The sequence below is a fragment of the Harpia harpyja genome, chromosome 7 (genome assembly GCF_026419915.1).
Source record: "Harpia harpyja isolate bHarHar1 chromosome 7, bHarHar1 primary haplotype, whole genome shotgun sequence".
Lineage (NCBI taxonomy): Eukaryota > Metazoa > Chordata > Aves > Accipitriformes > Accipitridae > Harpia > Harpia harpyja.
Window position 1 is genome coordinate 16814561 of NC_068946.1, and position 59713 is coordinate 16874273.

Here is a 59713-nt window from a genome sequence, read left to right on the forward strand (position 1 = left end):
TAGTCGCTAAAAGCAGCATGCTGGAAATGGGGGTCACTAAAAGCAGCGGCCTGAAAATGCATCTAAAAGTCTTGTTTCTTGGGAGCAGGGACTCTCCTCCTCTAATGCCTGCAGAGAGCTGGTAAGTACTGTGTACCTAGACCTACAGAGGTTATAGACTCCCAGGAGTACTCTTCGGCTATGTTTGCACAGCATCTAGCACCCACAGGCTCTTGCTCCACAGTGAGGACTGCTGGTTGCTTCTTCATGTTTGCTTATTCCACCATAGCCTGTTCTTCATGGATTACCTGTACTTAGTTAGCTCTTACATTTTAAGCAGGTTTCCCCTAGCAATTTTTATCTATCATAATCCTCCTGTACTTGACTCCTCATTACCCTTTCCTTTTCCATGTCAATTTAGCTTAATTAGCAGCTCCTAGCAGCAGTAGGACCTATTCACACACTCACTGGAAGGGTATGCAGAAGCAAGCACTGTGCAGAAGCAGCACTACACTGCATACTGCCCAGAAGAAATTGAAAATTTGACCAAGACCTATACATAGTAACTGGAAAAACAACCTAAAATTGCCTCCTCATTGCACATATGTGTTTCCTAGAAGGAAAACTTATTTTCCACTGATTTCCACTCAGTAATGCTTCCTTTGGAGCCAGCTAGGTGAAGTACATCCCAGTTACAAACAGCCATACAGTATCATTTTCTGACAATGTGCTTTTCACTTTGCTTTTATCAGAGAATTCCAGATATGTTGTAAGCTGGAATTTGAGGATGGCATTTCATATCTTAGGTCTCAGAAAAGCAGGAACACTTTCTGAAAGGAGGTTCTCATTTTAAGAAACTGGATATTTGCTAGTTTATGATGATGTGTCCCACTTCAAAAGCTAATGCTCTCCCTCACTATGGCCACCTTAGTTCTGTGATTATTTTGAGGGATAATGTGTGTCTGGTAACTCGAAAAAAATGCAGCGCAGTAGATCTAAAAATAAAAATTAGGAAATATGGGAATTAGCTCACCACAGCTCACCTCAATTGCCAGGTCAGGTTTCAATTTCCAGTAAGTTTTCAGCAAGAATGCTTGTGTTAATATATTTGTGGGCATTCCTCATACAGAGGAATAGAAATTTCTTTGAAAACAGATACCTGACATCACAACTACGTGCTTTCCTGGAACAAAGCATGTGCTGGATCTGTACACTGTCTACTGAGTCCTCATCCCAAGTGAGATATTACTGCTTGCATTTCAGTAAAGATAATACAATTGGTTTGCAGTAAGTGGAACTACAGCTTGGTGCTCAACTTGCTGAAGAACTCTTATGGAGACCTGTGGATGTTCAGCTTAAGGTGTATGGAAACACTGTAGACTACTTCACACTCACATTTGTCTGAAGAGTTGCTTTAATAGATCAGGAACCACAGTAGACTTTTAGATTAAAAATCCCTTTGCCAAGACAGAGTATGTGTGAGAGGCATGAAAAAGGTTAGCTACATGACCTTCCTATACAATCTGCAATGCTGGTCCAGGCATAGTACCAACATGGGGCACACTGTGCTTCGCTCACTAATGGCTTCCTGCTTGAGAGCCACAATTACTGTGCATGCTCTCTGCTTTGCAGTATTCCTTCAACCTAGGGAAAAGAGATCCCCCCCCCCCCAAAGCAGCAGAGATGGTTATGGGAAGAAGACAGAGGTAAGGACAAAATTTGTATACAGCAAGGTTACATTAGATCATCACGCTGGCAATCCCGTACGCTTAAAAGGGGTCCAAGGCCTACCATTTCTTTTTTCACTTTTCTTTTGTTCTCAAAATTGATTTTGCATAGCAAGAAATCAAGTCAAAGAATGAGGCTATTAGATTTATTTTGAGCAGAATGTAACCACACCGTTTTTTCCAAGTGAGGTGTGAAAGATTTTAACCTTGAGTCACCAGCAGCAGATGAAACATCACTTAGGGTTTCCTATTTCAAACCTGTACACCTATGTTATGTCTCACCTTCTCGCCTGTGCAGAGCATTATTTCTGCTGAATGGAGCCGTATCAGCTTACAGGCAGCGTTGCTCAAAGGAAAAAGAAAAGTTTGCCTCTCCCTCCAAAAGCCATTTTGTTAAGCCAAACGTTCCACAAAATGGCACGACCTCCTTACAGCCCGCTCTCCTTGCGGGGACGGGCCTCCCACCCCGACCGGGCTCCCCGCGCTGCCCACCGCTCGCAGCCCCCGCCCCGCCCGCCTCCGCTCGGCCCTTTGTGGCGGCCGGGCCGGGCCGGGCCGGGCCGGGCCGGGCCGGCTGCCTTCGGCGGGGCGGCGGCGGCCCCCGCCCGGCCCCCCGGAGGCGCCGAGGCCAATGGGCGCCGGGGCGGCGGCGGCCGCCCCCTCCCCGCGCCGCCCGCCCTATATAGCGCCCGGGCGGCGCCGCTGTCCCGTCCGTCGGGCTGCCTGCGAGCGGCGCCGCTGTCCGTGCCGTGCCGTGCCGTGCCGTGCCGTGCCGTGCCGTGCCGTGCCGTGCCGTGCCGTGCCGTGCCGTGCCGTGCCGTGCCGTGCCGTGCCGTGCCGTGCCAGGATGCCGGGCCGCACCGTGTGGCGGCTGGCGCTGCTCGCTCTCTGCCTGGGGGCTGCAGCGGCGGGAGGCGGCGACGGACAGCGCCGCGGAGGCGGCGGCAAGAGCCGGCGGCAGGCGCAGACCACCTCGGTACCGCAGGGCACCCCGGCGCAGGGCAAGCGTGAGTACCGCGCCGGAATGGGGTCTCTCGGGCGGAGCAGGGCAGGGTACGGCGGAGGGCTCGGCTCAGCCCGGCCCGGCCCGACCCCTGCGCAGCGCGCACGGGACGTGAGCGTCGCCCCGAGCCCGCGGAACGCGGCGGCAGCCGGAGCCCCGGCCCCTCTGGGTGCCTCCCGGGCGGTTTTTTCTGTCCCTGGGTCTCGGCGGCTCGGCCCTGCGCTGCCCCTCGGGCACGGCGGGACCCGTACACGTGTGAGGCTGCGGCGGAGCAGCCGGTGCCCGCTGCCGGCGCGGTTTGCCTGTGCCGTCCCCCTTCCCTGCCTGCCTCTGCCGTCGGTAGCTCCGAACTTTTCTTTCTCTTCCCCCTCCTCCTCCTCTCCCCTCCAGAGACCTGTTATGACAATGGAAGATACTATCAGATAAACCAGCAGTGGGAGCGCATTTACCTGGGAAACACGCTGGTCTGTACCTGCTACGGTGGAAGCAGAGGGTTTAACTGCGAAAGCAAGCCTGAACGTAAGTTGGTGGTCTTTTTTGTCTGCTTCAAGACCCCAGCATGGCTTTTGATGCCGAGTAAGCTAAGCCTTGTGCCGAGTTATACCTGGCAGACTGGGTTTTCAGCTGAAGTTTGATACTTAGGGTCAGTAACGGATCTACGCTCAATTACACTGAAGATCTGGCTTGGGATTTTAAGAAATGCTTTTCATTAGCGATGGGCCTGCCACCAGAACCCTGAGCCAAGCATCACTCATCTCTCTGGAGGATTGGATCTAAACATTAATTTTGGAGCCAACCTCTTCTTTATAATGAACTGAACTGACTCCTGGACTCGCATGGGGAAGTTCAAATCTGGAGTCACTTTGCAGCTCTGGCTCTGTGCTGTTTGATTGCTTCACCCCAACTTTTCATAGCTGTGCAGTGTTGTCAGCTTGTTTAAAAATATTTCAACTTACAACTTTCCACAGCCCCCCGGTCGTGCTGTGAGCTTTCTATAATTGAGTGTAAAATGAGATTGTTTAGTCTTCTGCAGAAAAAGTTTAGGTAACAGAAAGAACTTTAAATGCAGTATCTGCTGGAAGATGTGTCTCTCTAGGATGCAATGTAGTTTAGATTATCGGATGTGATCTATCTGTATTTGTTGGTCTGAAGCCACTGGTTCGCCATAGCTCCTTTATGTTGCTCTGGAGATAAGAGAGGAAAAACTGGTTCCTGGCTGACAGTGTTCGTGTAACACAGACGGGAGCATCCCAGCAATCTGTTTTGCAAGGCTTGTGTGCTGCCTGCCTCATGGCTAGGGTATTTTAAGGAATACTCAATCCCCTTACTCCCCCATAAAAGGGGGTTTAATCTACCTTTCCTTCCCCTGCAGGGATTCCCAAGTTTGACAGTTTTGAAGTCCAATAGCAAGTTTCCCTTATGGCACAGTTAACTTTGTCCAATAGTGAAGAAGGTTCTTCTGTTGCAGATCTCAAGTCTGGTGGCAGCACTGACATAACCATTCTGTAATCACTTACTCATGTGCGAGTGTCAACAATTAGCAAGTAGTGCTGTTGACTTCGGTGGGACTGCTGCAGAATTTGGGATTAATGTACTCAATTTTTTGCCAAGGCAGAATGAGGAGAATTAGCATGACAAAGCACACAGCTTCTAGGGGATGTTTGCTCCCTCCTGTCTTCTGTACTGTTGCACTTCAAACAGCTGGGATTGGTCCTTTCAGGGCATGCCTTCCCATGTGCCATGCTCAACTTTTGGCTCACTGGGGGAGGGAAGTCGAGGTTATTCAGCATCTTGGGGACCTTGAGGGGGTTAATTTCACTCAAATTCCTCTCTGCTGTTCCATCCCAGGAAGAAAGAGGAGACTGAGATGCATTTTTCCCCAGGAAAAAAAGAGCATCTGTGTGAGGAGGCAAGGAATGTGTGTTTCTGTTGACTGTACATGTTACTGGTATTGTTATATGAAGTTGATTTTTCTCCCCTCATAGCTGAAGAGACTTGCTTTGACAAATACACTGGATCCACTTACCGAGTAGGGGAGACTTACGAGCGCCCCAAGGACTCCATGATCTGGGACTGTACTTGCATTGGAGCTGGACGTGGGAGAATCAGCTGCACCATTGCCAGTATGTAACTAAGAGCCTATTACTAGAGCTATTGTTCCGTAGTGTCATATTTTCCAGAGCAATTTACACAGTATTCCCAATGCCCATTAGCTAGAGTTGGGGTGTTTAATCCGAACAAAGCCCATTAAAATCTTGGAATTGAAAGTCCTTGCCCGATGTACATACATTTGCACAACCAGATTCCTCTTATTTAAGAGGTAAAGTGCTATGTGTAAAAACATAGGACAAAAATTACTGTTAGTGTCCAGCCATACAGGTTAGTACATTTACTATGTACAAGAGTGTGTTACATCTTCACAGGCGCATTTACAACAGTAGTTTTTTGACTGGAAAAAAAATAGTGAGGGTCTGCTCTGCAGCTGGGGAGTCAGAATAACACCACCAGCATTAATGGTACTACTCTGAATAAATAATAAATACCATCTGAGAGCCAGTCCCCCTGTCCTCCAAAAATGTCATGCCAACACTTGTCCCTGAGGGAGCTGGGATTTGATACCCAGACACCAGGTCAACATGTTTATGCAACTCCTTTTTCACCAACCTGACCCATACTTTCCTCTTGTTCCTCCCTCTCTTCCCTTGGTCATTTCTCCCCAGCTCTCCTTTTCATGTCTCTGGAAATCCTTTCCTTATTAAGTCACTGAATTGTTCACATTTTCCCTTCAGTTCATAATTAGGCTTTCTGTGAGCAGAGATGAAGATCACTGTGTGTCAGGACTTTCAGACTGAGATTTCAAAGTCCCTGAAAGTATGCAGTTTCTTGTTTAAGACACACATGCTGATCCTAGTAGCATTTCCACAGAGGACTCAAAAGCCAGCCATCATTATAGCATGGAAAAAAAATGCATTGAATCTAACAGGTAGAGCTGAAGCCCTTCTGAATTTAACAGCATTTTATTGGGCAGGGATGTTAAGACTTGTAAGAAAAGAAAGAGTCGGTAAGGAAATTGCAAACATAAGAGCAGTCTCATTTTGTCATCATCAGCCTGGTTTAGAGGTCACTGGAGAGTTGCATTGACTGCAACTGGCTTTGAATCAGTCTTCATAACTCTTAGATTCCTTGCTTTCATAAATGAGCTAATGAAACATTTTAGTGGCTCCTAATAAATGATCAGGTACGTGTTTTTCCTCACTTCCTTGGAAGAAGACCCTATGTTTGCAAACTGCCCTTCACCTTCTTTAGCTCCCTGAGCCTGGGCCAAGTGGTGGGTCTGGACTGCCTCAGGGCTGTGGGGCACCAGCAGGTTGGGAATCTGCCTTTCCAGGGCAGGGTTTCCAAACCCAAGAGGACTGATGTCCCACTGGGGTGTCACACCAAGCACCTCCTTATTCTCCACATGCTAGCCTGGCCACCATGTCCCTCATGCTATATAGGGATGGCCATGGAGAGTCCCAAGCAGTACCACCTCAGAACAAGATGGAGGCAAACCCTCCCTTGCCAGCCCTCAGGCTGTGAGCGGGGCCTGAGGGAGAAACAGCACCTCCTCAGGCCCTGGGAATTCCCTTTCACCAGCCAGGTCTCAGCCATGGTTTGAAACCTGGAGGGGGTTAGCTGAGGAGAGAGGACAAGGCCTGGGATGCTCAGAAAATGGTGGGTACCAGTAGAAAATGGTAGGCGCCATTTTGCAGGCTGGAGGAGGTGGTGGCCATTGCCTGCCTCCCTCCTTCTCCTCACTGCCTCCCACCTCTGCCCCAGCTGACCGCCTTCGCCCCTGGCCAGGTGGCCCTTACCTTGTCCCTGTGATGCTGTCCCTGGTGTTGTCACTCACCTCAGCTCCCATCTCTTCCACGGCAGATCGCTGTCATGAGGGTGGCCAGTCCTACAAGATTGGTGATACCTGGCGCCGGCCCCACGAGACTGGTGGCTACATGCTGGAGTGCGTGTGCCTGGGCAATGGGAAGGGCGAGTGGACCTGCAAGCCTGTGGGTAAGTGATGGCTCCCTTCTTCTCCCCCAGCTCGGTCAGGGTGTATGGCCTTTTCTTCCTTGTCTTCCCAGAGGCGTCCCAATGTGGGATAGCCCTGGGTGGACTCTCATCCCCTTCCCTCTCGCAGCCGAGCGATGCTATGACAACACGGCCGGGACGTCCTACGTGGTCGGTGAGACCTGGGAGAAGCCCTACCAGGGCTGGATGATGGTGGACTGCACCTGTCTGGGGGAGGGCAGCGGCCGCATCACCTGCACCTCCAGAAGTAAGTGGTGGCCTGGCACCCGCCAGCTGCTCCGTTTTATTTATCTTGCTTATTTTTCAAATCTGTCCGTCAAAAAGAAAAGGTGTTCCTTTTTCTGCGCTGTTGCAAGTGACAGTAGTTTTAGAGGGATGGCTGTTGCCTGAAAAGAGGTGGGAAACGGATCCCCCTGAGGTGAGAGGGGAATGTTAGCGCATTCTGGTTGCCATTTGTCATCTGGGGACATGCGGAAGAGCTTGTGATCTGTGCTAGTGACAGAACGGCTAGATTATTTGGGGTTTTAAACTGCTTTAGAGAGAAAGATTTAAGAAAACCACAGGCCAGCTGAGTCACAGCCGCGCATCCCCCAGGAAGTCGGGGGAATTGCTTGGTCTGCAAAATGGCAGAGAGTTTGGCTTAATAGCTCTGTTTCTGTTTTTTAAAGTAGCCTCCTGAGGGAGAATTAGGTGCTTTTAAAGAGAAAGAGTTACCTGCTCCAACAGCAGGATCTGCCAGATTAAAATGTCTTCTTATTTTTTCTCTTTATTACTGTTCAATGTATATGTTAGCTGAAACAGGGTTTGTTTTGTCTGCTCTCCCATCTAGCTTGTTAGTTTTTCCCACCATTTTGTCTTCAGTGTAAACATGCTTCACCAGTGCAGGTGACTTTTTTAGTTTTTACATCATTGAAGGACGTTACTGCAAATATTCTATTTTATTTTTGTTTGCAAAGCAAACAGGGCTTTTAAAATCCCAAATCTTGCTTGTTTATGTGCCTTCTGTTCCTATTTTGTTAGGAGCAAGCTCTGTTGTGGAGCTATCATGGTTCACACTAGTTGCCTCAAGAAAAGTTAACTTTGTACCTTATACCTTTGTTACGCAAGGTTTGAGAAACTCTTCTGTAGCCTTTAAATCGCCTCATACTCAGTTGTCTTGGGGCACACAGATAATGCCTTTCTGCTGATATAAACAGCAGACCTGTAAAGAACTAAAACACTAAGGAGGGTTGTGATTAACACTGAAGATCTGGAGAGACTTGGTCAAGAAATAAGCTGTAAAAATCAAACCAGCCTTGACAATATTAAGTCTGTTAAAAACACATGGGGAAAAATCATTAATTGTCAAATAGGAATGAATAAAACAGAATGTGTTGTTTGTGAATTTTGGAGGAGTTGTTATTACTACTAAAAATTATTTGGCAGTATCTTTCCTCCCATTAACTGAGGTCGGCGTTGTATCCTAGGGGAAATTGCAATAAAATGACCTGTTCATTTTTCATTTTGTTTTTTTCAAATGTAGTCAAATGGAGAAATTCAGATTTATGTATGTAAAATGATAGCTGTAGCCCACAAAGTGGCATTATGCTTCAGTATGTGTTGCTGTTACATATCTTATGGCCAGTGTTTTCCAGAATCACAGCTGATTTCTTGGGGGACATTTCAGCTTTTCATTGTCTAACTTGAGAATCTGAGTGTCCGTAAGACAGGGTTTTTTTTTTTCACATTTGCAAATTTATATTGTGAATACTACACCAATTTACCACCCTTCTGGCAAATACTCAATTTTTGGTCATTTTAACTACTGCAAATTAGTAATGTGTATTCCACATTCATATTCTATCCTGTGTGATCCTTCAGTGGCAATCTGGCATGATGCTTATGTCCTTCCACAGCTCTTCATAAATCCGTGTTCATTGATCCATGATTATATTTGAGCCACTGTATCAGGTTGCCCTTGAATGAGAAGGTAAAATGTGGTAATGGAAGAAGAACTAGTTAATCCATGTGGATCTGGCATCCAGACAAAAGTAGTTTGTTATGCTGTCCTTTGAACCCATTTACTCAATTCATCAGGGGCTGTGGGTTATTAAAGACAACAGGGAGATTTAGAAAGTCTAATATTCCTGGTATGACATGAGCAGCTTATATTAACTTTACTGGAGCTTCATGCACACTTCTTTTGGAAGAAATGGAATTTAACATATTGCCCTCAAACAGGTTTTGGTTTCTTCTAGCTGAAGCAGAGCCCTGAACTTGAGCTGTGCACTGTGTATAATATGAAATGACCCAGCTACAAACACTTCTGCTTTAAAAAAAAAAAAAAAAGACATTAAAACAAGTTTAAGCTTTGAAGGTGTATGTCAGACAGAATGGGCTTAAAATAGCTTTAAAAGTAACTAGCAGGAATGTTTTCAATCCAGAATGTGCTTTTTCACATTGATTTTGAAGATAGCCTACCATGTTCACACTGGTAATGTTATGATGCTAATTTTGACAATGGCTACAAAGTGAAATTGCAGTTTGGAAATAAATGGGTATTTTCCCTTAAACTAAAGCATCAGGATTTTCAGATGCTCTCAGCCTATGCAGTTTAATGCAGGCTTTAGTGCATATGGGACTTGCAATAGTGGGCCGCAGAAAATGATGTGGGCTTTCAATAAAGGCTTTAAACTATCAGCTCATTTGATAGTGTTAGTGGTTCAGTACTACAAATTGCATGGTGAAGCCATCCAATGCAGAAATAGCTAACAGTCATGTTCCTTGTACAGATAGGTGCAATGACCATGACACCAAGACTTCCTACAGAATTGGAGACACCTGGAGCAAGAAGGATAACCGTGGAAACTTGCTTCAGTGCATCTGTACCGGTAATGGCAGAGGTGAATGGAAATGTGAAAGACACACATCCCTGCATACGACTAGCACTGGTAAGTGGGGCATCATAGTGTGTAAAGTAGGGGAAGGGACAAGGAACGGCACATTTTGAATGGCTAGGACTTGGTGTTGAATTGTGCCATACTAATTTAGGTATTTAAGAGTCTTGTCAGGGAAAGATCAGCAGCAAAGAGGGTCAGAGTTCCCGAGATGCTCCTTGTTTACGCATGTGTAGAATAAGATTAATTTATACCTTGTTTCCATGTACAAATGGGGCTTGCACATACAGATGTGATTGCCTGCACAATCACAGTGCAGTAAATCACATCTAGGACCATGCATCCACAGGAACTATCTACTAGCTTTGTCTTGGAAGCATCGCACTTCAAGTTAATATTTGAACTTGTATGTATTTGCCTCAGGGTAACTTTCTTGAAATGTCCTTAATTTAAACTCCACTGAGACCATCTGGTTTCTTTGACAAGATAAATACACCTACTAATGGTTGAGCTTTAAAAACCAGAAATGTCAAGGAATGCATACAATGCTATTTAATACACGTACAGTAGATAGCTTGTAATTTTGGTATGAAATACTACCTGGTTTATAGGTAGCATATATTTTTTGCCCAACATTTGTTAAAGTCTTCAGCTTCTAAATTTTTTTTTGCTGTTTTAAGGGTCTGGGTTTCCTGTTGGTGAGTGCAATGTAAAAATTCTCTGATTTCCTGCAGTACCTACACTGAATTTTTCTTGGTAAATGACCTTTAACTATTCAGTACCAGCAGGTTAATGTCAAACTCTCAGGTCGAAACTTCAAGATGCACAAAGCTTCAAGGGTGCCAGTATTTTGTTTCCATTATTATTTCCCCTATTTTAGCAGAGCTGAATTTGTGGAGGTTCCTGTGGGAATCATTAGCAAAAATTTCCATAATGTAGACAGCAAGCCTCTTTGTCTCTCAGTATTATTCCAAATGATAATGGGCCAAAAACTTTGATTCAAAGTTTAAAAATTCCAGAGTAAATGAATATATTTGTGTTTTATTTTTCTTTTTCAATGAAAAATTCGAAATGAATCCTTTTGCCTTATCTCCCTGCTTCCTTGGTAATTTTTTATTGTCTTGTCACTGATCTTGATTTTTCTATTCTAGATTTCCTTCAACTAAAAAAATTTTTCCAAAAAAATTGTTTCTAAACAATTCCTGTGAGAAGCAGTTGACTCTTTTAATCTTTTCTAAAGCCACTCTACAGTGGTGGAAACCAGAGGCTATCATCAGCAGAACTGGGAGTTGTTCTTTTAATTTTGAAGTTTGCTAAGTGGAATAATTCAAATGTGTCTAGGGAAGCTGAGAGAGTTGTGCCTTCAGTCTGATGGAGTGCCTAAGGTTTTATTATCTCAGCATTTAATTGAAGCATTCTGTTCTTCAGCTTTGCATGTAACGTCTCACTTCTCTCCCATGTTCTGCTGCAGGATCTGGCTCTCCTAGCTTCACGAATGTGCAGACTGCGTTGTACCAGCCCCAACCTCAACAGCCCCAGCCTCAGCCGTATGGCCAGTGCATAACTGATAATGGAGTGGTGTACTCTGTGGGTATGCAGTGGCTCAAGACACAGGGCAGCCAGCAAATGCTTTGTACCTGCCTGGGCAATGGAGTCAGCTGCCAGGAAATAGGTATGGGTTTGTGTTTAGTGCCTGTTCAGTTCAGTGAGATCTTTGGGACTGCCCTGTGGTTTAATTTCAAAGTAGAATCCTTTTGTGTGTGTATCAGAAATGTCTTCTGAAGAAGACATACTGCAGAAAAGTGCAAGGGGTGAAGAAACAGTTGTTTTGGTTATTTGAAGCCTGGTTCTGTAGGGCAGAAACATTTCCCAGTGAGTTATATATAACCTGCTGAGGGAAAACAGAGCCCTTGGGGAGCAGCATTAATAACTTTATTCAAATCAAGCTGCAATAATATATGTTTGCAAAAGAATGTAAAAGAATGACACAGCTGCGGAGCTAAGTCGTCTGTTGGTGTGTATTGGCCCAGGTCCATGGTGGTCAGTGTGGGTTTGCAGCAGCCAGTGACTTGGCCCAGAGGGGCTATTGCTGTTTTAGAGCCATAAGATTTGGGGATTGCTTTAAGCCAGAGTCCAATACTGTGATTTGCTTGTTTTAAAGCCGTGACCCAAACGTATGGTGGCAATTCTGATGGAGAAGCCTGTGTTCTTCCTTTCACCTACGATGGACGGACTTTCTATTCCTGCACCACGGAAGGCCGCACAGATGGGCACCTCTGGTGCAGCACCACTTCCAACTTTGAGCAGGACAGGAGATACTCCTTCTGTACTGAGCAGAATGGTAAGTTCTTCTTGGAGGATCTTCACATACACGTGACCCTTGTGCACAGATGGAGGGAGGAGCAGAGAACATAGGGACAGGCTGCCTGAACAATTCCGGTGGTCTGGAGGGACTCTAGCCGTTCCTCAGCAGCAAGACAGCCCTGTGAATGGGAGGGCTGCCTAGTGTCAGGGCACTTTTGTCCCCTTGGCAACTTTGGAGGATGCTTAGGATGATACAGGTGTAGTCTGAGTCCTGTTCTCTCTCCTCCGAGCTGACCTTAGAACAGGAGTACCTTATCAGGATAGAGCTTTGGCCCAAAGGATACGTGGACTTTGCCTTTGCTTGGCTGAATTGCTATGGTAATGTCCATATTAGGCTGCGAAGAAGATGATATCCATGGAGTACAGTTTGTGCAGTCCTCTGTCACTCCCTCCGTCCCGACTGTCTAGCCAGGTTGCCATATATAGCAGTAATTTTAATGTGATTTGTGGTCCCTGATCAAGAGCTGGTGCATGACTAATGTGTCAGCATTCCCTCTTGTCTGTGGATGGTCAGTGTTCCCTTCACAGCACAGATCTACCTGTGTGGTTGCACTTCCTGGAAAGCCCTTCAGACATCATGGAACAGTATACAGGCAGCTTCTCTGGGATCTGACCTTGAAGAGAATTTTTCACATTCCCACATGAAAATAGTGCTTACTCTGTGTAGATTTTTTTTTTTTTTTACTCTGTTCTACTTTAGTTGTTTTTTCTGACAAAAGTCAAGCCTTTCTCTGCAGCACATACAATATTCTTCTTTAAAAAAACAAAAATAAAAACAACCCAAAACAAAAAAAAACCACTGTCCCTGTCCACACACACATTCTTGTTTTAGTGAGACTTCTTGTAATACACTGTGGGGAATGAGAAATATCAATACAGAAAAACTTCAGCAAATGCCTCCTTGCTCTCCGTTATTTGTAAAGCAGAGTTGCTCAAGAGGTGAGTAGTTCAGGTAGATTACAGCCCTCTTTCCACTGCTGCTTGCAAAACATGAAGCTTCCAACCTGCAGAGAGGTTTTGACTTGTTGTATTGTACATAACTGAATTCTAACCCTTTCCTGAGGGCTAAGGCTTTACTTTAAGCCAAAGGGCACAACAGGGTAATAGCCTCAGTGAGATAATACAGGTATGCTGAGAACCGTGAGTTTGATTCCCTGGGCTTTGGCACAAAGGGTCTGCAAAGCTAATTCCCAAACACAGTAAGCTTTGGTTTTCCCTATTCCCCAGGAAGTCCCATGGTTGGCTCTGCAGCTCCTTCCAAAGCAATGTTTGAACTGAACTGACCTTGTGCAAGGCTTATGTTTCCAGATCTGAATTAATTAAAGCCAAGAAGGAGGCCTGTGGATAATATACAGGGTACATGTGGGAAAAAATAGTGCTAGTGGTTTGTTTTCCAAGCTCTTCCACACATGCTAAGGGAGAATGCAGGATTCATTTGCATCTGTTTTCTTTTCACTTTTGTACAGTTTTGGTCCAGACACGTGGTGGCAATTCCAATGGTGCTCTGTGCCACTTCCCCTTCCTGTACAACAACCGCAACTACACTGACTGTACTTCTGAGGGACGGAGAGACAACATGAAGTGGTGTGGAACCACCGAGAACTATGATGCTGACCAGAAATTTGGTTTCTGCCCTATGGCTGGTAAGGCTGAGAGCCATAAAGGGATTATGGAATACCTATAAGTGGTTCTTTGAGCTGGAAAGTAAAGAACTGTCTGTCGTTGGTCAGTTATTGATGACTTCCAGTGAGCTGCATTCCAGCGCAAAACCCTTTAAGGCATTTCTGAAGTTTTGTTTTGTCTTTTTTCTTCTTCCCACTGATCACCTCTAGCAGAGACTTAGGCAATGCCAGGAGAAGGCAATTTTCATTACTTCCTTGCTACAAGCCAGTGGTAGGCACACTTCTCAGCTGGTGCAAACTGGTGTAGATCCATAGAGAACATTGAACTATAGTGCTTTGTAGCAAGTGAGGTTTTTATCTTGCATCTACCAAAGCTTCTCCCTCATGGCTTATCACTTCATCTTGTCCAATCTGTGGTTAGGACTAAGTCTGTACTTGTAATATCAGTGTGTTACCCTGAAAATGGCGGTTATGTCAAAATCAATGTTGTAGTCCATTCCTACAATCCATGCTAGTCTCCGTGATGTCAGGACGGGACGTGTGTGAGGGAGTGTGACTGCTAATTCTTAAATGAAATTTGATAACTAATGGCAATGCAGCATCCGAGTCCTTAAACAGCTTGTGGGACATGCAGGTCTTCAAATGGCTATGCTCATATAAAGGCATGTATGTAACAAGAACTACTTCTTTCACACAGAACCCCTTGGACGTTGTACAGAAGCTATTTCTAGTAGCTTTCAAAAGAAAATTGAAATTAATGAGCCCCTACAAGGGATCTGCACTTACAGAATGTCATCACCCAGCAAAAATGCTGTTTGAAATTGAGTGGGTGCCTAAAGCTTCCTTGTTAAGATGCAGAAACCACTACACAGTATGAAGGGGCATTACAAATGCTCTAAGCCCTCAAGATCTTGTTAATTCTAGCCACATAAAGTATCCTCTTGCTTTCTTCTCAAACAGCCCATGAAGAAATCTGCACAACCAACGATGGTGTCATGTACCGTGTTGGGGACCAGTGGGATAAACAACATGACATGGGCCATATGATGAGATGTACTTGTGTAGGAAATGGCCGCGGAGAGTGGACTTGTATTGCCTATTCACAGCTCAGAGGTGCTGATTCTCATGTTGATATCACCCCTTTAGTCTAAGTGTTTGGGGGGTGGGAGAAATTGTTTTTCTTTTCCATCATTGTGAGTTTGAGCCCAGGCTCAAGAACTATATATTATCAAGCTTTTCTTTGGAGTAGAAGGGGAATCAGAGGAGCTGTGCAAAGTTCCTGTCTTGTTTACCTGCTGGAAAAGTACTATTTCAGCTTTTGCAGGCTAGCAAGCAGAGGCAAACCCTGATTAGCTTGGTCAGTAGGTATCCCTACCTCCTTTTGTCTACATTTAGGAATTGGTACCACTGTGACTGTGGAGAGCTTGGTAGAGGTACTTCCGCTTCTCAAGAACAGACAAAACTCCAGAGTAGTCTGCAGTTTGAATGCAGAGCTGTTCTGTTTTATTGTTCTGCAGTGAAATTTTCAATTCCTCTGTGCTGGATTAGCCCTTTGCTTGCTAATCTAAATGAAAAGTTGGCAGGACACCACTGAGATTACTCTTATTTATTTACTTATTTATATGAGTGATCCAAGTGGAGAAGTGCTTAAGCAATACCAAAAAAAGAAGACTTAAAAGCACAGACATTTGATCATCCTACAGCTAGCTCACAGCATTGGCTTCATGTCTGGAAAAGGCAGGGGGGTTGTTGTCAAGCAGCCAAGAAAGGACTCTTAACACCACTGCTGAAATGGGATATAATTTATAGGGAAAGGCTCACTCAAGGGCTTTGGGAGAGGTTTTTTTTATGAGTTTCCTTCAGAACAGTGAGAAATGCACTGCTAAAAGTTCTGGTCTGTAAAACTCCTTTTTCCACAAACACAGCTAGTTCTCTGCAGTTTCATTCTGGAGTTAAAGTCGCCTTTCTTAATGAGGGGGGTAGAAATACTTTGCTTTTTCAAAAGGCAAAGGTTGTCTAGGTAGAGCTATTTAAACATAGCATCCGGAGAAGGTCCTTGGTGCCCATAGGAGGGTCTGAGTGCTGTTTGGTTTATCCTGATGCTGTGCCCGTGGTGTGGGAAAGTATGATGGGGAATGAAAGCCTGGGATTAACTGTGTCACTTCCCCAAGGACAGATGATCTGTGATTTGACTCTAGAACTGAACTTGGGTCACTTGGGTCCCAGTTAACAAAACAACATGCTTTTGGGGTGGTTTTTGTGTTTGTTTTGTCTTTCTTCTCCTTGCTGTCATTAGACTGGCGTTAAGAATTCTGGGTCAGATATCACAGATTGATGCATCACCATTGAACCTAATAGACTGATACCATTGTATTTAAGCATGGGATTGGGATCTGGTTACTGTGTTTTGAGGGAACAGTAGATTAGTAAGCACCAGTAGCATCTTGGAAGTGTAATAGATCTGCTCCTGTTTTCAGATTACTACAAAGTGTAGCAGAGAGACCCAGCAGAATAACATCATGAGGGTGTTTGTACCTCTTTGTGGTATCTTTATGAATTTGGAGTAGCCCTTTTCTAATGATTTCAGACAGTAGTCACTGAGGTATTTCAGTCTAGACCTTCCTCAGAGGAGGTAGTGAGAGACTTGGTGTGCTGTTTTAGATTTTCTTTCACACGTGGAATCTGTCAAAAGGAACAACCAGGCAGTTTTGTAATTTGAGTAATGTATAGTACTTTGGACTGCATCCTACAAATCTCTTTTCTACAAGTGTTGCTTATTTGCACACTGCTGATAAATGAACTTGGGAGCAGTGGTGTGTATGCAGCACTAATCTGTGATGATCACAGGTACCAGGAGGGCTCCCTTTTGTGTGAATGGAGCTTGTCATGGTCAGTCTCTGTAGGCTGATCAAAAGGAGGGAACAATACACCAAGCAGAAGGATTTTGTCTTAAATTTTAGAGCTATTGCTGACAAACTGTTTCTGCTCTTTCTCAAACAGACCAGTGCATTGTGGATGGTATCACCTATGATGTGAACCAGACCTTCCACAAGCGTCATGATGAGGGGCACATGCTGAACTGCACATGCTTTGGCCAGGGCCGGGGGAGATGGAAATGTGATCCTGTTGGTAAGTCACCAGCTGTTCCTGCTTGCCAAACGCACTGTGTGGCTGTGTAGAAACTGGTTATGGTATGATGAAAATGATGTGTGAATTTGGGCCCAGTCTTTGCCCACTTTCTGCCCTGAATTGCACAACTGCAAAAGTAGAAGTAACGCTGGATTTGCTGGAGGGTAAGTGAAAGGGCATTCTTAGTTTTAAGGACATAAGCTTGGGTTATCAGACATGCCACAGAAGAAGTCAATGATGATGCATTGGTAATGGATTGTGGCCACATACCTCTTAAAATGTAGCAGGTTGTGGTAACAGGGCACATTATCCCCAGGCTGGGGTGATCTGGCTGAATCCTGGTACTTGAGCTGTCGGCCTAGCAGGCATGGCTCTCAGACTGAATGCTGATAAAACAATATGCAGCTAGGCACTGATGCTAGGATCAGTTTTCTTTCCTTTCTCTATCCTAAAATCTTCAGGTCTTCTCATTGAACTGAAAAAGGAACGCCAGCATGTATTAACTTACCTTGGAATAAATTGATTTTTTTGGCTGCCCTTTGTTCTGGCAAAGAGAGAAAGCTCAGGATGAGAACACGTGTTAATAGCACTCTGGAGGTTAGCTAAAACCATCATGGTTTTCTGTAGGAATGACGAGATTTCATCTCTTCTGCCTCCCCCCATTTCCTAGTGAACCTTGATTGGAAGATAAGACCTGGCTGTTTGGTTTGCAATTACTAAATCCAAGAGAACTTCAAACTATTGCCAAGAAAATCTATTAGAAATTACTAGTGGTTAAGTTCTGCTTTATTTACAGTAATATCTATACAGGTTTACTGGAGGAACTTGGATTGTAAAGCTCCTGAAAATTACTACTTTGGAAGAAGGGGAGGGGGAATGATTTTGGCTATCTGTAAAGGTGCAATCGGTTTAATTTTGTTGGCTCTGTCTAAAGAAGGCTCCTGTTTAGCCAAGCGAGCATAATGCTAGTTCTCACTGGAAATTTCCATTGAGCCAGAAACACAGGCATAGGTCAGACTAGAAAGTGTACTGAAGCGCTGGTACTGTGTTGTATTTATGCTAGCTAAGCTGATTTCAGGATTTGATCTGTCCTCCTTTGGTTTATACAATGGTAAATCTAGAAAGACTCTGCTGAAAATTAATGGGTCACTTCAGACTTATAAAGTATAACTGAATTCTGCTGAAGCCAGTAGGACTTTTGCCATTGATTTTCTTGAGAGCAGCATGGTTTAGCTTTGGATGAGAACTTAGTTGACTGGAGTAGAATTGGGCTCCACAATAGATAGTTCAAAATAAATCCTTTCTTGAAGGAACACCCCATTGACTTCTCTGGAAAGCTTGCCAGGTGGACAGCCTGTATGTAACAGTATCTTAAGAAATGCATCACAGCTGAATTAGCCCCCTAGTATCTAACTTAACACATGCAGTGATACATCAAGAACCTTGATTTGAGATTCAATTTCTGTTGCCACTTTCTCTTTATGTAACTATATTTGCAAATAAATGTTGTTACATTTCTTTGTGTAAAAGCCTCTTGTGACTTAACTCTTCTGTGTTCAGCATAGATTTTTCGCTATAGTTTCAGTGACACACAGTGGTTAACTGTCTCTTTTGTGCCTTTAGATCAGTGCCAGGATTCAGAAACCCGTACCTTTTACCAGATCGGAGATTCGTGGGAGAAGTACGTCCATGGTGTCAGATACCAGTGCTATTGCTATGGTCGTGGTATTGGAGAATGGCATTGCCAGCCTCTGCAGACCTATCCTGGTAAGAAACCCAACAGATAACTGACTCATCTAACTGCTGAGTAAGACACGAGGAAAGCAATTTTTCCATCCCTCACCTGTTCAGGTTTCTGTACATTATTCCTTTTGGTTTCCTTTTTAAACAGAACCATTTCCCCCCCTTCATTGGCAGGCACAAACAGGTGTCATGATTATAAAGATGGGGCCAGGCCCTATTCCTGAGGCCAGGGTTCATTGAGAGAATTACTATCAGTCCACACAACAACTTGGGTTTACGTTGCATCTTAGTCTTTAGTGATATCACACTTGCAACCTTCAGTTTCTATTGCTTAAAACTCTTACATGTGTAGTCTTTCCTTTTCTACTCACTACAGAAGCAAAATCCACCACAGAATGAAACATTTTTCCTGATCAGTGCCCTGAAGAAATTAAATATTTGAACTTTTGTTTGCCCAGTCTGTTCCAGGAAATCTTTATAGGGACAGGCAATGCCTGTTTGTTGGCTTGTTCTGTTTCAGTTCCATGAACAGAATATGATAAGGGGAACCTCCCTACTTTCCTGTTTAAGGTTGCAACTGCCACTGTCTTAATCTGAATAAAATGAAATATTAAGGCTGTGTTTTGGCTTCCCTGTTGGGAAGAGAAGACTGTGCTCATGTCATTGGTTCCCCAGCCCATCTCTGAGCATAAATGTGGAGGAACTGCATAAGGATTGGATGTAGCAGTTTCAATGCTGAGGTGATTCTCTGCCTTTATATCAAGATAGATTAAGAAGAGTCCGTCCACTCAGTAGCTGCAATGTATTTATACCCTAAGTGCCCTGCGAGGTAAGAAAGGGAATGTGAGGCTCATTCAGAAAGAGGGTTTTAATATAGGTGCCCCTGCTGTAGAAGGGGACTAGCCCCTTTGAAGTTTATTGCAACAACATACTTCATGTAAATAAGGTGAGTACCTCTTTGTGACTTGCTTCATGCACACTGTATAGAAGGTCTTTGCAACAACACCCTATTGAACCTGACCTATACCCAGCAGTGTTGTCAGTGAACTGACTGCATTTCTATCTGTGGCCATACAGCTAGTGAGCCAGAGACAAGGCAAAAGGACACTTGGCAGACAGAACTATGGACTTGCCTTTCTTTGGGGCAGCAAACTAAGGAGGGCAAGAATAGGAAGCAGGCCTTCTTCGGACTTTTTTTTCTTGAGTTTCTTACTGGGGCTTGCTGAGCTTCATTGACTCATGTCAGACTGCTTAAACAAACATTTCCCTGAGCTATGTGAAATATGCATGCCTCCAGACTGGAGACCAGGGCTTTGGGCTTCTTTACACACAAGAGTGACTGAAAATGTGTAAATAAACCAAATCTAATATTTCTGAATGTAGGTTTGGGGTTAGGTGAGCTTTGAAATTTTCTGCCTGTGGGCACATGTTTGTTTGCCTGGAAGTCCTGTTAAATACGGAGCAGGTATATATGGTTGTCCAAATAAATTATAATTAGAAGTGTTGGGAGTCGGGGGAGGGTGAAGGTATTTAATGGCTAAAATGAGTCACTTTCCTGCAGATTCCAGGGTGCTCTTTGCTGGGATTTTCTGAGAACTAACATGAGGACAGTGCTGCTGAGCGTTCAGTGAAACCTCCCCAGCAGGGCTGGGAGGGACTGAAAGGAGAACCATGGGATCATAAAACCTTTCCTTCTCTGTTGGAGAGCTTTGTGGAGAAAATACGCCTGAGCCTGATCTAGCTAAATGCAATCGGTAGTCTTAAGCGTTAGAGCACTGCTGAACTTGCATTTTCATGAGTTTATGGGCCTGATTTGTCTCAAGATTTCCACCAACCCTTCCAGTGTGGTGTGTGTGCAGAAGACATGCCTCACTACCTGTGGAGTGCTCCACAGCGTCATGAAAATTCAGTGTTTCAAATCAACTGATTGAGAAATTTAGTAAAATAGTAAAAGCCTAGTGTCTCTTTGCAGGGTGTCTTCAATGTCAGATCAGGAGTTTGCCCTCATCATGCCACAAGATTAGACCTGGATTTGGCAGACATTTCTCATCTGTTTCCCTGCTCTCATTGCAGAAGATATTAATTGATGAACGTAGTTAGTTGCTGAGACTCTCCCTCTCTTTGAACAGTATGACTTTGCTTTGCAGACTTTTTCTATACTAGACCGCTCCAGTTTTCTATTTCATTGATAACTCAGGAAATTAACCCCAAAAGTGCATGTTAAATCCCCCCCAGAATATATTCTGCTTCACCAATTTTCTACGTAGTGATGAAGCATTAAGGATAGAAAGACAATTTAACTTGTTTCCCATGTATAGAAATAGTATACTAGCCACGCAACTTTCTTGCTTTTTGATGACTCCACAACGATGGCAGAAGAAAAGCATCCCCAGTATGTTAAAAATGGCAATTCTTTTTTTTCAGGGTCAACTGGGCCTGTTCAGGTGATCATCACAGAGAGTACAAATCAGCCAAACTCCCACCCTATCCAGTGGAATGCTCCTGAACGATCTCACATCACCAAGTACATCTTGCGCTGGAGACCGGTGAGTGCCACATCATCATTCATTCATCAGAAATACTGTATTTGGCTTTTTCTGGTGTCTGAAAGAGGCTGACACAATTTCAGCAAACTTTAGCTGCTGATTCAGTGTCCTTGTCCTCTTGAGGTCAACAGTTACTCTGAGGATCAAAGACAACCAGTCCTGTATGTTACTCAAACACTTGATGTTTTCCTGCCCTAACTTTACTGGTCGCTGTTTTCATGAAGTATCTTGCTAACCAAAGCACTAGCACAGTAAGCAGACAAATTTATATCCTTGCTCACTTTAAGTAATGTAAATCCTTGTGGAAGCTTCTTCATCCTAAGAAACATTGCTTTAGTACCATGTGCATATTCAGAGACAACTGGGATAGATTTTATCCTATTAATGAGGAGGTAAAAATGAGTAGGGTATGAAGATATAAACAGCTAGCATTGGATTAAATAAACAGTCATCTCCCATCTTCTCTGAAGTCTAAACCAAAGCTGGTTAACCACTGCTTGTTGGCTCATTCATATTTGAGGAATGATTAGGTTTAACCAATGTAGATGAGTTGTGTTACAGTTCCCCTGAGTACAGCTTCACAAAAGACCACTTAATGATTAAGAACATTAGTACCTCGATGCTGCCTGTTATTAAGAGAACAATAAAGGCCCTGATCCAAAGCCATTAAAGGCACTCAAGTCTTTTTACTGACTTCAGTGTATCTTGGATCAAGGCCTGAATGAAATGGACTTTAAAGCACTGGAGTACAAACCTCAGAGGATGGAGCATTATTTTAGAGCTTCCCATAGAGTTCAAACACAGGGTAGAAGGGAGGAACTTTTCTGTATATTGTTTTCAGATGATGGCTTAGAGTATTATTGTGAACAGCCTTCAAATATGCATTTTCCAGCCATGCCTTCATGCCTTACTGCATTTTTGATAAAGGAATGAGTTTAGTTTATATGTCACAGATAATGCTCCTTTTAAAGGAAAAAGTTCAAAGCTAGATTGTTTTCCAGTTTACCCCAGTAAAACTTAATTACCCAAAAGGTCATTAGCCCTGCTTCCTGGCATACTTTTCTCATCTCCTTCAACTTGATTTCATCTGTGCATTAGCCATTCAAGTCATACTTGTGTTTGAGTATCACAGTCCTTGGTAACCATATAGCAGCTTAGGTCACTAGATACCCCTGCTTGCAGGCTAGGCAGTGTCTCACTATTTGAGTGCCCTTGTTCTTGCAGAAAAACTCTGGAAGGCAGTGGAAGGAAGCCACCATCCCTGGCTACCAGAACTCCTACACCATCTCAGGCCTGAAGCCTGGTGTGATATATGAAGGACAGCTCATCAGTGTTCAGCGGTATGGCCACAAAGAAGTCACCCGCTTTGATTTTACCACAACCAGCACCACAGCAGTGACAAGTAAGTTGAACAGTGGGGCATCTGGAAAAACCTAATCTCCTTCACATAAGCCTTTGTTCTGTGCATCCCAGTTAACACAGAAGTAGCAATGGTTAATTAAACCTCTCTTTCTTCTCTCTTGTAGGCAACACTGTTTCAGGAGAGACAACTCTTCTTCCTCCCGTGGTTGCTACTTCAGAGTCAGTCACTGAAATCACAGCCAACAGCTTTGTTGTCTCCTGGGTTTCTGCTTCTGATACAGTTTCTGGATTCCGTGTCGAGTATGAGCTGAGTGAGGAGGGTGATGAGCCACAGTATCTTGGTGAGACAATATTTGAGTCTACTAGACCAAAGCATTGTTAACAGTACATTGCTGTTTTCTGTGATGATCAGGATAGCTAGTGTAAATAGTGAGGGTCTTGCTATCTTTCAGTATGATTCAATTAGGATATGAAAGTGGCAGGACTAGCTCAGATTAAAAGCTCGCTTAGTTCATTGTCCTTTCTTCATCAATGGCTGTAAGTTCATGTCCAAGGAAGAGTATGAGAACAAGGCAAGTATATAGCAGTACCTCCTCAGAATACTGTCCCAGAATACTGCAGAGCAAAACTCCCTGAGCCAGAGGTGGTGGATTTGTAATAACTGTGGGTAGATCTATTTATTCTTTTCAGCTCCATTAATTTGTCCAGTCTTTTTTACCTTCTGAAATCATGTAAATTTACTAGCTTCCAGAGCGTCCTGAAGTGAGCAGCAGTGCCAATGAGAAGAGAACGAAATCTGTTTTTCAAACTTGCCGCCTGGCTAATTTCCTTTGCTGTTTCTTTGTCCTTCCATCAGAATGGACAGAAATCTTTCCCAAGTGTCCTCTCTTGGCTACTTGTCATCTCATGGATGTCTGTTCCAGTCTGCTCTGTTAGTTGTTTTGTTTGGATCAGATCTTACTCATCTTTGATTATGTGTCAACCTAGCTAAGCTGGGAAGCTGGTTAAAGGCACTGGACTCAGACCTCAGAACTGAATCCACTTTTCCAACATCTACTATAGAGCCTGTGTCACCACACAAAATTTCATCTTAACTTCTTTTTCCTAATTTCCTGTCTTAACAATGGTCATAGCAATATCTTACAAGGATTTGAGGTTATAATAGCTGTTTGGACTTCAGTGCGATAGAACAATGACATGAGAAAAAGAACAGTAATCCTCTGACCTAATAATTCTCCCTGGACTGTTGCTCCCTGAGCTCACAGGCTTGGACGCATGAGTAGAAGTGCCTTACACTGGGATTGCCAGCACTGTCACCACCTTTCTTGTCTGCACACTGGCTTCCCAGACAGCTAAGCTGTGTTGTGAAGCAGCTTCTGAGCTCATCTGTGTGTAGACAGAGGTTTACAGGCAAATCGAAAGGCAATTCCCAGTTTCCCTTAAGATGCTTGGCTTCAGTCTGGCCAGTAAGGAGCTGCTTCAGGGGGAATTTCCTACATCTGGCATGTAGGTGGATATGTGGGGGAAGGGAGGGGGGAGAGAAGTTCATCAGCCCTCAATGTCATTCTTCTCCACTCATGAGTCAGTCTTTCCACATAACCTATTCCTGTGAAAGTTTTTCCATATATTTCTGTACTGAAAATACAAGTCAGGGTATGAAATGAGTACTCAGTTAGCTGAGATGGCTAAATGCCAGCAGCGTGCAGGGGGCTTGCTGCTCAAGTTGCCCTGGCATATCACACATCAAGCCTTGCTTTCCTAGGTGTTGTCTGCTTGCTGAGTGTGGAGACCTGTCCCAACTCTCCACACAACTTTTCTGATGTGGACTGAAGACACAGTGCAGAACAGTTGCTGTTTTATTGCAGGAAGACTGTGATTCAGCCCAGATTAGAACAGAGGTCTCTTATTTCATTTGGAGAGAAAGCAAGAAGATAAAATTGCTAAGGCAATTTTTTCTTTCCTGCCTTCCTTAGATCTTCCAAGCACAGCCACTTCTGTCAACATCCCTGACTTGCTTCCTGGCCGCAAGTATATTGTTAATGTGTATCAGATCTCTGAAGAGGGAGAGCAGAATCTGATCCTGTCTACTTCACAGACTACAGGTATGTGTGGGTGGGTGTTGCTGCAGTTTGAAAACTGTTTTTATTGTTTGCTCAATACATTTTTCTTACCTCTTATCCTCACGCTTGCTGTCCACCTCTTTTTATTCCCTTAAACAGCTCCTGATGCACCTCCTGATCACACCGTGGAAAGTGTAGATGACACATCAATTGTCATTAGCTGGAGCAGACCACAGGCTCCGATCACAGGTTTGTCTAATTGAAGTCCACCTATTTTGCACTACTGGTAGAATCTGAAATCTAGGTAAAAAAGAAAATGAAGTGTAACTCTGGGACAGAGGGCTAGTGCATAATTCTGCCCAGTCTGAGAGACCAGCTGGAAATCACATGGGCAGTTTAGCATTTGCTTGGTTTCATTGTCTGAACCAAGCAATTCAGGAGGCTGGATGCAAAATGTTTCCTTCTGGATTTGTGTTAAACCAAAAACAAGCCCCATGACCTTCTCTTCGTATCTGTCACCCAGACCATCCCTTAACAAGCATGAGAACTGTATAGACCTAAATCCACATGTCAAAACTCAAATAGTCTAATCCAGGTCAGATTATGCTTTGTAAGGCATTGAGTGTGTGATCTGTAGATGGGACGTGAGTACAGGCAAGCCACAGGTCCTACTGAAGTTTAGGACTATTTTTATGAAACCTCAGTAGGGAGATCAGTTTAGCTCTCATTTCTGTCATTCCTTGTGCTGGCTTACAAATTGTGGCTGAGGACTATATATACTTCTCTTGCTTTAGGCTACAGAATTATCTACACACCCTCCGTGGAAGGCAGCAGCACAGAGCTCAACCTGCCTGACACTGCAACCTCTGTAACACTCAGTGACTTGATGCCAGGTGTTCAGTACAACATCAGCATCTATGCAGTGGAAGAAAATCAGGAGAGTACCCCTGTCTTCATCCAACAGGAAACCACAGGCGTCCCACGCACAGGTAATGGTCAGCATGTTCTGGATATTAGTCACTGAGTTTTCTGTTAGTACATACGCCAAATGACAATGCAGGCTCACATTGCTTTAGCAAAATGAATCTGTAAAGGAAGTCAATTCTGTTTTTTGTCATGGTTGTTGTGTTTTTTAATTGTAAATGTCACTGGTATTGAAGTTCTATAGTAAAATCGTACTCACTTATGAATTGACACAGTCAAGACACCACTCTGTATTAATAGGGTTGTAATTCCTAGGGATCAGACTGGAGGCAGGTCAAAAGGTTGGTCTTGCATTTTGTCTACAGAAAAGAGAGATCAGAGTTTCTTAAATTGTCTTAAGGGGATTCTGCTAAGAGATTTTCTTAAGAGCCTGGTAAATCATTTTGCCTCAGTACTTGGCCTGCAGATGTTTAAGGTTAGGTACTCGGACGCCACAACACAAATCTGAATTGTTCACCTGACTTCTCCCTCTCCCTTCCAGTCCTAACCATTATTTTCCATTGCAGTCAGTGGGGATGGGAGATTGCTCAGCATTGACTGATGTGCCAAAATAACACCATACGATCTAAACTTGAGGCACCCACAATTTAAAAAACTGCTGGTTTCAGGGTTCTTTAAGTATCCAATTGGGCTGAATAGCCAAACCAAAAGAAAGGATAGTGAAAGAATTGGGATCTGATGTGGTAGCAGTGGAATTTGATGGTCCTGCAAGTTGCAAGCACGTGTTTGCAAATGGGAATTTACCAGGAATGAACTTGGCTCAATGATTTTATGGTTTGGCATCTGTATCTTCCAAAAATGTGCACTGGTTAACCTTAGGGCAGTATCAGTCCTAATCTGAAGAAACTTAATTTGAACATAGGAATTCAAGGGTGCAGTACTGTGGACAACACAGAGGGAACTGGATTTTGCCTTTGACTATAGTAAGGCCAGAATCAGCCCCTGTACTTGTTTAATTATAAAAGGTGGATCTGAAGTTAATTATAGACATGCAGAACATGCCATGGGTTTTGAAAACCCTGTCTTAATTTTAAAAGGAGGTTCCTGTTTCCAACCCCTGGAGTATTCCCCGCCCCCCCCCCCCCCCCGCCCCCCAAGCTTTTGGTTCTGCATATACTTGAAGTTCTGTAGCATTTTACATCTGGTCTTTCAGTTCTCTTTCTGTGACAGCAAGATACCTTCTGTGACTGAGGTTGTAAAATACTTGGGACCATGTAGTGACATTTTGAATTGTAGTCTGCTTGAATATTGTCTGGGAATGTGTGTACACGTTTACAGTAAGGTTACCATGATGTTTTTATTTTGGTACATATTCTTGGGCTAGCCATCGTTCAATCAAAATTAACTTTTTTTCTTCCATGTAAACCTATAGCTTCTCCTGCCAATTGCTAAGGACTCCCTCTAACACTGTTCTGTCACTCTGCTTTCAGATGAAGTTCCTTCACCCAAAGATCTGCAGTTCGTGGAGGTTTCTGATATCAAGATCACCATCATGTGGACCCCACCACAGAGCCAAGTGTCTGGCTATCGAGTGGAAGTGATCCCTGTCAATCGCCCCGGCCAACATGGCCAGAGACTGCCTATTACCAGGAGCTCTTTTGCTGAAGTTGTCGACCTGCTGCCAGGAACAACCTATCTCTTTAAGATCTTTGCCGTGAGCCACGGCAGGGAGAGCAAACCTTTGACTGGAGAGCAAACCACCAGTAAGTGTCTTTCCTTCATGCCTTTTTCAACCTTTTGAAGTGCATATTTCTCTGTCGCTTAGAGAAATATAAACAGAGCACTTAAAGTGCAACGGTTATAGCCCAGGAGGTATCCCATAGCTAGGATGACAGGGCTGGGAATTCATTCAGTCAAACAATGATCTCTTCAGCAGATTTATCCTCCTCCAGGGCTTTCCAATGGGAGTTTAACTCTCATGGCACTTTAAAACAATTTTGTGTGGCTGGAATTCAACTCTTTTATTACTGACTGAAAATTGATGGTCCCTGTAGTTCTTTTACAGCACAGATCGCAGCCTGTGATTTTTTTTTTTTTTGATGATACCTTAGGGCAGATTTCAGCATGACGTAGGAGCCTTGCTGAGATTGCTCTGAAAATCCCTGTCTCCTTTCTGACAGCTATATACCTATTTGGCTCCACTGTCAGCAGTAGGAGTTCTGCATACACATGTAAGGACAGGCCTTGTCATCGAAAGGACTGCATTTCAGCTTTGCCAGGTGAGGCCTGGCTTTCCACAGGCTGTCTCACCACCCCAGAAATTTCACTGTCAACCCAGTGAAGCCTGGGGAACTGGTTTGCAGCAACCTCAGTGGACTGTTGACAAGAGTCATGGGGAGCATATGTTTTTCAGGAAAGGTGGTGCAGGATCTCTTGGAACCCGATTGCTAATGATCTAGTGGCAGTGCAGCACATCATCAGTGTGAGGCAAGATGACAAGCAAAGTACACAGTCTGTCAGGCATTGCTTTTTGCTTTGCAGAAGTGCAGAGAAGAGAGGAGCAGTGGCTGGGCAAGGTGTAGGCTTTCAGGTGGAAGAGGAGGAGTTGAGCATGGGTGGTTATCTCCATTTTTGATCAAAGAAGAGCAGGCCAGACAGAACCTGGGATGGGGTTCATTTGAACAGATCCTGTTTATTGGGCAATAGAAGGGTGACTCTGTGGTGTTCTTTGAGTGAGTCACATTATTCAAAGGACGAAAATTCAGCTATGCACATCTGCTGCTGTTCTAATACTTTTCAGTACATGAGAGCAACTTTTGAGAATCCAGCCCAACTCTTACAAAGATGAGAGGGAAGGAAAGGAAATGGGATAATCTGTGAATATAGCCATGCTGTTTGAGAAATAATATTTACTTAATAAATCCATCCGTTAGGATAAAGTTAGGAGCCATGAATAGTGCCTCTCTTACCATCTCCCTTGACTATGCAGGGACAATGGGATCCTTATGTTTGTCCTTTGACATAGGTATCTGATTTCATTGTAGCATAGATGGTGTGAACACCCTCCCTCCTCTTTCAAGTGAGGCTTTCAAAAGCAAGGATGCGACTTAGGAGTCTGAACTCTCTTGGAAGCATTTAGAATAAGAAGGGCTCAGTTCCCAGTTAGATCTGTAGTTTTTTGTGGTTGTTTTCAGGAGCCTTGGCTAGGTGTAGAGCTCCTCTGAAAGTCCACTCAGAGAGGAGTACATCAGAGCATAGGCATTTGATTCAGACAGCACAGGGCTAGTTACAAACGTCTGGAAGGAAATGTCCATAGGCTATGATCATCCACTTAACTGCTTTGCCTAAACCACATTTCAGAAAGTATTCACATAAATTGCATCCTGTAATCGAAAGTCCTGGGAAACAAAAATCATTCAGAGTTCCCAAGGAAAACCCTGCAGCAAAAGTCTCTTCCCACGGTGTAAATGTGATCCTCTTTTTGGCCTTCCGTTAAAAAGCAGTCTACAAATAAACTCCGAGTGTGTGTGTGGCTTTTTAATCTTCCCCCTTTTCCTTTAGTATGGGGAGAGGAAGTGATAAAAGCCTAATAGAACTGGTAAATTAAATTGTGCAGAAAGGAACTGACTGTAGGCTACAAATCGGAGGAAGATACAATCCTTGTCAGGTGAGACTTAGCACAGATCTAAGTACCAAGAAGAGATAAAGCTGACTCTCAGCCCATGGGTTGGAGATAGGCCTGAGGAAGGTCACTCTCATCCTTTGTCTTTTAGAACTATCTCCCCCATCTTTGCAAGTGGTGGAAGAAGGAAGTCCTCGCTTCCTTTTTCCCTCCCTCCTCAAAAAGGGAGAAGACAGTGGGGGAGAAAACAAAAAGGACAAAAACTGCTTCCCGCTGAATCACTGGGAGAGTGATGAAAACATTAATTTTTGTCACAAAAATGTTATTTAGTCAGGGGGAGAAAAAGGCATTTGCTATCAAAAAAGAGCATTGATGGAACCTTTCCTCACTGCTCTTAATTTCAGCATATGATTGGGCCCTAGAAAATGTGCGGAAACTTGCCAGGTAGATGCTATAAATTCTTTGCTGCAGCCAGTGCTACCCTGCCTGCTGTGGGGGCACATTGCTTAAGTGCCTTTTGCCCTCTGAGCCTCATCTTGTCTCAGCCAAAGGTAGTGACTTCTCTGCCATTCGCTGGACTCCAGTGCAGTGCTGAAGAAGCTGTGTCGCTTCAGCCTCTTGTTTATGTAGTTTTCTGGGTTATCAGTTTCAGCAGCTTCCCAAGGGCAGTGATAAAAAGGGGAGGAAGCCTGATAAGAGCTGTTGTGTGAGTCCCATGGGAGAGATGAGCATGCTTAGAATTGTTGTATAGTCAGTTCCACGGTGTGATTATTTTTAAGTAGATCTAGGAACTGGTTTTCTGCAGAAAGTTGCTGACTGTTATTTATTTTTACATTAAAATGACAAAGTGGGGGTGTTTTGTTTTGGGAAGGGACTTTGAGAGGGCAGGGACTAGGACTGGGCAAAGATTTAAAAGAATAAATCTTTTTAACGAAAAAAGGCTAAAGTTAGGTTTCCGTGCATACACTCACTAGTCTAAACTGAGCTAATTTTTTAAAAATGCTCAGCATTCATGAGAAACTATTGAAATTCCTGAGTGCAGTTGGGTTCATCTGTCTCAACTCAGCCATTAGCCTGACTTCCCCATGGGATGAGCACGTATGGCAGCAACCCAAATTGGCGCAGCCTAGAATGTGCATGTCTGCCTGGCCCAGCATATTACCGGATGGCACTGAGGCATGTATATATTTATTTCACTTCTATGTTCAGCTCTCTCATGGTCCCCACCTTCTCTCTTCCCCCCTGTTGCACTCATGCCCCAAGTGAGAAATACAGGCTCAACAACCTCACTGTACGCCCATGTTTTGTGCATGGTAAAGGACGTGCTTTGGAAGTAGGGGTGAAGTAGAGATTCAGCTGGAAAATTGATGCATGTTATGCTTTTTCTTCCCCAGAGCTCGATGCCCCCATCAACCTGAGATTTCTCAATACCACAGAGCATTCAGTGTTAGTGTTGTGGACACGGCCCCGTGCTGTGATCACAGGATACCGGCTGACAGCAGGTCCCACCAGAGGAGGTCAACCAAGGACCTACAACGTGGGACCTTCTGCCACCAAGTACCTTCTCAGGAACTTGCAGCCTGGCACTGAGTACACAGTGTACCTTGTGGCATTTAAAGATGACTTGCAAAGCGCCAGAGAGACTGGAGTCTTCACAACTTGTAAGTACAATAGGCACATATTCCTCTTCCCTAATGCCCTAGCCTTTCTTCAAAACTTGTGCTGAAAGTGGCTATTGTGAATTGGTTTATAGAAGAAGCCTTTTGAAGTAGCATTCCAGCAGAACTGCTTGGGAAATATTCCTTGTTCTTCTTTCTGAACTATTTGGCAGGGAAAAGAGTTATTTGCATCAGAAAGCTTTTAGTAAAATACATCTCAGCTTTTTGGTGATTAAAAAAAAAAAGGGAGAACTTACTACTGGTAACTCAGATTTTGTTTAACTGAATGACAAAGAAATTTAATTTCACTTGATCTTTCCAGTTGTTTGGTTTTGGCATGACAAATCAAGGAAAGCAAACAGCTCCTTTAAAACGGGTAAGGAATAATTAGTCTGTCATTTCTATAAAGCTGAAGGCAGTCATTTCTCAAGCCCAACCATACCATCTAAGGCAGCTCAACTGCATCTTTTTTTTTTTTTTTTTTTTTACATTTCAGTCATCTGTACTTGTGCTGTTGGCTTGGAAGAAATATTAAGCAAACTTTGGGAGGAAAGGAAGTTCTGTAAGAACCCACACATACTTCTACAAAGAACAAATAGATTCACTGTTTAAATAATGATGAAGCAGTCATATAAACTAACAAAATTCAAAGCCATCCAAGCTCAGAACCACATCCTCTTTTCAAAAGAGAGTGTGGTTTCTTTTAGAACAATGTAAAATTAAAATAAAGGTTCAAACTTTTAACCAGAGTAACACTGTTGACATTGGCAAGGTGGCAACCAGCCTTATCTATATATATTTCTCAATTAGGATATGATTGGATATCTCAGATGATTATTGCCTTCAAATTCTGGTTTATCTGAATGAAACCAGTCCAGTTTAAGACTGTAGATTAATAAACCGATCTCTTCATTAATAACGAAGCTGATTCAGATGAAACTCAGTGGAGTTATTTAGACTGGTTCTGGAGTACACAAAGGCTTTGGCTTCTGTGTGATGCTCCTGACAGATATCAATGAGACCACAGATTCCTCAGATTGACTTTGAGCTCCCTTTCACTCTGCTGACTTCAAAAGAGTTGAAGATGTTGGTGAGGCATGAGATGGTCCTAGCTGGGACAGCTGGATGACAGACAAGGGTGTAGTGTTGTGCTGATTGAATGGCATGTGATGGGTGAAGGAAAAAAAAAAAGCTGTTTTTTGAGGAATACTTTAGATATCATGCCAAAAACAATATTCCCCAAATTCTTGGGGTTGGATGCATAGAGGACTCATGAGGCCCAGTTCAATATTTTCTTTTTCCTCAGGAACAACAAAAGCACTGGCTATGATTAGACCACTTGCATACTCTGACTATCAAGCTCAGCAGCAGACAGAAGTCATCTGTCAGATCCCTCCCAAATCACTGGATTTTCAGAAGTAATATAGTTCAGAGTTATTACATACCTCTTGCTATTTGGACTGCTGTAGGTCAGGTTTTCTAACTGTTTGGTCCCATCACAGCAGCTAGACTTCAACTCTGTCAATTCACTTCACAGATCAGCCTGTTGGCTCTGTTCCTCCTTATAACACAGAAGTGACTGAGACTTCTATTGTCATCACCTGGACACCTGCCCCAAGGATTGGTTTCAAGGTAGGAGAAACTGAAGTCCTATGTTTCTTCTTCATCTTGCTTCATTGTGATAGGGAGGACAGATTAAAGCTGTTTACTATGGACTGTGGTGAAGATAGTAGCACAAAGGAACGAGGTGCAAAAGACATGCTGCTTACAAGGGGCAGGTCTACGTCACAGAGGTCATTGCAAGCATGTCCTCTGGGCTTCAGGTCAAGTTCATCAGTGAGACATCTAAAACACAAGTTACAGGATTAACAGTTGACATGAAGCGTACAGACCCATGATAATCATGTTGGATGATAGGTCTGGGTGCTGATAGTTAGCTGGAATAGGAATATTTGAGACTAAAAAGCAAACTTTGCTGCTTCTCTGCAGCTGGGTGTGCGCCCAAGCCAAGGTGGAGAGGCTCCCCGGGAGGTCATCTCTGATTCTGGCAGCATCGTGATATCTGGCCTGACCCCTGGAGTGGAGTACACCTACAGCCTCACAGTCCTGATGGACGGCCAGGAGAGAGAGACTCCGATCATCAGGAGAGTGACTACACGTATGACACATTTGCTTTTCCACAATTATTCCTTCTTCCACTTGCTTCCCCTGTGCTCCCAAGATGAATGGCTGTCTTCTGGGAGTCATTTCTAGTCTTTACCTCCTGTTGTGGTCTGGAAGGTGTTTTTCTTTTTGATGCGTAGGTGACAGTAGCACTAGCTCTTGCAATGCAGGGTCACAACTTCAGGAGAATATTTTTTAGCTAATTCTGAAGTGTAAGGATAGAATCTGGGGAGGAGGGATGCTGAGGGAGCTGGCATGATTCTCAGTGCCATAAATGACCCATCTGTCTGAACGCTTGCAGCATTGTCTCCACCAACCAACCTGCGCCTGGAGCCCAATCCTGATACTGGGATCCTGGTAGTCTCTTGGGACAGAAGCACAACTCCAGGTAACTATGTGAACTCACACTATGCTCGAACCTCCTGTTCGAATGCTAACATTTGTTCTGCAGAGCCTTGCAGTTCATTAAGGAGACTTTGATGGGAAGCTTGCTGTTGAGTAATTTAAGGAAAAATGTACTTATTTCTAGATATATTCAAGGATATAATTCACAGTTAAGTATAGGTTGCCATAGGACCCTTCATGATTTACATTCTGTGTAAAATGCTATTTTGGAGTATGAATGTGTTTAAATATTTCAGCTGTTCTAGGGGTTTGAAGGATTTTTTTTTTTAAAAAGTCCAAGGGAAGGAAAGCAAAACGGACCAAAAAGATTTCTGGCAGTGAAGAATGAGCTCATGTTATTGAGAGTAAGCATGGGATTTCTGAAAGTGTTCAAGATGAACTCTTCTCCCACAATAGCTGATGGGAGCTGTACAATTGACTTCTGCAAAACAAGGATTGAAAGCTTTTGAAAACCCCGCTCTCAGTCAGTAGATGTATCTTTTCTCGACATGTCTTGAGAATTTCAGTTTGGTAAGGTCTGAAAGGGAACTGAAATTATGCTGTGAGAGTGGCATGGCTACCTCCCAGGAACCTTATTTTGGGGTGCTTGAGAAAACAACCTCTTGCCTGCTGGGCTCAGGGTGGCAAAATCACTTGTAAAAGGTAATGTGTTTTCTTCAGTGGTTTATACTGAGACCTGATGTAAATAAATACAGCATAAGATTACTGCATTCTGGTATATCTGTATTTCAGGCATCAGTGGGTACCGAGTGACCACGGCTCCTACCAATGGGCAGCAGGGCTCTACCTTGGAGGAAGTAGTAGGTGCAGATCAGACCACCTGCACCTTTGAAAACCTAAACCCTGGTGTGGAGTACAACGTCAGCGTTTACTCAGTCAAGGATGACCAGGAGAGTATCCCCGTCTCCGAAACCATCACACAAGGTAATGAAAGGATGAGCAGCAGTTTTAGCTACTCAAAGTCAAATTGCTGAGCCCAAGAGCCCTACATTGCAGAACTCCTATTAGTCTGATGGCAGAGGGCTTAGGCTTTATATTTAGTCTCAAGAAGCAGAATAGCCATGTACCAACGTGTGACAGAGCAGTTTTTATACCCGTGTACTTCTCTGCATGGGCAGCCTAGATTGTCTGTCAACAGGGTGGTGGTAAGGAGATGGATCTGTTTTATCAGTACACTGAACTGGAGAGCAACAGAGATTTAACTTGGCCCTGCAGTGCTGCAGCATCTGGAGCACAGCTGGTGGGAATAGGAAGTAGGTGAAGAGAGGTATGAGTGGGAAGCAAGCACAGGAGAAATTCTGGCAGCAATAGTGGGAGAAGATCACTTCAGCACAATGGAGAGGAAAGCCAAGATTGAAAGGTCTGTCTCTGTAGCACTTCTGGGACACAAAATGGTGTGTGCCACCTTGCATTACATGCTGTGATGACTGCAGAAACTACCTTTGTAGTCACAGTAGCAAAATTAATATGCATCTCCTCAAATGGTTTAATTTCGTTTTCCTTTATGAGGGCTTTGTTTGTTTTTGTTTCTGCTCAGCCCTGAAATGGTGCCAGCTACTGTGTTTGCTTGCTCTTATAACACTGCTTTAAAATGTCTATGCTTCACTGAAGTGCTGTATGCTCCCTGGGGGGTGGACTAATACTGTGATACTGCATAATTAAAGCAGTAATAGCTTTAGCCCTTTACTGTCTTCTGGTGGAGGAAAGCTAAGAATGTATGTCTCTGGCTTTTAGCACTCTTTAGAGGTGATATGGTACATGCATTCCATGTGGATAAACAATCATTTTACAGAAAACTGGCATTTTTTGGCATCTATTCTGTAAAATAAGTCTTCTCCTAGAAAGGCATTAAAATAGAACATAACTACTATTATTAAAGCCAGTCTTTTGCAATATTATGGTCCCATAATTCCTTTTCAGGCTAACTTGTAATGATCCAACAGAATGGATACCGAGTCCTGCATCTTTGACTCACCTATTGGTGATTGATCCTGAGTGAGGAAGAGCATCCATTGGCTCCCACTGATTTCAGGATCACCCTGCTAATGTTACACAGCCAAATCTTGTGGCTTAAATCGATACCAATCTATTGACTTGAGCAAAGAGGGTTTGGCCATTGTTGATTAAAGATGCATCTAACATTCCCCACTCCCTGCCCAATTCTGTTAGTCCTAACATGCAGGAAAAGAACAGCTTTGCTAATAGGAATAATGTTGATAGCGAAAACAGTCACAGCTGTGCTTGTTTGCCATACAGAAATTGAGGCAACATCTAGAAGGTCATTAAAGAGGATCCTTATTCAGTGGCTCAGTTCTGAGATTTTGAACAATTTAGCCAACAAATCAAGTCAGCCTCTTGGCCACGTCATGTGCTGGGCATAACCTCTGAATATGGGGATGTTGTCACTCTTACAGAATTCTTATCATCTAAAGGTCATTTTTAACCATTTGCCATCTTTCCAAGAAAGTGTTTTATTACTCACTGTTCCGTATTGTCTGTTTTTAGCACATATATTGCAGCAGTTAGTGGTAAGTAGAACTTGAGGAATTCTGTGCCAGATCCTCAAGCTGTTACAGGGATTTGAGACTTTTTTCCAAGTCCAGTGTCAATAGTTCATATAGTGGATGATCTACCCTGAAGCTTTGTGACGGTTCTCACCAGCTGAGGGCATAGTCTGATTTAGTCCCTTCAAATGGGTTGATATTTTTATGATCTCAATGATAAAAGTTAGACTTACCATTCAAACAAGTCAAAAATTCTAGAGGGTCAATCAACTATTATTTCAGAGGAGTTGTTTTATTTATACATTAATAGACTTTGATTTCTTGTTTTCTACCAGCAAAAAAAACCCCTGGGTATGTTTTTTTGGTTTCAATTCTCATCAAAAAATGATGGGTCTTTATGGCTCATCATTGCTCAAAGTAAATTAGTTGCGAGTTAAGTGCCTCTTGTAGGTCTTTCTGAAAATTGTATGTCTAAAGTGGAGGTGCATTGTCTCAGGGGACCGGGGTTTCAGCTTCTGTCTGCCCAGGGAGGCAGCTGGAGACTGCATTAAAGGGTGCAATATAAAAAGAAAAAACAAACAACCCCCCCCAAAAACCCAACCCCCAAAACCAAAAAACAAACCACCAAAAAACCCTCCTTTTCCCCCAAACCCCAAGAGAAATTTTGCATATCACCGCAATTGCTTCTAAAGTTCTGTCAATGTTAATAGTGATGAACACTGCTTTTTTCTCCTTTGTCTTTCTTTTGCCTCTATATGTCTTCGCCTTTCCCGTTTGCTCTTTAACTCATTAGAGGTGCCCCAACTCACTGACCTAAGCTTTGTTGACATAACTGACTCAAGCATCGGCCTGAGGTGGACCCCGTTAAATGCCTCCACCATTATTGGTTACCGCATCACAGTAGTTGCGGCAGGAGAAAGTGTCCCTATTTTTGAAGATTTTGTGGACTCCTCAGTAGGATACTACACAGTCACAGGCTTGGAGCCGGGCATTGATTACGACATCAGTGTAATCACACTCATTAATGGCGGAGAGAGCGCCCCTACCACTCTGACACAGCAAACGGGTGAATTTTGAAAACTTCTGTGTTTTGTGACATGGACGGTGTTTCATGCTGTCACTGGCTGTTGGGGTGACAGGGCTTTGTCCAAAGAGGAATTGAGCCACTCACTGGGGGGAAGCCAGACAGACCCAGCTTGCTCCTTTTTCTAAATGGCAGCTGGGGATGGATATGCACTGCTCAGTTTTCTAATTTGAGGCATTTTAATACTATGTATGGCTGCAGACTTACCAGGCTCATTCACCTTCTGCTATTCAGATTTCCAGCATCCAGCTGGAACCAAGAGCCTGAAACATGAGCTGTATATTCGCCAGACTTTTAAACTGTGATTCCCCAAAATAAGAGTGCCAAAGGGCGGAGCAGTTCAGCAGACACACTCAGCCTTGATAGCTGTTTGAGCTTCCAGCAGTCTGTTTCAGTGGTGGCCCCACTCTTTCCACAATGCCCCAAATGATGCAGATGAAAGGCTGCTCCCTGAGTACATGCCACTGACAGCCATGCCACACCTTCAAGGGTCTCTATAGTGCATGAGCAGAAGGCGAGCTGAAAACTGGTTCTTGCATGAAATCCTATTGTCTTTGAAAATCCTGAGGCTGTAAATCCTTCAACACGAGTAGAAGTAGAGTCATAGGAAATTAGTGATATACCCTCTCCTCTCCTGTGTGTGCATGTATGAATTCTAGATGAGATTACTTTTCCATCTGTAAGCTGCTGTATGGCAACTTTAAACCTCTCTTGGCTCCACATGTGTAATACGAAATCCAGCTGCAAGAAGCACGTTACTGAAACTTGCTACCTTGTTTTCAAATTAGCCCCACAGGGTATATTTAAAGTATCGGGAATTGCCGAGAGGCTAAAGGAGCCTGACAGTAGTACAGACATATTTTTCTCTTAACTATAGTAGAACCGACTGTAGTTTAGAAGTCTGTTTGCATGGGTCTGACACAGTAGTCTGTGATGCATGAGAGACTTTCTTTGGTGATACCCTGAACATACGTCTTGATCAACTTTTATGAATCCGAGAACTAAGATACATTTGTTCTTTGCTATGTAGCTGTGCCTCCTCCCACTGATCTCCGCTTCACTAATGTGGGGCCTGATACTATGAGAGTGACTTGGACTGCACCAACTTCCATCGTTCTGAACAGTTTCTTGGTGCGCTACTCGCCTGTGAAGAAAGAGGAAGATGTTGCAGAGCTGACAATTTCACCCTCAGACAACATGGTGATCTTAACAAGTAAGAAAGTTACATATATAAGCAGCCCCTTATATATAGGTGGAGACATGACATAAGGTGAGGCAAAAGAAAAATTGCTTACTGTAAGTGTAACTGGCCAAATTCTCGCCTGATCTAAGCTGATGCTGAAATAGCCTCATACAAACTCACACTAAATGAGGTTTGGCCACTTGCTTTACCCAAGTTAAAGCCAAACCATGGGAAAGTTTTTCCCATCAATCCAAGGACAGTGATGAATCAGACTATGGGACAATTGCATTGATTTGCAGCCTGGTTAGGTATTAAGAGTAAATACATATTACTCACCTGGTTTGCCAAAAGTGTCAAGGACTTGCAGTGCAGAGGTTCAGGGAGAGGATCAGAATGTGCAAAAGGTCATTGCTCCTTTGGCTTTGTATGCTCGGTACCAGAAAATAAATACTGTTTGGAAACTTACAGGACATGGCAACAAAACGTGGGCATTTTCAAAGAGCCGACGTGAATTTTTGCTGCTGCAAAAGCTGTGTTATATTTGAAGTTTTTTTTCTCCATCCTAGAATGAGCTTGGTTGAGTGAGAGACAATACCCACTTTCAGAATAAAAGACCAGATCTGGAGCTGATCGGAGTTAGAATAGCTGTGTTGGAAATCCTTGGTCCTATTCCAGTTTATATGAGCTAAAGCTCTGGCCTGGTGCATAACTAAACTGCTAGATAACTAGAAGGGACCTTGTAGAAAACTAATTGCTTCTAGCCAGTCTCCACAAACTAATGAAGCAATGATACAGGATACCATGCTCCTTCAGGCTAAAACATTGCAAGCAACCATAATGTCACAAAAAGAACTGATTTAAATTTTTTACTGTCCTAGAGGCTCAGATTTTCCATCAAGCAAAACCTGATTACCCTCCTTAAGAAACACAGTTAAAATTGTGTAGGTTGAGTGACTTCTAGCTATTAGTAAAGAAATATGTCTGAATGCCTGTACTTAAACTCCACAGATCTGCTCCCCGGTACTGAATATCTGGTGAGAGTCTACAGTGTTTCTGAGCAACATGAAAGTGCACCTTTGTCTGGAATCCAGAAAACAGGTACTTAGGCGCAGCCTAATACATGTGTGCCATCCATTAAGATTCATTAATGGGACTTTGTTGCTCTTTCTTGTGTATTGTCACCTTGTTGATGGGGCATCAGCTAGATATCAAAGAGCAATGCAGATGCACATCTTGGGAAATGCTCAGAAATCTCACATCTTGTTACGTCTGAGAGCCAGAACTTCTGTTGGTTTTAAATAGAACATTGTAGACCCTGTTGTGAATGTACCAACAGTGTCTGCCCAAGAATGAGCCTAGGCAGAACCTATCATATCTATCACTTTCTTGTTTCGTAACTAGGTAACAGAGTTTGCTGGTCATGTGTGTTGTTTTTTTCTGTGTTGTCTGTGTGTGCCATATACTCTTTCCCTGCAGTTGTGTTCCAGTGCTTGTTTATCTCACTTTGATCCTGAACACATATGTGTTTAGTTCCACAGCTGAATAGCATTTGGCTTAGGATCTGGCAGTGTTGTGGTACTGAACTTAACGAAACACGACCAGTAGTTCAGCTGAGCTCAGTCTCTTGTCTCTTTGAAATACCCAGGTCTTGATTCCCCCACTGGCCTTGACTTCTCGGATATAACTGCTAACTCTTTCACTGTCCACTGGATTGCTCCTCGTGCCACCATTACGGGCTACAAAATCCGGCATCACCCAGAGCATGGTGCTGGCAGACCCAAGGAGGACCGTGTGCCCCCCTCGCGGAATTCCATCACCCTTACCAGCCTGCTCCCAGGGACTGAGTACGTGGTCAGCATCATTGCCATCAATGGCAGAGAGGAAAGCGTGCCCTTGGTTGGCCAACAAACAACAGGTATGCCTTGAGAGAAGGCTGGCTAAAAGTTACCTCGAGGATTTTGGGTGTCTTCTAGCCAAGTAGTTGCTGTTAAACCAGATCTTCCCTACCAGCTGGTGAAACTGCTCATAAGGAAAGCGCCTGTGATACTGATTTAGAAAAAGGTTGGAGGACCCACGCTACTTTCAGATCAAGTCAGATATCTTTAGAGCCAGCAGAACTTTTTTCATTGAATCTAGTCCAATGCCAGATGGTTTTTAACCAGATATATCACTTGTAGAGGTGTGTGCACTGGGCTAGAACTAAGATGAGTAGCAGAGGAGCATGATATGATAGGTGGAATATGTAGCTGATGTACATTAATGGTGTTTAAACTCTCTCACTTCTCTTTTCTCCTAGTGTCTGATGTTCCGAGGGACCTGGAAGTCACCCCCACCAGCCCAACCAGCCTTGTGATTTCCTGGGATGCGCCTGCCGTGACAGTCAGATACTACCGGATCACTTACGGTGAAACAGGTGAGAGCAGGCTGCTACGGCCAGTCACAGACCAGAAGCTCTATTCTGAGGCCATTAGGAAGCTACAGAAAATGGCAAAGGCAAGTCTGACTGCAGCAGACAAACTCTTGTATCTCCGAGATTCTTGCAACATACTTAAGAGAAGATTGTCAAATATAGGTGCCTTATTTTTTAAAGGAAAGCAAATCATTTTTTGTCTACCAAAAAGAAAGAGCATCTGGAGCACTCCAGTCATTTTAGATGTGGTTCTGTGTATGTATTTCATTCTTTTCCTTGGGTTGGTCTGAAAAAGACTTTGACCCGAGATCCACTGAAATCAACAGGGTCCTCTGTTCAATTTGGTGCATATAGGATTGTTCAGGTTTTTTGTAATGATTTAAAATGTATAATTTAGAGATCCATTACATTTCTTTTTCCACCCTACCCTCCTTAGGTGGAAGCAGCCCTGTACAGGAGTTTACGGTGCCTGGCACCATGTCCACTGCTACCATCACTGGCCTCAAACCTGGTGTAGACTACACCATCACCGTGTATGCTGTAACTGGCCGTGGAGACAGCCCTGCCAGTAGCAAGCCAGTCACTGTTACCTACAAAACAGGTGAGACCTGTTTGAACAAAACAAAAAACTACAAAAAAACCCTACATCTTTGTGTTGGCTTATCCCCATAAATTTGTATCACTGATCCCCGGGTTCTTTTAGAAGTCATGGGCTGTGTTGTAAGCCTCTCCTTTTCAGTGGAGCTGCATATCGTGGTGGCCCAGCATGATAATGACATGGCACAGAAAGGGATCATGGACTTGGACTTTTGGAGGAGGGAGAGCCTGTGGAGTCCAGATGGGGATACAAGCAATATTTGACTTTTTATTGCAGAGTGGAAATTCTGTTGGGCCCTCATGTCATGGGGTCACTGTTGGCTTAACTCTGGTGCTTCTGGGGCACTGCCATATTATGTGATCCTGATGAGAGCTGACTTTCTAACTCCAGGACTGTCGTCTCACTCCTGCTCTGGAGATAGCCTAATCCTACTCCTACTGTAGCTGCAGATAAAGGCATTTAGTAGCCTTTAAAACAACAAAAATCCTCAACTAACATTGATACGAGGTTAGTCACCCCCACATCATAGTTAAGGATTTTTTGCTCTGGGCTAGCATGAGGGACAAATAAATACAACATGTGTTTTCTGTTCTAAAAAGCACAGCCTAGAAAAGAAAGAGCAGAATAAAATTCAGCTAGGAGGCAACAGTGGAGGGGGGGTTTCCTGTACCAACATACTCAGAAAAAACTGCTTTTGTTGCCCAGAAATAGACACACCATCCCAGATGCAAGTTACTGACGTCCAGGACAACAGTATCAGCATCAGATGGCTCCCTTCAACATCCCCCGTCACAGGGTATCGGGTGACAGCTGTCCCCAAGAAAGGACATGGGCCCACAAAAACTAAAAATGTCCCTGCAGGTAAGAGCACATGACATCCTTCATCAGATCTGCAAACAATGCAAGACGTGACCACTAGAATCAACACTATCAGGCACTAGGCACATGCTTGAAGCCAAACTTTCTCCTGCTTGTACCTTTTTTTTTGCTGTCCTGCTGACATCAGTTGGGTCTTACCCAGGAGAAGCTAGGGCGCATTTTTGCCCCAAAAGCTTCACATATCTTTGACACCACTGTGCTGCAAAGGTTTGTTCTTGGCAACCTCAGTGTCTCTGAAAGGCACCTGGATTTCAAAGAAATGCCATTGGATTTTCTAGCATCCAGGAAGACTTCCTCTGAAATCCTTCTGAAGGTCACATAATGTGACCCTTGGTCATAGCATGGACTCAGTCACATACACTACAGGCTTGACCTCGTTACCATAGAGCCTGCCTCGTCAGCTCTCAGGTTGCTCTCGGCAACACAGTGCGTTTTGTGGTATTTGCAGAGATTAGCACTCAGGGATGCTTGTGATGCAGTTGGGTTAATGGTCAGTCTTACCCCAGAAAATGATGAAAGTTGGTCTTTTGCTTTATTTTTTCTACTGTGCTAACCTGCCCTTTTGGCTGTGGGGCCTTTGAGCAGGTACAAATTGCAGATGCCTTGTCGTGCACTGCCAGAGAAGCATAGTGCAAGCAAAAGGCAAACTTGATCTGTCAATCCCGTCTCGTTTTAATGACGTTTATTCATGGTACGGTTCATACGGGCCCTTCAATCAAGGCTACTTAGAGGACAGCTCTCTGCAGCTGCACAAAGCTGCAGATGGACTAATGTTTTTCTTTCCTGCCAGATCAAACACAAGTCACTATTGAAGGCCTGCAGCCCACAGTTGAGTATATGGTCAGTGTCTACGCTCAGAATCAGAATGGAGAGAGCCTCCCCTTGGTTGAGACAGCTGTCACCAGTACGTATTTCACTTCACGGTCACAAAACAAATGTTATCTGTCGATGTCTGAATCTACCATGCAGTATCACATGCCCAGTGACAGCAAGTGGCAGGTGCCTAGCCGCCAGGAGAATGCAAGGTGGTCTGCCCTGTGATAAGTACCATGCACCCAAATTGCAGATGCTGGCAAAAATGCAGTCCCTCTCCCTCAAACACTGGCAAAATGCAATTCCCCACCCCCTCAAAATGCTGCACTTCTGATTTTCTTTCACTAAAGCCTGAAAGTCTTTTGGGCTTTTGTTTGCCGTCAGCCAATCGGTGGAAAAAATGTGCAAAGATTTCCTTTCTGGAGCTAGGTGGCAAAGGTGATTACTGTTAAGGGACTGGACTGGGCTTGGGAGCACTTGGCCTGTGTAAGGGAGTAAAGGAAGCCACATGAGTTATATCAAGAACTTGGGATGAAGCACTGCAAAAGAAAGGACAGCTCAGCCCTCAAATTGCTCTATCTGCCTGTACAAAATAGCAGTACTGCTCTGGACACAACGAGGAGGCAAGAGGGAACATGTAACTCAAAGGGATATCTGACGTCAAGTGCCTTTTTCAGGGACACCTCTGGGGTAGGGATTTGCATGCATGTTATGCCCTTGCTCAGGCTTGTATTCAAAACCACAGCTCAGCCCCATATACTTACAGAATTGTCCTAAAGGCAACAGGAGCTTCTCTGAAGCTTTGCAGAGGTGGGAAGAGAGTCCACATCGATTTCAAGCCAACAAATTCCTGGACAAAAATCACCTTTGCCAACTAGAAAATGTAGAAAATTCAGGACTAATATAACATGGCAAATGAAAAAGTTGAAGTCTTATAGAAAAGCATAATTTGGGTCCCATATAAAAATGATATGCCAGATCCTCCCACTTACAAATGGGTATAGCTCTGTGGTAGCCACACTAGACTTCTGTGGAGCAAGGCTCACTTACCTTGCTGTCTAGCAGTGAGCTCCCACCTTGCTAGGAAGATCGGATGAATTGGTCTAATTAGGAAGTGTGCATCTCACCCAGTTGCACCTGTGGACATTCCTTGTGCACTCAATACAAAGCTGAAAAGTTTGTTTGTAACTGATTTTAAAATATAATATACTGAGTAATTTGCTTTCTTGATTTAGTGTGTTAATTGGATATTAATTTATGAAAGAAAATAGTGGGACTGATTCTCCTTGGACTGGCACTTTGCACAGCAGCTTACAATAGTGAAAAGCAAATGTAGCATGAATCCAGACTTACTGAGTCAGGTGGGTTGTCTGGCTGCCTTTAGCACTAGCAACCAGTTACTGGTGGTTCTGATAGTAGAAATGGGTCTTAAAATTCCCATTTCTTTTTTCTCTTGACCAATTTTAAGGTAGTTTAATGCTGCTAGAGTTGTGTGAAAGGGGTTTCAGTGCCAAGGGGACTCAAATGTAGGTAAGGATTGGTGTCCTGCCTGCTTTGAAGGTGGCAATGCAAGTCCTTTTGGTTTCAACAAGGCCAAGATTGCCTTCCTCCTGTCTGGCACCCGCAAACTCTCAGCCTTACTCTGCATGGGTGTAAGCATGCGTGCAAGGTGCAGCACAGAGGAGAATCAAGTACCCCCTTTCCCACGCAAAACCGAAAACTGCTTTGCATGTAATAGAAATGCTTTTTATTTTCCTCACCCACAACCTGCTTTTTATCACATAACCTCTTACCGTTAATTTGCCTAACAGACATTGACCGCCCTAAAGGACTAACATTCACTGAGGTGGATGTTGATTCCATCAAAATTGCTTGGGAAAGCCCGCAGGGGCAAGTCACCAGGTACAGGGTGACCTACTCAAGCCCTGAGGATGGAATCCATGAGCTATTGCCGGCCCCAGGTGGCGAAGAAGACACTGCTGAGCTGCATGGCCTCAGGCCAGGTTCTGAGTACACTATCAATATCGTTGCCATATACGATGACATGGAGAGCCTGCCCCTCACTGGGACCCAGTCCACAGGTACACCTTTAACTACACCACCTGGCAGGCCATGGCAGCAGTGGCTTCTGCCCTGTTGGGTAAAGTGTGCTTCCATGTGCAACTGGTGCTCCATGCTGGGGAAGCCCCAGGGGCAGCCAAGGGGATATGATTGCTCTTGAGAGATGGCTTACTTGGTGCTGTCAGCAGAGCCAGCCTACATACACATTAGGGAAGGCAGGGAATGCAGGAAAGATCAGGATTGAAGGAGCAGATTCTAGAGAACGGAGGGATGTTACCTTATAGCCTTCTCTCAGCCCTCAAGTGGGTCAGTAACGTCCAGTCCCTAGTCACGGAGCCTAATTCATTGTGAACCACCCTCTCACAATGCTCTTGTCTTTAGGATATGGGGCACCTGCAAGCAGAGGCAGTTACCAGCAACAGAGAGATTAGGGCAGCTTTCATCCCCCAGGGTCCTTGCTGTTGGATGGAGCAAAAGATGAGCATGAAGGGCTAGGAGGTTGCTTAACCTTCAGGTCTCACAGAGCCTCCAGATCCTTCACTGGCACTGCCCTAAGGACCACAGCCGATGTGCATGCCCACACCCTGTGTTCACATCACCTCCACAAGAAGAGGACAAGCTCCATTTGGGGGAGTCCCCTATGTGCCAGTCTGATCCAACTCCATGTAGAATACATTTAAAATTCCTTTGTGAAAAAGGACAAGGAAGCTAACCGCTTGAGATAAAATTACTTCCAGCAATATAGAATCCATTGCAAAGCTTCCAGCATTACCAGACGTCTTTATTACAAAGGTAGCACCTTTGTAATAACGGTTTCGCATTCATTTGTAGATGAAAAGTTGGCACTATAATTCCAGGGGTATAATGAAGACAGTGGTTCCTAGTGTACAGATTGCTATACTAAATGGAACCAAGGTGCTGTAATGATTGAAACAGCTGGCTGACTACCTCTCAGAAATGCAAATATAGTAATTTTTAAAACCCACTCTCTGTGGTTTACCCTTTGTGGGCTGTTCAGAAGCATATTTGAAGTCATTCAAGACTTTCCATTGACTCTCATGGGCTTTAGCTTGAGCTCTGAGCAAAGCAACAAGGGAAAATTATCTTGTATTTCCACTCTATAAAATTAGAATACTTCACAGAAACATGCTAATAGCAGGCACTATGGTAAAGGTATATTTTTCCGCTGTTTACAGCCCAAGGATTACCAACAGTAAGGCAAGAAAATGTTTCAGTGGATGCTCCTTTTTTATGCAAACATTTGTTTTTAAAGATAATCAGATGTGTTAGCTTGTGAACAGACCCTTGCGTGATGAGCCTTATGGCCACCACAGCTCTGCTTTTCCATTGCCTTGCTCTCTGTGTAGTAAATTACACTTGTGTAAGTGGCTGTAAAATGCTTCCCCTCTGCATTTGCAGTATTTTTATATCCTCTTTGCAATTCCTGAGCCTGCTTCCTACTTACTTTTGTAAATCATCCATCGTATTTTAGAAATTAACAGAGATAGGCAAGTGAAGCAGGACTAAACTATTAGCTGTGTGATGAAAAGCAGAGACAGGCAGAAGAATTAAAACAGGCTGGGCTACTACAGATTTAAGCACCTCCCGAAGCACCTTATATCACAGCAAGTGTTGTTACTCACTTAACTTGAGGGTTGAAGCATCGAGATCTCCTTATTTCTGCTGAAAAGTGTTCCTGTAGATTTGAGAATCTCCTCCTGAATGCATTGTCCCCTTCCATGGTGCTTTATGCCTGTGTTTGCAGAAGGCACACCACTTTCCTGCCCACGTATTTCAGGCTTAAACGTGTCTCGTGTTCGGGAGAAAATATTGTTTTATCCAAGACTGTCTTCTTTAAACTAACCACGTGCCAATCCGGGTTTTTGCAGCAATTCCACCTCCAACAAACCTGAAGTTTACTCAGGTAACTCCCACCAGTCTTACCGTCAACTGGAATGCACCAAATGTTCGCCTCACTGGCTACAGAGTCAGAGTGAACCCCAAAGAAAAGACTGGACCTATGAAAGAAATCAACCTTTCTCCAGACAGTACATCTGCTGTTGTGTCTGGATTAATGGTAACTCTTTTCTTTATGTAATGCAGACTGTGTTGTGGGAAGGAGATGTTAGGAGAACTTGAAGTGATTTCAAATTCCTGGGTCAGGAACCTCAGCTGGAGTAGATCATTACAGCTCCTAAGGGTCTGACTCTGAAGTCTGACTAGCCATCAGCTGTAACTACTCATTACCATAGTTTTTAAAAGGCAAGGAATTGGCCTGCTGAATCTGCACTCTTTCCCCTTCCTCATTTAGCACAGAGAGACTGGATGCCTTAATCAAATGCAAATTATCGTGTTCACAATCAACAGTAACCTAGTAAAATGCTTTTACACATCTTTACAAAAGTGGTCAGATAAAGTGACCTAATGCAGAGGTTTTCAAGCTGTGATATGGGAGCTCTGGCAGTCTATTGCCTATTTTTAAGACATTTGCAAAATGTAAGTAAAAAATGCAAGTCTTTTGTGAGTAGGCTTAAATTTGCTATGTAGCCATCTTCTCCACTGGAAACATTTCAGGAGTTTCTGAACTGGAAAGGGCTGAAAATCACTGCTTTTATGGTTTCTGCTATCTTAAAAAGGTACTGATTTGTTTTTAAGGAGTTTTATGAATCATTTTCAAAAATGAGCCTTGAAAAACATTCTAATCTAAGTGGACTCCTGGTCTGATGCAGTCAAGGACAAAAGATCATGCTGTAACTTCCACCATTCTCTTTTCTTCACAGAAAGAGCACCTTATCATAGCAAATGGCATCCATTAACCCCAGGAAAAACAGAATGTAAATTAGTTTTTTCTGAAGATTCAGCTTTGAAGCACAGATTCCAAAATGAGGGATGACAAATAAGCTTCTTCCAGGATTTCCTCTGCTCCTGGGTGTGCACATGTGCACTACTAGTATTATCAGGGTCCATGTCTACTCTTATTACAGCTGGAAATAATTAGAATTAACGTGTCAGTCCTTTACTGATTTGAGTTATTTTAAGGTTTCAGTAAGTTACTTCAGTAACTGGTGACCAAGAAATGTGGCTCTACCAAACACTGAACGAGGGCAGGAATATTTCCCACTGTGCCAGGTCCTTCTCATAACATGGTATAACTTTGTCCATTCTAGGTAGCAACCAAGTATGAAGTGAGCGTGTATGCCCTGAAGGACTCTCTGACCAGCCGACCAGCCCAGGGGGTGGTCACCACTCTTGAAAGTAAGTAGTGATCCTCCACAAATGACCAATTAGTTTTGTGATGGGTGCAGAGACCCAGAGGCAGAGCTCTTACTCTGTCTCAAAAGCTATGATCTATACAAAGCTCCATCAAAGGCCTTCACAAACGCTTAGCTGGTAAGATTCACAATCCCCACAGTACTGACAGGAGACCTTTTCCTTCTGGTGCAGATGTTAGTCCCCCTCGCAGGGCCCGCGTGACAGATGCCACCGAGACAACCATCACCATTACCTGGAGAACCAAGACTGAGACCATCACTGGCTTCCAAATTGATGCCATCCCAGCGAGTGGCCAGAACCCCATTCAAAGGACTATCAGCCCTGATGTTAGGACTTACACTATCACTGGTAAGTGAGGTACTTCTGTAGGTGCAGGAGCTTCCAGGGTCGTATCGGAAGGTACACTAAAAGACATTCTGATGCCCTTTTTAGATGGCTTCCTCAATTAGCTAACGTTTATGTTTCAACTTCATTTTAGGCTTGCAACCTGGCAATGACTACAAGATCTACCTTTACACTCTGAACGAGAATGCACGCAGTTCCCCAGTAGTGATTGATGCCTCCACTGGTAATGATCTTGTCTGATTTTTCTGCTCATGCTAACACAGAGTAATTACATATGGTCAGGCAGAAGTTGTCTATATCTGATCACGTATAATACTTACTATGACTTGCAGCAATATGGTTTACTCCCTAGTTTGAGAAGGGTGTCAGATGATGCAGTTCAGGTAAAGAATATGCTTGCCTTTACTGCATTTGACTTGTTTCCTTTTGTTTTCACCTAGCTATCGATGCTCCTTCTAACCTGCGCTTCCTTACAACCACAAGCAACTCCCTCCTGGCTACCTGGCAGCCTCCACGAGCCAAGATCACAGGCTACATCATCAGATATGAGAAACCTGGCTCGCCAGCCAAGGAGGTTCTGCCTCGCCCTCGGCCCAGCACCACTGAGGCTACTATTACTGGTACCTGTCTCTGTTTTGTTTGGGAGCTCTTCACCTGAAACACTTAAATTTGAAGAGAGAGGGGGAAGGCCTAATTGTAAATTGTGTTGATGGTCAGCTAAGAGAAAGACAAAATTTTGTTCCTTTAATGACAGACAGCAGTTTTATAAACACACCTGTCCTACAAACACAATACACTTCACTAATCCGATCAACCATCAGATTTGAACAATCCACAGATGTTTGTTTCCACTGCCACCACAACTGTCATGCATTCAAGGGAAAAAGCTGATGACTCTGGCACCTCATCAGTCACACATTTTGAAGATTCCTTATGTTTCGTGCTTGCAGTGTCCACGATCCCAGCTGCCATGGTCAGATTTCAAACTCGCTTTGAGGAGCAGGAGGCTGGACTGTTTGTACTGTCCTGAAAACCTCAGATCCAAAATGCACATACCCATACTATCGCCATACCCACCTCTCATTCTGCCTTAGATCCCACACGTAATCATAAAAGAAAAGCAGCTCTTAAGCTTAAGATTGCTTTATGTCCTTCCTCCCTCCTTAGGTTTGGAACCAGGAACTGAATACATCATCTACATCATTGCTGTGAAGAACAATCAAAAGAGTGAACCCCTGATTGGCAGAAAAAGGACAGGTAAAACAAAGCTCTGGATTGTTGTGTGCCAATAGGAGATTATGTCTTCCACTTGAAGAATACAATCTCAGGACTGAAATAATTTATTATTTTATTTAAAATATCCTGTTATTTAAAATATCCTGTTCATACCACTCAGCCACACCTTTTTTATGAGTCAAATAGGCTTTGTAAGGAGGTTTTCCTTTCTAGGATGCAGTAAGTAAGATTCTGAAGTTATATTAATCACATATAGCTGTGTTTGAACACTAAGAACAGAACAACATGCTTGGTGCTTGATTCTTGCCTGGGTACCTAATTGATAATTAAATTAGGGTTAACATTCACATTTCCGTCTAGCACATGATGGCATCAAAGGTGGAATCTATTCATTTGTTGCCCATTGCATTTCTCTTACTTTACACACTCCAGTGTGACATTGAGATACCTGTAGCAACCAAAATATCAGCTGTATATCCAAATGTATATCCAAATGTGATCAAGGAGCTAGTTTCTTACTGCACACCAGTGATTTTTCTTAAACTGATAACCTGTGAATATCTCTTGTAATCATTTCTTCTCAATTTGAGCAGTGGTGGCTTCTTTGGGTTGCAGTGTTCAAAACTATTGCTCAGCTGTATGAAATTTTCATACCAACACACTTCTTATGCCTATGTATGAAAGATATACATATATTTATATAGTATATAAATATATAGAGAGATAGAAATTACCTTCACAATCACGAGGTCATAAAAAGTGTGTTGCATCTTGGGATGATTGCTAATCTTTGATGCTTGGAGCGGTGTACAGCATCCACTCTAGCTATTTAATATACCATTGTTAATTTGCCACGCTTTGCTTTATGGCTTCTAACCTTTCTTTGGCTAGATGAGCTTCCCACGTTGATTACCAGACCGCACCCCAACCAACCCGACATTCTCGACGTACCTTCAATTGATGAGGGGACCCCTTACCTCACAAACAATAGGTATGACAATGGAAACGGTATCCAACTTCCAGGCACCTCTGGGCACCCGCAGACAATAGGACACCAGGGTCAACAAGTCTTCTTTGAGGAGCATGGCTACAGACGGCCTGTACCCACTACAGCAACTCCCCTTAGGCCAGGGTCGAGGCGGCAACCACCGAATGTAGATGAAGCAATTGAAATCCCTGGGTACCAAGTGCCTATCATAGTCGAACCTTCATACCCTCACTCCCGTGGGCCCAGGCGCAACGACAGCACAGGTCAAGAAGCTCTTTCTCAAACAACCATCTCTTGGAGGCCATTGCTGGAGAGCTCTGAATACATCATCTCGTGTCAGCCAGTCAGCCAGGATGAAGATACTCTGCAGGTAACTGAACTGTCTTAGCAGAGGAATGGTGTTAGCCTCACCTGTGGCAGCAGATGTCTCTTGGGAGTCTTTACTGTGTTAAGGGAGTGACAGTTGGAGTTGGCTTAAAGTCGTCCTAACACGTAGCTGAGAGCAGGATAAATGCCTCCCTCCTCTCCTTCATGGAGAAGGCTACAGGATAAAACTGCTAAAACAGAAAGCCCTTGAAATGCTGTCAGTATCAACATTTCACCAGGGAAAGGGGCAGTCAGGGAGACGACTGGGAGTTTCAAAGACTGAGGTGCTGCTTCTCCAAGTCAAAAGACTCCCTTAGCTCTTCTCCTTTTTTCTCCCTTGTTTCTCTGAAATGGCAGTAATAATATATCCCTCATGAACCATAGTCCAGAGTAGTCAAGTTTAACTTGGTATTGTTTGAAGTTCTCAGAATGTCTAAGGGGAATGGGCTGGCTCCATCAAGGTGTAGAGCATAGAAGTCAATCTAAACACCCTGTCTTTCCTGAGTAGGGTGACACCTAAGGAGTAATCACTCTTCCCTTTCCAGTGACTTGGCATTGCCTTTTGTTGCAGTTCAGGGTTCCTGGCACTTCCTCCAGTGCTACGCTCACTGGTCTTACAAGAGGGGCCACGTACAACATCATAGTGGAAGCCCTGAAAGATCACCGGAGACAAAAGGTGCTGGAGGAGGTAGTCACAGTTGGCAATGCTGGTAAGTAAAAGCTTTATGGAGACTAGGTGAACCTGTGCTGTCCCTGACTCATCTCGCTTACTCAAGGCAACCTACGTGGTGCCCAGGCTTGAGAATAGTTCAGAAAGGAAACTTCTGACAAGGACAGTTCACAGCAGGGCACTGGGACAAGTGATTTGTGAAGTCCACTGGTTTCAGATAACTGACATGCTGATGGTGTGACTGGAGCTGTTCTGTTGTATAATCATGAAGAATGTGCTTTGAGGCTGCATACACTTGTCTAGTGTCAGTGCCCAAGAGAGCAAGAGATCTGGTATATGCTGCTCTCAAAGGATGTCTGGGATGACAGTGGTGTTGCAGATTCCTGCCCAGCAGCAAAGATCTCCTTTCACAATAACACATCATACTTACGGGAAGGTGCTGGTGGCCAGCTTAACTGCTCTGTCAGTCATTTGCCACTGCTTCTGTGTTGGTTATCCAGCAGCACTGCTAGACCATCCTAAAGGTCTGGCAGCAGGGCAGGCTGCCTGCAGAGATGCTGATTAAGCACAAACAGGCAGCACTTACAAGCCACGTGACCAACCACAAGTACTTGTGGTCCAAGACAGCACTTGCCACAGCTGGAAAGCCCAGAGCCCACATGCACCCTGTGGGGCCTGGGCTCTGCTTTTACCAGCACAAGGGTCTGGTCCACAACTCTTTCTCTCCCTCCATCTCCTCCTGTGTGTGTTTTGAGGTCAAAAAGAAGAGGAGGACAGGATGGGAGAAGAGTAAATGAAGAGTTAAGGATTTACTTTGGCCACCCATTAAGCCTTTCCATGCAGCCTCCTACTGCCCCCACCTCCCTGGGAAATAAGGCTGTTTCTCCCCTTCCAAGACCCCAATTGCCTTATGTCTGTCATAGACTGAACCGAGAGCATTAACTCTTGACCCTGATCAGCACACACCGAACTGGTGGTTGTAAAACACCCACCTTCCAACCAAGGCACACCCCTAAGGTGGAAATCAGTCTGTCCAACAGCATGGTCTGGTCTCATTCTCCCATCCCCCTGCCATGAGCTAGAATCTGAAGTGCCCCCAAAAAGTGCACACGCAGCTACCAACTTCTTGCTGTTCTCCAGCATCTCGCAGCACGTTTCTCTTAAAAATAGGATAAGTCAGGTTGTTGCTCTCCAGCAGCAAATGTGAAAACTCACACTTGTTTGAAACTTGGCAAATCAAAATGAAAATGGCCTTCATGTCAGGTTTTTTTATCATTCAACTGCTCTGACACATGCAAATGGAAAATAAATCACAGGGCGTCTGGACTGCTGACAGAATCATCAAGTATATGCCCATGGGGTAGCTCCATTACTGCCAGGATATTGTAAGAAAAAATTTTAAAAAGCATGTATTCAGTGAAAATCATTCTGTCTTTCAGTAGTTCCTATTGCTGTGTGTGATGCCTGTTTCTTTTCTTTTTATTCCAGTGTCTGAAGGACTAAACCAGCCAGCTGACGACACCTGCTTTGATACTTACACTGGCTCCTTCTATTCCATTGGCGAGGAATGGGAGCGGTTATCTGAAACAGGCTTTAAACTCTGGTGCCAGTGTTTAGGCTTTGGCAGTGGTCATTTCAGATGCGATTCTTCTAGTGAGTAGCTTGCTTTTGACCATCCCTGTCTCCAAGCTCCCTGAGCACTAATGGCATGTTTGACAGAACCAATCTCATCCAAACATGATGCAAATGAATGCAGGCTCTTAAGTTTTTAAACCAAAACTGTTTTGCATCATGAGAAGTGATGGAAAACTTTGGTTGCTTCTGAGCTGTGCAGCTTATCTAGTATTGCCATTCACTGCATCAGCAACAATCAATATTCTATTGATACGCAATGACTTTTTCACCAAAGTTAAATGTTTATTTCCCCTACCCTTGCTGGGCATGTCTAGGTAATGTGTAAAAGTGAGATAGGCAAGATGCCTATGTGACAGTATCTGAGTAGCCATTTAAGAAGACAGCTCTGAATATTGAATTATGGTTGAATCTTCAACTCCTATTATACACATCGTTGCAGTGGGCCAGACAGAACTTGTGTGGATTTCAGGGTATTACAGCATCTGTTCTGCATTGCAGACAGCCTTTGCAAAGCATCTTGTGGAACCAGTTTTCTAATTTTCTTAGCTGATCTTTGAAGCTCTGTCAAGCAGGCAACACCTCTGCTGGGGCACTAACTTTTATTCTTTACAGGACTGTGGTTTACATGGAAGAGTATCGAACTTCACGTAAGGGAACGGAACAAAAGTCTGTGATTGAGTGGTTTATCACAGCACATATCCAACTAATTTAAATTGTGCTTTTAAATTGTGGATTAAGCTGAGCAAAGAGGGTATTTCTGCAATTTGCATAGACTCAGAGGAGTGACTGCAGGGAAGACACTTGTTCTACAGGATTAATATTTATATTTCATCTTTGATACACATGGCTTACCCATTGTGTTTTTCAGTCTCTGTGATACAGTTTTACTGGGTATTTGCTCAAAAAAGAGCATTTAAAATATTTTTCTCTCCCTTCCTGCCCCACATCTATTAAATTCTCTTTCATTTTTCTTCCTCTCCCCCTCCCCACTCTTTGTCACATCCTACTTACTCTTTTCCTAAGAGCCTCTAGCCATTTTCTAGAGCTGTAACAGTCCTCAGTAGTTAAAAGCTGCAGGAGCTGAACCCATTTCCAGCAGGAACCCATTTCCTCCGTGGGACTTACATGAGCTGGAAAGATTCTTTCTCCTGCCTCTCTCTTGGTTCCTGAAACAACACCAAGCTGTTCTCCTCCTGCTATGTCGCTGCAGCGTAGGGGATAACTCCTGCTTCTCTTGTTCCTCTGCCTTCTCCAGAGTGGTGCCACGATAACGGTGTAAACTACAAGATCGGGGAGAAGTGGGACAGGCAGGGGGAGAATGGCCAGGTGATGAGCTGCACCTGCCTTGGAAATGGAAAAGGAGAATTCAAGTGTGAACCTCGTAAGTCTTCTTCTGATGTTAATTTCATTGAGCTCCCATTCAGGAAGTTTCAGCATCTCGGGGCATTCCCATTAAGGTCCTGCCGTGGGGGCAAGCAGAGTATCAGTGTGTCTGATTCAGGTTTTGGAGGCTGAATTAGTGACAGATTGAACCTGTTCTCACAGGAGCTGAAGGCATAAAACTCAAATTCCCAAGCTTAAAAAGAAGAAAACCCTCTTTTGTTAGCTAAGGTCACAGCACACTCAGCATCTGTCTGCCTTTGGCCCTGGAGCCACACAAGAGGGACATGTCACTGCACTAAGTGGTGTAGATTACCCTAATCAGTAACAAAGGACTTTTCTGCAGGGCCTGTCACCTGAAGATCCTCTAGGCTTCACACTGTGGATTAAAGTGCATTGCTCTTGTCACGCAAATACCCTCATGTTTGAGTTTAAAGCTGGAGAGCTATAAAAATGACTGATGTTCCCCCTGCCAGTCAGTGAGCCTCCAGTCAAACAGGGAGAGCGCTGGCCAGAGGCTCCTGTTCTGATTGCCAAGCACAGGCCATGCAACTGAGCTCTTGTTCCTCCACAGATGAGACCACGTGCTATGACGATGGGAAAATGTACCAAGTTGGAGAGCAGTGGCAGAAGGAGTACTTTGGGGCCATCTGCTCCTGCACTTGTTATGGAGGACAGCAGGTAAGCAGGAGGGACTTGGCATGCTGAATACAGGGAATGAAGAGAGGAGGGCTGTGCTGGAGTGCAGTTCTAAGACTGCTGGGTTTCAGGTCAGATGGTGTCTAATGTGTGGCCAAAACAAGCCCATAGAAGAAAAATAATTAGTAGGAGAGCTTAAGTACTTGCAGGGACTTGGAGTTAGGGCCTGTATGGTATAAAATGGGTGCAACCTCACTGGTGTTGGTGGAGCTGTACCCACATGTGTGGATACTGGCAGCCCCTTGGCCATCCGCATCAGTGGGGTCTGACCGGCACATGCACCTTCTGTTTCTCCAGGGCTGGCGTTGTGACAACTGCCGCAGACCCAGTGTGGAGGTGGCCCCTGAAGGCTCTGCTGGCCATACCTATACACAGTTTACACAGAGATATCACCAGGCCACAAACACTGTGAGTACACTTTCCTTCTCTGCCCTCCCTTAACTGTGAGTCCGGTCTATGGCACAGATACGTGGGGTCTGTACAGGGCTCGAGGGATAAGAGCAGCGTGTAGCTTTCTGCTTGGTCAGAAGTGCGTGATAGCCACTGACCCAGCAAATCACCACTCTGCACAGCACAGAATATACGCTTGAGCTCACGCTTCCACACACGGTGTTCAGTGCCACACTCACGTCAGTGGGACTTCTCGTGCTGGGATGTGCCTGCATGCTCTGGCTGAGGCAGTAGTGCATGTAGCGATTTCCTAGTCCTCACTTGCTGCTGTAAACCAGCTGTGTGCTTTGTGCTGAGAAAGCTGAAGAGCTACGGGGGCTGGCAACAATTCTCAGCACAAACCACACCACAGAAGTGTCCGTCCTTACAGGACAGAGCGCTAACTGCTTTCCTTCCCTCTTGACAGAACGTCAACTGCCCAATTGAGTGTTTCATGCCCCTAGATGTACAGGCAGACACACAACATCCACGGGGAAAGTAACATCCAGCAAGACTTCTTGCGGCCATGGCAACAGACAAACCAAAGTATAAATACCTATGTGCCACGATTACCATCCAAACTGGAGTGATGCTAGCAAAACTGCATCTTTTGAGAATGGCCCTCCTGCTCTGGAGCCATTTTCCCAGCTTAAGCTCAACTCACAGCTTCTCCAAGCGCCACTCTTGGAGTGTTTCAGACTTTTCTCATGATTGATAGCGATTGTCTTGTTTTTGCTCAAAGTGTTGAATACCAGTCAGTATTTTCAAATTTAAAGAAAAAAGGGAGAAGATGCTAAATCACAAATTGGTGAGGGATCAAAATATTAAGGGGGGAGGGAGGGTGTAGAAATTAAAGGCTCCCATGCTATGCCAAGAACATTTGAGTACAACATTACTGACGTTTAGCGATAGGAAAGTCCACCAAACACTTCTGCTTTCACATAAGCGTGCAGCCAGCAATAAGATAGGAACAGTAAATCCAATCACTGTGATATTTAAAATATGCACAGTCCTAATTCTTTCTCAATGATCCTAGTATTTTTTCTAGCTGTATCTTTATATCTCATACTGTTATTTATCAGTTTTGTTCCCCTGACCTTCAAGTGTTTTTATATGGGAATAAAATGTATTGAAGACACTTAGTATGCAGTTGACAAAGAGGAATTTGGTGTAATTATGATCAGTGATTATTTTTATACTGTAAGTGCCAAAGCTTTACTACTGTGGAAAAGAAAAAACAACTCTTTTAATAAAAAGATTTACAAACCAGACATGTAGTTTTAAGTGATTCTCTTTACTACCATGGAATCTAGGATGAAGATTATTATTCTGAGCTGGAGTAACGTTGCCTTGAAACAAGATGGAACAAACATCTCAATGAAGCATGAAGTAAACCTCAAGAGAATATATGTAGAGCAGTTTGTTAATTAAAGACTTCCAGCTGCACCCCCTGCCCCAGTAGAGCGCAGAGACACTCTGAGTATGTATGCCATGCTGCAGGAGGCAGAGGCTTGCTTTGCAGGGAATAGGGGGAGGAGAGAAAGGGAGGAGAGAAAGGAAAATACTCCCTGCTTTGGACATTAACTGAGGTAAAGAGATGGTCCTCAGTGCAGCCAGATGCTTAAATACCTAGAATCAACTATGCTTTCAGTGTTTGAGTTGCCAAAATTAGCAAGGCCATCCACACCTGTGAAGTTGGATGTGTTCAAAGCTTAACTGTTCTCGGATGCAGGGACTTCCCCACAAGTCCAAATGGCTGCTGGGTCTCTGAGACCCTGCTCCATGCCTTGCCCCTGGGGAAGACCACAGTTCACCCCTCTCTGCAGTGGAGGATAACTAACTTATCTGTGACAATCTAAAGAGGGGCTATCACAGCCTTCTTTCAACTCTCAGCTATTCCATCTCCATTTGCAACACGGTAAATTCAAATAAAGTCCGGAACTGAGCCTGTTTAGGTCCTAGTGAGCAAGCCCTCAGGCACTGCTGCAACAACGTCATAGAAATCCTACCCTTACCTCTGCAGAAAGTCTCACAAAACGGAGGGGGACAGATAGCACCTGGGCCTATGTCCGCATGTTACAGGCAAAGACAGCTTTCAAGTCTACTGTGCTGCTACCTCATGGGGTGGGGAGGGGGGTAAATGAAATTCTCCTCAAAACCTTTTTTAAAACAAAGCCAGTTTTGGTTACAATGAACAAAGTTAGCAGTAAGTCCTTTTAGCTTGCGCTGCCACCGCTGCAAAAACCTGTACAGCATTTGTAAATACAGAACGGTAAAGGTTCTGTCATGATTCCTCAGGCTGCATTCCTCCCTTGCTACAAAAGCACTGTATCACTCAAGTCAATGGATTTCTCTGGATTGAATAAAGCATAGCATGAAAATAGAATTTGGCTTCTTGACATAAGACACACATGGCAGTTGTTTTCACAGATTGCTAGCTATAGAGCAACCAAAACATTTACAAATGGTAAAACAATTGCAGCAGAAATCAGTTAGATCCCACCAATGTTCAAGAGCCAAACAAGTACCTAAAATACATGAGAACTAAAAATGGCATAGACACAGAATACTTGCCTAATAAGCTAGGTTTCTATTAATTTGTCCTTCCCACATGAGGGTTGTCTACTGGTTTCCACCAATTGCAAAGATCCCTACTTAGTCACTTTGCCACTAATTCACTTCAGAGACACACAGGAATTGCCCAGCTGAATGGTAGTCACAGTCCATCTAATCTCCTCACTCTAACGTCACATCACTTGTAAGAGCAACACCTCCTCCTTCCCCACAGTAAGCATTATAGGATAAAATTATTTAAGCCTCTATAGAGGTTTGTCCATGCCTTAAAGCAGGAGGGTTTACATTGCTGACAATTTCTGTTGAACGTTTACTACTATAATGCTGGGTATTCTGTCATTCAGCTAAAGCTTTTATTTTCAGTTACATTTGAAAACCACTAGCAGAGCGCAGCACAGAGGCAGTAGAAATTTGTGAGATCCAAAGCATCAACCACAAGCCTTTCCTTTTAGAAACTATCAGCAACAAATGGAACCAAGGTTTTTGAAGGTTCCCATGCTTCACCCAGGCCGTACTGCATAAAGCAGCAACCAAACAGCCGCTGGACATTAAAACACAGGCTCAATTTATATCTGTGATCCACCTGAGCACAAAGATCAACTAATGTCCAACCCAAGTTACCTTCAAGGCAGGGTCAGCTGCCCAGATGGGGATGAAGGGAGCATCTGCCCCTGTTAGCAGGGAGCTTTCAGATGCCCTGGGCTCCCAAACAGAGCACCTGCAGTTACGCCAAGCCCAGTGGCATTTAGGACCTTGGCTGTTTGAGAAGTGGAGGTGCATCTCCACATGGTTGTCTTCTCAGCTAACTCAGAGCTTCGGTTAGAGCACAGGAACAACCAGAGTCATGATTCTCTACTCCAGGGAGGAGCCCCTTGGTGGCTGAAGGAAGAAAAAAAAAAAAAAAAAAAAGAAAATCCTCTGTACTGACTGCAAAGGCTGAGAATGATTCCTCCCTGCTCTCCGTTTACTTCCACACTTTTGGGAGCTGCTGTTCTGCCAGCACAGGACCAGCCAGGGGCAAGGCACCATGCAGTGATGGTGCAAAACAGAGCCTGTCAGCAGCCTACTCTTCAAAAAACATCAACTGAAGGGAGCAGACCTAACCCCCTGTGAGAGGAGACACGTCCTTTCCTGTGGGAAACAGATACTAAGCAGAGCTACACAGTTCACTTTTAATTATTGTAAATATCAAAGGGAGAAGTCATTCATCCAACTAGCAGATCAGCATACCTCATAAGGAACCCTTATGGACCAAGGAAGCCCTTTCTTACAAAGAATTACTCATCTGGCCCACTGCCCTGGGGGAAGGCTCACAGCTCTTAAGCCCAATTGTCA

At 44.0% G+C, this 59713-nt stretch overlaps 1 protein-coding gene across 6 annotated transcripts; it reads left to right on the forward strand.

The window, feature by feature from the left end:
- Positions 1 to 2525: 2525 nt before the first annotated feature.
- On the forward strand, positions 2526 to 58190 carry FN1 (fibronectin 1). 6 transcript variants are annotated; one of them, XM_052791759.1, is made up of 46 exons: positions 2526 to 2713; positions 3100 to 3228; positions 4695 to 4832; positions 6628 to 6759; positions 6887 to 7024; positions 9549 to 9707; positions 11125 to 11325; positions 11815 to 11994; positions 13484 to 13660; positions 14600 to 14752; positions 16640 to 16768; positions 18392 to 18535; positions 20936 to 21057; positions 22282 to 22459; positions 22584 to 22760; positions 24393 to 24521; positions 24639 to 24728; positions 25274 to 25468; positions 26894 to 27166; positions 30420 to 30686; positions 32221 to 32315; positions 32673 to 32841; positions 33148 to 33234; positions 33984 to 34175; positions 36549 to 36821; positions 37870 to 38052; positions 39031 to 39120; positions 39668 to 39937; positions 40319 to 40435; positions 40869 to 41033; positions 41736 to 41891; positions 42700 to 42813; positions 44534 to 44803; positions 46673 to 46860; positions 47951 to 48038; positions 48228 to 48404; positions 48535 to 48624; positions 48842 to 49021; positions 49569 to 49658; positions 50529 to 50995; positions 51563 to 51701; positions 53150 to 53314; positions 54552 to 54677; positions 55251 to 55357; positions 55673 to 55783; positions 57118 to 58190. In XM_052791759.1, the coding sequence occupies exons 1-46, from the start codon at positions 2554 to 2556 to the stop codon at positions 57145 to 57147; spliced, it is 7410 nt and encodes a 2469-aa protein (XP_052647719.1). In that variant the 5' UTR covers positions 2526 to 2553; the 3' UTR covers positions 57148 to 58190. The 6 variants fall into 6 exon arrangements, with proteins under 6 accessions (XP_052647719.1, XP_052647720.1, XP_052647717.1 ...); XM_052791760.1 differs by lacking the exon at positions 57118 to 58190 and adding an exon at positions 56232 to 57075 and having other exon boundaries at positions 50661 to 50995; XM_052791757.1 differs by lacking the exon at positions 57118 to 58190 and adding an exon at positions 56232 to 57075 and having other exon boundaries at positions 2527 to 2713.
- The last annotated feature ends 1523 nt before the right edge of the window (positions 58191 to 59713 follow it).

Excerpts from the sequence above, each read along its gene's own strand:
- FN1 (XM_052791757.1), top strand. The coding sequence starts at position 2,554 with ATGCCGGGCCGCACCGTGTGGCGGCTGGCGCTGCTCGCTCTCTGCCTG. Across the intron at positions 36,822-37,869 it reads CACTCTGACACAGCAAACGG|CTGTGCCTCCTCCCACTGAT; the intron begins GTGAATTTTGAA and ends TTTGCTATGTAG. Across the intron at positions 41,034-41,735 it reads CACTGTTACCTACAAAACAG|AAATAGACACACCATCCCAG; the intron begins GTGAGACCTGTT and ends TTTGTTGCCCAG.